We start from the raw sequence: 71,592 nt of genomic DNA, 5'->3' as shown, positions 1-71,592 counted from the left end.
TCCAGAAAACGAGCGAGCAAAGCCGGCTCGTTCCAGCCACTGGAGGCAGCAAGAGTGCGAAACTCAATAGAGTAGTCTGTTATGGATCGATTACCTTGACATAGGGAAGACAGGGCCCTGGAAGCCTCCTCCCCAAAAACAGATCGATCAAAAACCCGTATCATCTCCTCCTTAAAGTCCTGATACTGGTTAGTACACTCAGCCCTTGCCTCCCAGATTGCCGCGCCCCACTCACGAGCCCGTCCAGTAAGGAGAGATATGACGTAGGCGACACGAGCAGTGCTCCTGGAGTAAGTGTTGGGCTGGAGAGAAAACACAATATCACACTGGGTGAGGAACGAGCGGCATTCAGTGGGCTCCCCAGAGTAACACGGCGGGTTATTGATTCTGGGCTCCGGAGATTCGAAAGCCCTGGAAGTGGCCGGTGGATCGAGGCGGAGATGGTGAACCTGTTCTGTGAGGTTGGAGACTTGGGTGGCCAGGGTCTCAACGGCATGTCGAGCAGCAGACAATTCCTGCTCGTGTCTGCCTAGCATCGCTCCCTGGATCTCGACGGCTGAGTGGAGAGGATCCGAAGTCGCTGGGTCCATTCTTGGTCGGATTCTTCTGTCATGCGGTGAATGAGGACCCAAAAGCGAATTAACAAAACAGAGGTTTCTTTAATGATGAAACACACGTAGGCTCAGATGGACAGGCAGATTCCGACAGGACAGGACAAGGTTGCAGCAAACACGACGATAGTCTGGTTCAGGCATGAGTAACACAAACGAGAATCCGACAAAGACAGGAACAAAAACAGAGAGAGATATAGAGGACTAATCAGAGGGAAAAAGGGAACAGGTGGGAAAAGGGGTGACGAGGTAGTTAGGAGGAGACAAGGAACAGCTGGGGGAAAGAGGGGGAGAAAAGGTAACCTAATAACGACCAGCAGAGGGAGACAGGGTGAAGGGAAAGGACAGAAACAAGACACAACATGACAATACATGACAGGGGGCCTAGCCGCACTCCGGACCACCCCCCAGTCATCCTCACGTACTTTTGCCCCCTCAAATTTTTGTGGTGCTTGACACCTCTGTCTGTTTGGACTAGTGAAATTCTAACAACATCAGTGTACTCAAAATACTTATTTAGGAAAAGTCAAGGATGGAGGGGGACATGCCATAAAAATTGGCAGAGATATAACAATTTAAAATACACATGCTTACTGGGCTTGTGGCTACTGAAATCTTTCCACTAAATTTGAGCTGTGGAGCAAGAATGTTGCATCACCAACCCCCGAACCCTCTCGCCACTTCGCATTCCATTGCTAATGTAAATAGAAAAGTTTATGTACAGTACCAGTCAAAAGTTTGGACACAGCTATTCATGCAGGTGTTTTTCTTTATTTGTATTATTTTATACATTGTAGAATAAGAGTGAAGACATCAAAACTATGAAATAAAACAAAAAAAATGTTAAACAAATCAAAATATATTTTATATTTGAGATTCTTCAAAGTAGCCACCCTTTGCCTTGATGACAGCTTTGCACATTCTTGGCATTCTCCATTTCCCCATTGACATGAAGGCTATGTTTTCTCCCCGTCACACATTCAAAGTGTTATTGGCCCTTGCCCTGCGAACTAGTTCTTGGTGCATTCTTGTCAGGGGTTGTAACTTGTTATGGCCTGGCTATAGCCGATATAAAGTAACAAAATCAGATATTTGGAATAAAAAAAATATTTAAATGGTAAAAAAAATTAGATTCATTGAAAATAATATTTTTATTTCCTATGTGGAGGAATTTGTAAAACGTTCTGACTAGATGGAGTACAGCTACAACCAGAACACACTTTTTTCATAGCAGGTTAGGAGAATTTACACAGCAGGTTAGGATAATTAACGTGGCAGGTTAGGAGGCTTAGGGTTAGGGTTATAGGAAAGGTTTAGGGTAAAATGCTCTCCTAACCTGCTCCTACACTCACAACCGGTTGTAGCTGTCCGTTAATCTGTGTGCCAGGGATTTCCTTTGGCAGTGACGTAACCACTGGTCTGGATTATGCACGCCACTGGATGTAACAACAGAATAGTAGGCCTTCTTTTTACTTCATAAATGGGATGCACTGTTAAACGCTAAATCCCGAGGGGTTCGTGCTGATTGTAAGGAGATTGTGACAGCCGGTTAAATGGCATCCAAGAACAAGATGTATGTCAGAAGACGTATACTTAGAATATGGAGGAGGAATGGAGGGAAAAGAGAGGCAGAGGAGGTATAAGAGAGAGGGAGGAAGGGGTGAGCTTGAGTCGGTTAAAAATGGCAGAAAGGGGAGATGGTTTGTTAAAGTGGTGTAAGAATGAGGGCGGAGTTTCCAAGGTGATAGGTGTGGTGAAGTTCTCGTAGCCCGAGGCTTTGAGTCTGTGACAGTAGGAGTGAAGTCTTTTGAAAAAGTGGACCCTTGCTTTTTGGCTGATCCATTTGTGGTTTCACGGTGGTTGAAAACAGAGTTGGGTGCTGTGGAATCGGTACGGGTAACCAGAAGTGGTCTTGTGATAATTGTTTGTGTTTCTGCTGGTCAGAGGGACGAATGGGGGCAAGATATGTGAATTGTTTTGCTCTCAAGAAAAGAGTAAAATTGAAATGGGTAACGGTAAATGTAAAAGTTGTCTTTTCTTTTGAGTTTTGATGTTTAGTCTTTGCCCGACAAAGTGACGTTAGGATATAAAATTAAATCAAATTGTATTTGTCACATGCGCAGAATACCTTACAGTAAAATGCTTACTTACTAGCCCACCAATGCAGTTTTAAGAAAATCCCTAAAAAAGTAATAGATAAGAAAAACAAATAATTAAAGAGCAGCAGTAAAATAACAATAGCGGGGCTATATACAGGGGGTACCGGTACAGAATCAATGTGCAGGGGGCACCGGTGCTGAGGTAATTGAAGTAATTATGTACATGTAGGTAGAGTTATTAAAGTGGCTATTCATAGATAATAACAGAGAGAAGCAGCAGCATGGGGAGGTGGGGGGCAATGCAAATAGTCTGGGTAGTCATTTGATTAGTTCTGCTTTTCAGACGTTTCAAATGCTTATGTCATGCAATAAAATGCAAATGAATTACTTAAAAATCATACAATGTGATTTTCTGGATTTTTGTTTTAGATTCCGTCTCTCACAGTTGAAGTGTACCTATGATAAAAATGACAGACCACTACATGCTTTGTAAGTAGGAAAACCTGCAAAATCGGCAGTGTATCAAATACTTGTTCTCCCCACTGTGTATATATATATATATATATATATATATATATATATATATATATATATATATATATACACACACACACACACAGTGGGGAGAACAAGTATTTGATACACTGCCGATTTTGCAGGTGGGATGCACTGTTAAACGCTACATCCCAAGGGGTGCATCCCGTTGTTACAGGTGTCAAGCATGTGGCAGCAGTGTGTAGGAGGGAGGTTCCTAGGTGTGAGAAGTATGCAGAAGGACATGAGACAAAGGAATGTGTAGCATTCCAGGGTTTCAGGGTTAGAGTAGTGCGTAAGTTGTCATATGCTGAGGCAGTTAAGAAAGTAGAGGAAGATGGGTCAAGGGGGAGGGATCTTAAGAGGAGTGGTGTGAGTATTAGATCTGTACAAGTACAGAGGGTTAAACCAGCAAGTGATATATGTTTCATTAAGATTGATTGGATTTGTTTTGCATGTATAGCAATGGTTATCAACTGTACTTAAGGGATGGAATGTAAGTCGCAGACAATTGAGGTTGTGGTGGCAGCTGCAGAGAACTATTTTGGGTGTGCAAGACTTTATGTCAGAATAGTTACAGGGTGTGTTAAGTGGTGCTGTTCCCTCCTTTCAGTCTGTTGGCCTGAGGTAGGACTAAATATATTTAAATAATAGAGAAGGGTGGGTGTTTTGTTATTATTATAAAAATATGTGTGTGTGTAGTGTTCGGTGGTAGGGTATTCGTTTATTCATTTTTTCAAGCAAAGTATAGGGAGTTGTACTCCAGTCTAGTAGGTGGGGGTAATGCAACATTTATTGGATGCCAACCACCCTTAAATCTCATCGAAGAAGAAGTCGTAGTAGTCGTACTAGTGGCAGCAGCCCTTCAATTTGAAAACTGGAGGGCCCGGCAATCTAACGTTATCTTGTTGACGAATTATGTTCGGTGCATATCGGTTATAAAATGTAATTATATAACCAATAAAACTCTAAATGTAATATTTGAATTTATATAAATATGTGATAATACGGCTATCCACTAAAATACGTAAACTGTCCGTGGATTTTTTAAATAGTTTTGTTTTATTGAATCTGCCGGAGTTGATTGAACTCCAAGGAGAAAGCAAGCTAGCATAGTTTGATGCGTGCTAGCCACTTCCTTGTTCGTCCAAACTGGATTGTTATGGCAAACGTAAAGAAATGTCATTACTAAAAAGTGAAATGTTTTTATTTCTTATTTTCAGCACTTTGGGAATATATTTTTAAAGCCGACGTGAGCTGCGATTTTCTACCAAGAAACATTTCCTTTCGAGCAGGAGATATCGGGCCTGCTATAACATGGAATGCAGTTACGAGACACTGCCTAGCTAGCTACAGTTGCTAGCTAGCTCTGGCTAGCTAGATGGCACATCTTTGGAATCTTACAGTCACGGATTATAATCATTGATTTATTTGTCATATGAAATTAATTTAATCGAGGGAAACAGATTATGGATTTTTTGGGAGATGATGAATGCGATGGATTCTCGTTTGTAATAGCTCACTGCTGGTTACCGTCTGACTAGCTGGTTATATTAACTTGCTAGTTTGCTAGCTAGCCAATTTGTTGCAAATGTTTTGTGTACCAAGGAACATAACACTGAAGACAACCAATGTTACCAAAAGTATATATCACATATTTTTGATAAATGCCTAACTCGGTGGTAATTCGCGAGGGTCGGGGAAAAAGCCCATCGGCACAGAGAAGTGACAGACCGGAGCGGCGCAGTAGCGTTAGAACTATAGGCGGTGCTACTCAGCAGCGAGAGAAACACCGGGAGAAGAGGCTGTCGTCTAGTAGAAAGAAACACAGTCACGCTAGGGAGAAAGAACCATGGCATACGCCAGATGAACCAGGCAGTGAACGGAGAAGCACTCTCGTAAGAGAAGGTGAACCTCGGACTTTGGTGGAATATGACGACGTGAGTTCCCAATCGGAACGCTTTTCTGGGAGCCCTTCACCTAAACCAGAACCGCATGCTCGGATTTCGGCCGATCGATTTAGCAAAATTGAGTTTACAGACATCAACGGACCGACATCCCGAGAGAGATGGTCTCGAAGAGACCGGGATATAGTGCATCTCAGGAAGGATGAACAAACCAGTGGTTCATCCGAGAGGAATAGACAAGAGAAGGAACCGAAAAGAAAGGAACGCCAGAGCGGTGAGAAGGACTCTTCGAAATCTCGTGGCGGAAGTAGCCTTAGTGCCACCAAAAACAACCGAGATAGTGCGAGAAACAGTGACAGCAACGGCAAGAAGACGTCTACAACATTGCCGCCCATGTCTTTGGATAAAAGGGAGTCTAAACGGCACAAAAGTAAGTCACGGTCTGAAAAAGAGGCCCTGACTGCATACAGGGATGCACCACAATCATACCGAGATGACTGTGAAGAACTCGGAGCCTCCAGAAGAAGTCCTGGTTTCAAGGCAGAAAGTCCACATGGGACATCTTATTCTTATGGATACCAGTCTCCCAGTGGTAGTTATAATAAACAATTTATATGTAGAAGAAGTCCCAGTTATGGGAACAAAAGGCTGTCCCCTAGTTTGACATACTACAGCCGAGATGCTGAGGTCTATGGCGCCTACAACATTTCAAAGTCGCCCAGTTCATACTCAAGCAACAAAAGAAAGCGGTCTCCAATGAGCCCATTCAACAGGCGCAGTTCTCCAAGCTATGGTCGACATAGTCCATTTGAACAGGGAGAACTTGTCTCAAGTCCCTACGGTACCCGTCGGCGATCACGAAGTCCATACCGAAAGTCACTCAGCCCAAGTCCAGTCATAAGGTAAGCAGTCAATCAGATGGTACTGTACCTGTATTAAAGTCAAAGATAACACGCCTGGTATAATTTCAGGTGTTAATCGTCTAACTACCTACCTACCTGACTGATTTGGACCCGTGTTTTAGCTTCTCTTGTGTGATCATGTTCAATATTGTGTTTTATGCCCTTGGATTGCTGAGTTAAAAACGTGCTGTAAGATCACTGCACAGCTAGCTTGCAATGTTGCAAATGGAGCCATCCAATCAGTACCCTTTGGGTGGCTCAATCCATTGGAACGTTGTCAAGGAGGCCAGTTACATGTGTTGTGAAGCAGAGCATCACTGGTTCGAGTCTAGTATGTGCAGTGGATGAAGCTAAGCTGTTAGCAGCACACTGACCCCCGTTACACATACTTCCTCATTATGTAAATATGATTACACAGAAGGCCTTAGTTTGGAAGAGAGGCCATCTCCTTTTCAAAATGCAAGATGGCTTAAGACAACAAACAGAACGCTTTGGCCTACGAAGTGTTGAATTAACTTGGCACATGGAAGCCAAATGTGCATGCTGTTTCTGTCACCGTTTCCATGTGCCAAGTTAATTCAACAACAGTAAGCGCTTGACTGGTACTCTCAGTCATGGGGCCGTTAGGTGCTTTAAATGCTGCCTGCCATTGTATCAGTACCCAAATGTACAAGTGCAATGTATCTAGATACGCATTGTAACATGATAAAAAAATGTTAGCTAGCTAGTCACTTTGATGTATTCCATACATTCTGACGGATACATTATTTCTGCTGCTTGTCACGTTGTGTGCTGACTTCATCCACTGGGAGACACCAGAGTTTCAAAATCTTTTGCTTTGGTTGACTAAAGTTATGCAACACTGGCTTGAGGGGATTAAATGGGAATGGTTACAAAGTTAATATTTTGAATCATCCATTTTCTTTGTTTTTATTTACTAAAGTTTCAATGTTTGAAATAAGGCTACACAGTGGACTACACATGCCACCTCAAGGCTCCAGACTGCAACATTTTTTGTCGCACCCTTTGACTTGGCTGTGCAAGTAAAAAATGTAATTGGTTGCATCAGTGAAAGCTGCACATTCTACATGGTCACCTCACCCAAAACTTGATTGATTCCAGTAATGAAAGTGTCTGCCTGTCACGGTACCTGTTTCACTAGGGTCTGCTGCTGTGTAGAGCGAGCCTCTCGCTCCTTTCCCAGGGGGGAAAATGCTCTGATTGTATAATATTTTAAAATCCAATTGCTGGCAAAGCAATGCTTTCCTGTTGACAGCTTTCTGTAGGTATTATTTTTTTCTCAGCTCTTAATTTTTAGTTCAGTAGCAGTTATTTACAACTGCAATATTTTATGTTCATGTTTCCATATTAAAGGACCCATAAGCACCAACGTGAAGTAAATAGAAGTATGTCAAATTGGGTGTCAAATGAAAACTGAGTCTATTTAAAAAATCTATTAAGGCATATATATACTAGGGGTGTGACAATTTAAAAGTTTGCATTTCCTTCCCATTTAACTTCTGAATATATTGCCATACAGGACTCTGCTGCTGTCGTTTGCATTTCTCTTTCATTTTTCAGGGATTCGATCTTGCAGCCTTTCGTTTACTAGTCCAATGCTCTAACCACTAGGCCATGCTGCCGCCCCGATTGCACGGGCAGGCACGACTCCAACACCATCATTAAGTTTGCCGATGACGCAACAGTGGTACATCACTGGGGCCAAGCTTCCTGCCATCCAGGACCTCTATACCAGGCGGTGTCAGAGGAAGGCCCTAAAAATTGTCAGACTCCAGCCACCCTAGTCATAGACTTCTCTCTGCTACCGCATGGCAAGTGGTACTGGAGTGCCAAGTCTAGGTCCAAGAGGCTTCTAAACAGCTTCTACCCCGAAACCATAAGACTCCTGAACATCTAATCAAATGACTACCCGGGCTATTTGCATTGCCCTTCTCCCCCCTCTCCACACCACTGCTACTCTCTGTTGTCATCTATGCATAGTCACTTTAATCAACTCTACCTACATGTACATACTACCTCAACTAACCGGTGCCCCCTGCACATTGACTCTGTACCGGCACCCCCCTATATATATATATATTTTTTTTTTTACAATTAAACTGCAATAGTACTGTTTGACCATCTTGAGACTCAGGAGCCAGTATACACTTCCCCAAAATAGTCTGAAAATTCTAGAAATCTGGCATTCAATTTTATGTTTTTTTTTTTTTTTTTTAAGTGCCTCTTGTTGAATTACAAACACTTTATTAACCCTTAGCCTACAATTTCCGCAGTCCTGCGGAAATCAATTTAATAACATCCCCATCAAAATCCGTCTGTTTTTAAGATTGGGAGATGTTTTTTGCATGGGCCACCTCTCAATCCATTGTCTGAAGGTCCCCAGTAACAACAACAACAAATGAATGGAAGTATATAAAGCAGTCATTTGAGAAACCAAGGCTATTGACTCTGCACCCCTTGATGAAATACTGAATTTGGCATTACTGCTATTATCCAATTGAAACGCATTGAACAGATTCACGTATGTATGTATATAACACAATATATGTGTATATATACATATGTATATTGGTATATATATATATATATATATAGTAACAACAACAACAAATGAATGGAAGTATATATATATGTATATATATGTGTAGATATACACATGTATATACACATATATTATGTTTTATATATATATATATTAGTTTAATTAGTGAATCTGTTCAATGCGTTTCAATTGGATAATAGCAGTAATGCCAAATTCAGTATTTCATCAAGGGGTGCAGAGTCAATAGCCTTGGTTTCTCAAATGACTGCTTTGCCAGTTTCACCAACTACTTCTCAGAGTTCAGTGTGTCAAATCGGAGGGCCTGTTGTCCGGACCTCTAGCAGTCTCTATGGGGGTACCACAGGGTTCAATTCTCAGGCCGACTCCCTCTGTATATGTCAATGATGTCTCTCTTGCTGCTGGTGATTCTCTGATCCCCCTCTACGCAGACGACACCATTCTGTATACATCTGGCCTTTCCTTGGACACGGTGTTAAACCTCCAAACAAGCATCAATGGTATACAACACTCCGTCCGTGGCCTCCAACTACTCTTAAAAGCTTGTAAAACTAAATGCATGCTCTTCAACCGATTGCTGCGCCCGCTCGCCTAGCATCACTACTCTGGACGGTTCTGACTTAGAATATGTGGACAACTACAAATACCTAGGTGTCTGGTTAGACTGGAAACTCCCCTTCCAGACTCACATTAAGCATCTCCAATACAAAATTAAATATAGAATTGGCTTCCTATTTTGCAACAAAGCCTCCTTCACTCATGCTGCCAAACATACCTTCGTAAAACTGACTATCCTACTGATCCTTGACTTCGGCGATGTCATTTACAAAATAGCTTCCAACACTCTACTCAGAAAATTGAATGTAGTCTATCACAGTGCCATCCGTTTTGTCACCAAAGCCCCATATACTACCCACCACTGCAACCTGTATGCTCTTGTTGGCTGGCCCTCGCTACATATTAGTCGCCAAACCCACTGGCTCCAGGTCATCTATAAGTCTTTGCTAGGTTAAGCCCCGCCTTATCTCAACTCACTGGTCACCATAGCAGCACCCACCCGTAGCACGCTCTCCAGCAGGTATATTTCACTGGTTAAGCCCAAAGCCAACCTTTCCTTCCAGTTCTCTGCTGCCAATGACTGGAACGAACTGCAAAAACCACTGAAGCTGGAGACCTATATCTCCCTCACTAATGTTAAGCATCAGCTGTCAGAGCAGCTTACCGATCACTGCACCTGTACACAGCCCATCTGTAAATAACACACCCATCTACCTCATCTCCATATTGTTATTTATTTTTTGCTATTTTGCACCCCAGTATCTCTACTTGCACATCATCATCTGCACATCTGTCACTAGTGTTAATGCAAAATTGTAATTATTTCGCCACTATTGGCTATTTATTGCCTTACCTCCCTAATCTTACTACATTTGCACACACTGTACATAGACTTCTCTATTGTGTTATTGACTGTACGTTTGCTTATCTCATGTGTAACTGTGTTGTTTTTGTTGCACTGCTTTGCTTTATCTTGGCCAGGTCACAGTTGTAAATGAGAACTTCTCAACTGGCCTAAATAACTAGTTAAATAAAGGTGAAATAAAATAAAAAGGGGTCTTAAAATTCAAAATCAAATAGATACATTATCCTTGGTATGACCATCATTAAACAATTCTATATGTTAGCTTAGAATCTACATCACCACGCCCAGCATTTTATCCACAACAAGTTAATTTGATGGCAACGCATCTCTTGTGGGGAAAAAGTGCATATTGTTTTCATGCTGATTAAAAAATATATATATATATGTGCATAAATCTGTGGCCAATTGGATGGAAACCTAGCTACTCAGAGACATTGGTGTAAATATGAGGTCAGGGTGGAATCTGGATTGCCTGAGAGAGCTCTGCTTTGTGAAACATATTAGTAGAACTGTTTTACTAGATTGTGATTAAGGTTGTAATGATGCTTTTAATGGCTCTGAATATAAATGTCCATTTCAGTAGTCTGCTAGATTTGCACTAGGTAGACATTATGCACCTTTTTAATGAGAACTTTTCTCCTGTGATAAAGGTTCATCATACAACCTGTGTGTCTCCTTTCTCCAGGCGATCTGGCAAGTCTCGAAGCAGGAGCCCGTATTCCTCCTTGAGGCACTCCCGCTCACGCAGCCGCCACCGCCACTCTTGCTCCCACAGTCGACCTTCCAGCCTCTCCCCCAGCACGCTGACCTTCAAGAGCAGCCTCGCGGCCGAGCTCAGCAAGCAAAAGAAGGCAAAAGCTGCCGAGGCAGCTGCCCGGGCCAAAAGCTCCAGCAACGCCTCCAATTCCACCAAGGGACCCTCTACAGGCTCCCACCAGCCCAGCTCCAAGGCCAACCCCACCATCAAGATGGGCCGGCCCCCTTCCCCGCCACCTCCCGAGAAGGGTCCCAGGACCCCTGTGTTGAGCCAGCCTCAGTCCCCTGCAGACAGAACCTCCAAGAGGAGCACAGAGCCCCATCAGCCCAGCAGGGACAGAGAGCGGCACCCCTCGGAGCAACGGGACAAGAGGAAAGCACCAGCATCTGGACAGGGCAAAGAGAAGGGGCGAGTAGCTGCCCTGACTGCCTCTACACTGACATCTCTACTCCTGCCCCTGCACGTCCTCGAGCACTTAGATGGAGCAGACAGGTAAATGGAACGTAATAGAAAATACCTTTTATTATTGTTTTCATCACTCCACCTCTCTGTGCTGTTCCATAGCCTAACTTCTCATTCTCTTCTTCCCCTGTGCAGCTTGAAGGAGGTCTTACCTTCGCTCTCAGGGAAGAAGCCAGCAGAGCATCAGAAGGCCCGCCACCTCCTTGCCGACCTGCCCCTTCCTCCTGAGCTCCCCGGAGGCGGCGCCTCCTCCCCCCACAGCCCATTAAACGAGAAGAAGACCACCACGCTTCACCGTCGGCCCAAGTATGTCTGGGCCCCTTGGCCTTCCGTGTCTGCTCTGTGGAACCATTATACTCACCCTACCTCTTCCATGGCCTATGCTTCTTAATGCTCCTTGAGTTTCTACTGCCTGGTGTTGACCACCACTGCTTGACCTAATCTCTAGTTGGTTTGTTTGTCTCCCAGGATCTGCGGCCCACGTTTTGGGGAGATCAAGGAGACTGAGATAGACTGGGGGAAACGGTGCGTGGACAAGTTTGAGATTATCGGCATCACGGGAGAGGGCACCTACGGCCAGGTGTACAAGGCAAAAGACAAAGACACAGGTGAGGACTACTTAATGCTTTCTTTCTTCAACATTTCATGTAGATCATAGGCTACGCCCTATCTTCCTGGTAGCTCATATTATAATAATTATTTCACTATCAACATTTTAAAGTAAAAACTCGTTCTACTCAAAATTGAAGTCTTTCTATGCCCTATGTATCTATTATGTGTGAACATGTTGTAGCAGGATCAAGGGTGTGGGGTTTCCACATCACCAAGTTCAATAACAAAACAGGCACCACCACTAGCCCAAATGTAAGGCAAAGGGGAAGTTTATTAGGGATTTTGGTACACGGGGAAAGAAGGGGGAATTCACCCATCACCTCACAGTCCACAAGCCGTTCCGTTTTCCAGGGGTAATCCTCACACTCGCGTTCTCAGCCAATCTGGTCTGGTACATGGGGGGGTAGTCCGACAGCCCAGGTCACAATGGGTATTCACACAGATTTTGCTCTCGTTTCTCTCACTCTTCATACCTCTTGTCTCAGCTCCTCTGCCCCTTTGTGTAGGCTGCTCCCTTCTTAATCCGCAAGCACTCCCTGGCTTAACAATTCAGTCTTGCCTCGTTGGGGCAGGAAGTCCATATAAGGCTTGTGGGTAGAGCCTGCAAGCTATCGTTCCTCAATTACCACCCCCCTCACCTCTCCCTGCCGTCTGCCACAATGTATTTTATAATATACTCTGCCCTTTATCTCTATCCCCATGGTGTAGCTGAGATGGTGGCCTTGAAGAAGGTGCGTCTGGACAACGAGAAGGAGGGCTTCCCTATCACCGCCATCAGGGAGATCAAGATCCTCCGGCAGCTCAACCACAAGAGCATCATCAACATGAAGGAGATAGTCACCGACAAGGAGGATGCCCTGGACTTCAAGAACGACAAAGGTCCATATGACAAACCCTCTGTATTAGCATGTCCGCACTCCGTTCCCTAAATAGTGCACCACTTTTGACCAGAGCCCTATAGGACCTGGTCAAATGTAGTGCACTATAGGGAAAAGCGTTTGGGACGTAGCCCCATGTGTCTGCATTGTGTTTATCTATGCATCTGTTTCCCTTCTATATGATCCATCCTCCTCCTACAGGTGCATTCTACCTGGTGTTTGAGTATATGGACCATGACCTGATGGGCCTCTTGGAGTCAGGCCTGGTCCACTTCAACGAGAGCCACATCAAGTCCTTCATGAGGCAGCTGCTGGAGGGCCTTGACTACTGCCACAAAAAGAACTTTCTGCACAGGGACATCAAGTGCTCCAACATCCTGCTTAATAACAAGTGAGTGCTCCTCAGGATAGCTAGCCTGCTGGTCCCATATCTGTCGGTGCTGTCTTGTCAACTCCTATGGTCATTGTCACGCCAAAGCACAAGCAGATCTGGGACCATGCTAAATGGTAGCCAACGTCAAAGAACCTGTTTCTATCCACTGCGGTGGCAGTGTTTGACAGAAAGGGTTTGGAGGTCAAGTTAAAGCCGTGTTCTGTTCTCTCCGCCAGGGGTCAAATAAAGCTGGCAGATTTTGGACTGGCTCGACTTTATAACTCTGATGAGAGGTAAGTGTCCCGATATGGCTTACAGTTGATTACTGCCCATAGTTATTGGATTATCACATGTATTACTGTATATATGTTTCATCAAACATATAGGTCTCAACTGTGTTTTGTTGTGGATGATATTATTGACACTGATGCATTTGTAATAGCCGCCCGTACACCAACAAGGTGATCACCCTGTGGTACAGACCCCCTGAGCTTTTGCTGGGGGAGGAGAGGTACACACCTGCCATTGACGTGTGGAGCTGCGGGTAAGAGACATACATTGCGTTGACATTCGGTGTGGTGTTTCACTGGCTTATGAGATTCATGATTCTTGAGCCAAGGACAGATGATGGGTCATGGTTCTATAAAGATGATAATGTATTCTTTCTGTTTTTGTCTGAAATCCAGGTGCATTCTGGGGGAGCTGTTCACAAAGAAGCCCATTTTCCAAGCCAACCAGGAGCTTGCCCAGTTAGAGCTGATCAGGTACGCTGTGGTCAGAGGAAACGGGTACTATAAATCTGTCATTGTCTTATTCTCAGTATTTGTTTAAAGATTCACTATTAAGAAATTGCTCTGTCGTCATTTCCTGGTTGCTAAAATTCTAATAGTTCGCCGAATTTCAGTATGTGACAAAACAAGAAAATAAAGAGTAGAGCAGGGCTCTCGAATCGTGTTCCTGGAGAGCAACAGTCCAGTAGGTTTTTACGCCAACCCTAATCTAGCGCACCTGACTCTAATAACTAGCTGATTGATAAGCAGACTCAGGTTAGTTACAACTGGGGTTGGAGCGAAAACCTACAGGAACAGGGTTGGAGAGCCCTGGTGTAGAGAATCATTCTACCATCTAAACTGCTGTGAAATATATGTTCCATAACCAAAAATATTGTATTTTCAGCTGTTTGAAGCTGGTGTACAAATCTGAAAGTAAAAGACGCAAAAACAAAACTTAAAAAACAAGAAGCATAGAAATGGCACACACAGAACAGATCTACCACTTCTTAGATTTGCTTTCAATGATTGACAGATCTATAACTCACATTTCTATGTGAATTTTGTTAGGTCGCCCAAAAATGTACATATTGCAGCTTTAACTGTCTGAAAGGCCTTCAGCTATCTCGTTTGACAGTGTTCCCAAATGGGGCACATTACTGAACTCTAGCCCAAACTGATGGCTTCTCTCCCTTCCAGTCGTATCTGTGGCAGCCCCTGCCCCGCCGTGTGGCCAGATGTCATCAAGCTGCCCTACTTCAACACCATGAAACCAAAGAAACAGTACCGGCGGCGGCTCAGAGAGGAGTATGCTTTGTGAGTCAATCATCTTGTTTGAATTCAGTAAATGGGTTCGTCATTAACGTATGAAAATAATACATAGCATTATTCTTTGGCAGTGTTTGACTAATCACTTGGTCTTTCTCTCAGTATTCCACCCTCAGCCCTGGACCTGTTTGACCACATGATGTCGCTGGACCCCAGCAAGCGCTGCGCAGCCGAGGCGGCGCTAAGCAGTGAATTCCTCAAAGACGTGGACCCAACCAAGATGCCCCCACCAGAGTATGTTTGGGAAAAGCCGTTACACCTCAGTGTCTGTGATCCATCACTGTAGAATTGTACACTACCGTTCAAAAGTTTTGGGTCACTTAGAAATGTTCTTGTTTTTTAAAGAAAAGCTAAAAAAAATGTCCATTAAAATAACGTCAAATTGATCAGAAATCCAGTGTAGACATTGTTAATGTTGTAAATGAATATTGTAGCTGGAAACGGCAGATTTAAAAAAAAAAAATGGAATATCTATATAGGCGTACAGAGGCCCATTTACAGCAACTATCACCCCTGTGTTCCTATGGCACATTGTGTTAGCTAATCCATGTTTATCATTTTAAAAAGCTAATTGATCATTAGAAAACCCTTTTGTAATTGTTAGCACAGCTGAAAACTGTTGTCCTGATTTAAAGAAGCAATACAATTGGCCTTTAGACTAGTTGAGTATCTGGAGCATCAGCATTTGTGTTCAATTACAGGCTCAAAATAGCCAGAAACAAAGCACTTTCTTCTGAAACATTGTCGTTCTGAGAAATGAAGGCTATTCCATGTGAGAAATTGCAAAGAAACTGAAGATCTTGTCCCCATTGCTCCTTTCCAGTCTCCCCCTGTGGCAGGACTGCCATGAGTTGTGGAGTAAGAAGCGGCGGAAACAGAAGCAAATGCCAGAGGAGCTGTCAGCTCCCAAGGCCCCCCGTAAGGAGCTGGGGCTGGGAGACGACAGTCGTAGCAACACCCCCCAGGGCTTCCCTCCACCCGGGGGGCTCAAAGCCCAGACTGTGGCTGCCTCGGCCCTACTGGGTGAGTGACTGTCTCTAGTCTAGTACTGCAGTCAACCCACCATACTTGCCTCATGCCTTGTCAGTTACACACTAACAACAACTTGGAGTGAATTAATAGTTACTTTTTAGTAAATCATGTTTTCCTTTGTCTCCCGTAGACCCAAAAGGTCCCAACTGCCAGCTGACCCAGGAACAGCTGGCGGTCCTCCTCAAGCTGCTTGGCCAGTCTAAGAGCACTGTCAACGCAGCCCAGATCGCTAAGGTCAATTCTGAAACACTGCAGCAGCTCTCCAAGGTCCTGCCACCAGCACCCTCTGATTCCAACCAGCCCCCAGAGCCACCCGCCCCGCCCAAGCCCCCTCTGCTGGGTGGAGCGCCCCCCATGCCCAAGCTCCCATCACCACCTCCCTCGTCGGTTTCGCAGGGGAAGCCTGAAGGTGAAGCATCGTCAGCCACCCAGACGGCGGTCACCATGCTGCTGGCCCAGCTCCTCCAGGCCCAACAGAGGCAAGAGGCCAGGGACGAGGCAGTCGGCAGAAACCCACTAGCAGGACGGCCTCCGCCACCCCCTGAGCCCAAGCAGCCCCCAGAGCCCATCCCTGTCTCACCAGGTAACTACACTCATATATAGACATTTTGCTAGTTGTGACAGTTGTGACCATCCAGTAGGCTTATCTGGCTCTAATTTCTGTACACAAATAATTTAATGTTGGATAGAACTCCAACTAGAACTATCCCTTTGCGTTGAATTAACATAATGTCTTGTGCGTTTCCCCCTTAGTGTCTGAGGGGAGTGGAGTTTCCTCCAGACCCATCCTACCCCCTGACCAGAGACCTCCTGAACCTCCAGAGCCCCCTCCCTGCTGCGAGGACCTGGACTACCGGCAGAAGATGGAGCCCAAGACTGGCCACCTGCCGCCCATGCTGATCTCAGGTGAGGGAGGAAGGTTCCCGAAGCAAGTTTACTCACCACACCCCGGCGCAGAAGGACCGGGCTATGGCGGTGACTACAGCCGCCCACCCCCTCCACCCTTCCCTCCTGCAGGTTTTGGCAACAGCTACTTGGGCCACATGCTGGGGGGCGGCCTGCCCCCCCACGCCCTGAGGGAGGTGTTCACCAGCAGCGATCCAACCCCCGGCTTGTCCTCAGCTGCCGGGTCCCTGGCCCCCTCACTCCAGGAGCCCTACCCTTCAGGCACAGGGGGAGGTAGAGGTGGCAGTAGCATGGTGTTCAGCGGGGACAAAGACCACCGTTTTGAGTACAATCAAAGCCACTCCTTGCTTGTGGAAGGGCAGGTCAACCCCACCACCATCCAGCTCTACAACCATGCCACACCTCCCCCGCCCATCCCACCTCCGGGCCAGTCCTGGGGCTCCCCTTCCCAGCCTGGGGCCCCATCTTTGCCCCTTGGCTTCAACACAAATGTGAACTCAACAGCCATCCGAGGGCGAGGCCTCCCCTTCTGATTGGCTGTGGCATAGTGAACGGGGCAGGGTGTGATGATGGAAACACCCCAGACTTGAGGACTCAAAAGAAACTGAGCTCCAAACTCTCTCAGGCTGACCAGAGGGATCTGGAAATGTGCACCTGATTTGTAATAAAAATAATTTTAAATCTGTGTCAAGCATTGTAGTCCTAATTTATCTGGAATGTGGGGTATGTTGCAGAAGGAGGGGGCTTTTCCTGCTCGTACCATTTTTTTTATTTTTTTTGGTAATCTATTCTACTTCTGTCTTTTAAATTAAACGCACATTTTTCAAGTGTACCAGGCTAGGTATGCGTTTTAAATATGTACTTTAGCCGTTCTTTAATTACTCCCGAGCAGACTAATTCATATTTTTTTGCACTACTGACTAAAGAAGGCGAACAATTTAGGTATGAAATGAATGAAGTGCTATATCTGCACAATTATAAAAATACCAGTTATGTAGTTTTTGGGGGTTAAGAATATGTTGCAACCAGGAGGTCTCAGTTGATAAGGCTTCTCTGGGCTTGTTTTTGATGAAAGGTTCAAGTGTTATTGTCACATCCACAAGTACAGTGAAATGCTTAACTTGCAAGCTCTACCCAACAGTGAAGAGATCATTGGTTCCAGAAAGACTGGTAGCACTTGGGTGAATGCAGTAAAACTGATAGCTACTGAATGACTTGATGGAAGGCTGTGTTCACTTTAAATTACACAAGCCCTCTGCCAATTGCCATTGTAAAATCATATGTAAAACAAAAATAGATGTAACCCAAGTTCAAAAAGGAGACAAGCAACTGTCCTTTTGTACTAAAATGTGATATTTTTTTCTTCCCCCATTTGGCAAATGTTTATTAAAAAAATGCCAACAATGCTTTCTTTGAGTGTACTTTTTTGATGAACGTCATGAGGTATCATCGATTTCTCTAAACACAGAGTTGCAACATCGCAGGACTTACGTGAACGCTTGCTAAACAGACCAGGCCGGGGTTTGAGAAGACAGTGGGAAAAGTGAAAAATTCATCCTTTTATTACATTTTCTCAGTCTAAAGGCACAACCTAGATTCCAGTCAATGTATTAAATCGTTGAACATGTTATTACTATTACCTTGTGAAAGTGACAAACTAACATTTTCATGAGCTTTTATATCAAACGAGTGTCTATGATTTGAAAGCCTGCACATGTGCAGTTTGGCGCGAGATGACCTTTAGACCTGATGACATGTTTCTATGCATGAGCTTAGCTAGCCGACATCGCCTACAAGTGTGATCTGGGATTTCTATTGGAGAAGTAGTTTTAGCCTGTCTTCATACTGTACTGTCTTTGTTATCATACCTGAACATACTAACAGTGTAAGTCAACAACTGAGCAAAAATTTGACAATTGTCTGAGAAACAGACAATTTAAATTCATCGCCTAGAAAAGACAAACTGATGAATGACAGTGATTAGATGCTCGGTTGTTTTTATTTTTCTATACAATACTATTTTGGGTTGGTAGTTTTGCTGCCGAAAGAAGGCATGGATGAATGAGAATAAGATGAAGGCAGGAACCACCTGGGATGAAGTCAAGAAAGCCACCCAGGACAGAGTTCACTGGAGATACACCGTTAAGGCCCCTTTGTTCCACTAGGAGCTGAATGGAGTAAGTCAAGATTTTGGTAGAAATGTCGACATATCCAAGGCTGATGGCCTGTGTGAGAAGGAAAGACTCATTAAACACAACTGTGGCTTCGGTTGTGTTTAATGACTAAATGCTAGGTGGCAAGGCAGCAAGCGGTACCGGAGTGCCAAGTCTAGGACCAAAAGGCTACTTAACATTATCTATGCATAGTCACTTTACCCCTGCACATTGACTCAGGATCGGTACCACCTCTATATAGCCTCGTTAGTTTTCTTTTATTGTTACTTTTAGTCATTACAATAGACATTAACAACATCTACACTGTATTTCTGATCAATTTGATGTTTTTTTCATGGACAAAAAAAACAAACTTTTCTTTCAAAAACAAGGACATTTCTTAGTGACCCCAAATCTATTTGACAACAACAGCTGGTACACGATATCTAAGGAAGTCTCGAGGTTCTGCTCGCCTGAGGTAGAGTATCTCATGATAAGCTGTAGACCACACTATCTACCTCGAGAGTTTTCATCTGTATTTTTCGTAGCTGACTATATGCCACCACAGACCAATGCTGGCACTAAAACCGCACTCAATGAGCTGTATACCGCTATAAGCAAACAGGAAACCGCTCCTCCAGAGGCGGCGCTCCTAGTGGCCGGGGACTTTAATGCAGGGGAACTGAAATTAGATTTACCAAAAATTTATCAGCATGTTAAATGTGCAACCAGAGGGGAAAAAAAACTCTAGACCACCTTTACTCCACACACAGAGATGTGTACAAAGCTCTCCCCCACCCTCTATTTTGCAAATCTGACCATAATTCTGTCCTCCTGATTCTTGCTTACAAGCAAAAATTAAAGCAGAAAGCACCAGTGACTCGGTCTATAAAAAAGTGGTCAGATGAAGCAGATGCTAAACTACAGGACTGTTTTGCTGAGCACAGACTGGAATATGTTCCGGGATTATTTTATATTGATATATATATATTGATCCTGATGTTATTTCATGTCAATTTAATAACTGTTTTTGTGAATGTGGGTTCCTCTCTGTCAAAGAACATTTAGAAAACTGATGGAAATCACTTGGATTACATTAAGGGACATTTCCCTTCTCTGCTTCAGTTTGATCCTCCTGATGTAATGGAGTTGGAGGTCATTGGTAACTTAAAGATATTAACAGCAGGTCATGATGAGATTGGTACCTCTTTGGTGAAATCAGTGTCTTCTTCGATTACTGAGCCTCAAACGTACCGTACCAGTCAAACATTTGGACACACCTACTCATTGCAGAGTTTTCTTAATTTGACCATTTTCTACATTGTAGAATAATAGTGAAGACATCAAAACTATTAAATAACGCATATGGAATCAATGCATTTGAGCCTATCAGTTGTGTTATGACAAGGTAGGGGTGGTATACGGAAGATAGTCATATTTGGTAAAAGACCAAGTCCATATTATGGCAAGAACAGCTCCCCTGGCTCAGTGAGAGACTATGTGGGCCGGGCCATTACCTCCACACAGCCTCGTTCACCAGGAGGAAGTAATCTGGAGCTGAAGCCATAACTCTGGATCCGTCCACGCTCTCAGACAAAGCCCTGTAAGGAGCATGGCGCAGGGAGAAGTAGGGAGGGGCAGGAGAGAGTACTGCTAGCTAAAGGTCCTGAGTATTTTTAACTGACCTAGTAATGGACTGCAGTCTCCATTAAGGAGCATCTGCAGGAGTCAAGCATAAACTAAACTGGGCAAGCATAAACTAAACGGTCTTTAATTGAGAACGATGTGGAGAATTAGGACCACATAGACTCATTCACAGCCTTAGTGTAAATCTCCAGCAGCACATCCAAACACCAGTCTGCTCCCAGTCCACATGCACCCGGCTGGAGAGCACACAACTTGTCTATAATTAGATACATGCAGCTTCTCTTCTGTCATTACTTGTTTCCCTAGAAGACTAAATAAACCCTTGTTCACCAGAATAATGTCATAAATCCATAACATTTATCCTTCAATCTATGTAGTTGACATCGGTAAAACATTTCTCTTCCATCTCTACTTCTCTCACAGAGCAAAGACATTTAGGGACTTGGGAGAAAATGCAATAGGCTAACAAAATAAAACAGGACAGATTTTTCAAATGAATTCAGTTTGACTGGTTTTATGGAAATTAAAAGCTTTGAAAACAATAAGATTTCAGTTCGGCTTGGATGCATTATTATGTGGTTGAAATACTATCAGCTTTTATGATGCTGATAAAGATAGCTGCTTACAGACAGTCCCTAACCGCACATTCATTCTCTCAAGACGCTAAAAGAAATCTTAACCTACATTTGCTGTATCATTTTACTGCAAGAAATGCTTAATTCTGAAGGAGTTCATATATAAAGGCTATTATGCTATCTGAGAGGTTATAGACCTAACCTACAGTCAGTGTTCATATTTACTATTCCATTTAACCCTTCTGAACTGTAGGCTACAGTTCCCTTGGCATGCCATGTTTGAAGTCCCCTCCTTGGGACTTTATCATTTTTATAGCGCCTCACAATCTTCAAACAACATAGCTGCTATCATCCACTTTTACCACTTCACCAAATCTATCCCAACCATTCCTGTTCTGGTCCTCCTTCCTCTTTATTTTCAACTCTCCATTTCACAGTTTTTGTCTTATTGAATTAAACTCTGACATTGGTTTTTTTGCTCAATGGATCAATGTTTTTTTTTTCTTCCCAAGTTCCCAAAAGCATTTGGCGATTGGTGTGTATTTGGAGCATACAGTTAAACCCTAAAGCTTAGGCGTATGCACAAGACTCATGCCAGATAAGAATAATGAAAGAAAAACCTTGATGTAGCCTATAGATATGAATTGCACATAGCTTTCTATTTATTCAACCTGCCCGCCAATCCCCCGCCCTTTATCCACACAATATCTCATAACCCTAAACCCACCCGTACCAGAAATATACTAGTGGCTGTGCTAACATTTCAAAATGTAATTGCAAGAAAAACACAGCTTTGGAAGCTTCGTCCCCTTGTACCTGTCAAAAAGAGAAGGGTCTCAGCTTTCTGTAGGAATAATTTTTATTTCTCAACCTTCAATATTCATCTCAATAGCAACCAAGATTTTTGATATGGCTTTGAGATATGGAGTGGCGCACATGCCCCACAGAATCTGGCCCTTTTTTTCAATTTCAGCCAAAAATGACATACCCAAATCTAACTGCCTGTAGCTCAGGACCTGAAGTAAGGATATGCATATTATTGAAACCATTTGAAAGGAAACACTTTGAAGTTTGTGGAAATGTGAAATAATGTAGGAGAATATAACACATTATATCTAGTAAAAGATAATACAAACAAAAAAACATGTTTTTGCATCATCTTTGAAATGCAATGGAAATGCCAAACAGTAATGTGGGATTTTAGGTGTCATTTAGATGTTGTACACAAGGTGGCAGCAGTGTGTGTCCAAAGTTTCAGACTGATCCAGTGAAGAATTACATCACTACACAATATTTTGTATCAAGTCTGCCAGGAGATTGCCCAAAAGTGCCGAATTGGTCAATGTATACATTTTCAAGTACATAACTATATAGAACATAAGCAATGCTATGGTAATAAAACATTTTTATCTTTACACACTCCCAGGAATGTCAGCTAATGATCATTAGCTTCCCTAAAGAAAAGACACCAACCTTCACACATCTAGATGGCCGGCCGGGGTGGGTGTGGAGCCAGAAACAGCAGTGGAGTCAAACTGTAGAACCCAGTTCCTACATTTAAATATAAAAACAGATTTTATCAAACAAAACTACGCTACTATTACGACTCAGGATATGACCCAGATGCAGACACGGGAGGCGGATAGTACAGGTCTCGGATGATTTATTAGAAACACAGGGCAGGCAAAGGGCAGGTCGAGGGCAGGCAGAGGTTCATGATCAGGTCAGAGTCAGGCAGATACAGGATGACAGGCAGTCAGGGGTCAGGGCAGGCAGAATGGTCAGGGTCAGGGCAGGCAGAATGGTCAGAATAGTCAGAACTGGGAAAAACTAGGAAACAGAACTAGAGAAACAGGAAGGCGGGAAAGAACACTGGTGAGACCTGACAAGACTAGATGAACTTGCAACTGACAGACAGAGAACACAGGTATATACACAACCACCGTGCACCTGGCAACCTTGGTTAGCGCGCACTGCGCCCGGCCCGCCACAGGAGTTGCTGGTGCGCGAAGATATATTGAATCATGCGTTCCTGCTTGGACGTGTTATAAACAACACATTTCTTGAATACCTCAGTACTGTATTTATTATACCTCTTAATAAAGCACTATGAATTACTTTATAAGATGAGTTGGTGGCGCGTGCAGTGATGTGGGCTGGTGTAGATCAAATGCCAGTGATGAGTTCTTGTCCTAGTCCACCCCTGGAAAGTGATTAGGGCATAGGCTTCCTTCCAGACCATAGCACTGAAGTGTGATGGGTGCTCTTCTCATTATGAATACAATGTCAAATAAAACTGTCTGGCACAGTTACAAATTCCAAGATGCCCTACATACAGTTGAAGCCGGAAGTTTACATGCACTTAGGTTGGAGTCATTAAAACTTGTTTTTCAACCACTCCACAAATTTCTTGTTAACAAACTAGTTTTGGCAAGTCGGTTAGGACATCTTCTTTGTGCATGACACAACTAATTTTTCCAACAATTGTTTACAGACAGATTATTTCACTTATAATTCACTGTATCATAATTTCAGTGGGTCAGAAGTTTACATACACTAAATTGACTGTGCCTTTAAACAGCTTGGAAAATTCCAGAAAATTATGTTATGGCTTTAGAAGCTTCTGATAGGCTAATTGACATCAACTGGAGGTGTACCTAAATTGACTGTGCCTTTAAACAGCTTGGAAAATTCCAGAAAATGATGTCATGGCTTTAGAAGCTTCTGATAGGCTAATTGACATCAACTGGAGGTGTACCTGTGGATGTATTTCAAGGCCTACCATCAAACTCAGTGCCTCTTTGCTTGACATCATAGGACAATCAAAAGAAATCAGCCAAGACCTGCCAAGTCTGGTTCATCCTTGGGAGCAATTTCCAAATTCCTGATGGTACCATGTTCATCTGTACAAACAATAGTACGCAAGTATAAACACCATGGGACCACGCAGCCGTAATACCGTTCAGGAAGGAGACGCGTTCTGTCTCCTAGAGATGAACGTAGTTTGGATGCAAAAAGTGCAAATCAATCCCAGAACAACAGTAAAGGACCTTGTGAAGATTCTGGAGGAAACAGGTACAAAAGTATCTATATCCACAGTAAAGCGAGTCCTATATCGACATAACCTGAAAGGCAGCTAAGCAAGGAAAAAGCCACCGCTCCAAAGCATGCCATAAAAAAGCCAGACTACGGTTTGCAACTGCACATGGGGACAAAGATCATACTTTTTGGAGAAATGTCCTCTGGTCTGATGAAACAAAAAAATAACTGTTTGGCCATAATGACCATCTTATGTTTGGAGGAAAAAGGGGTGAGGCTTGCAAGCCGGAGAACACCATCCCAACTGTGAAGTACGGAGGTGGCAGCATCATGTTGTGGGGGTGCTTTGCTGCAGGAGGGACTGGTGCACTTCACAAAATAGATTGCATCATGAGTGAGGAAAATTATGTGGATATATTGAAGCAACATCTTAAGACATAAGTTAAAGCTTGGTCGCAAATGGGTCTTCCAAATGGACAATTGGACAAATGGCAATGCTACCAAATACTAATTGAGTGTATGTAAACTTCTGACCCACTGGGAATGTGATTAAATAAATAAAAGCTGAAATAAACCATTCTCTTGTCACGTTCTGTCACGTTCTGACCTTGATTTCCTTTTTTTTCTATTCATTTAGTATGGTCAGGGCGTGAGTTGGGTGGGCAGTCTATGTTTGTTTTTCTATGTTTTGGGGCATTTCTATGTTTTCGGCCTAGTATGGTTCTCAATCAGAGGCAGGTGTCATTAGTTGTCTCTGATTGAGAATCATACTTAGGTAGCCTGTGTTTCACTGTGTGTTTGTGGGTGATTGTTCCTGTCACTGTGTTTGTTGTCACAGGATAGGCTGTATAGGTTTTTCACGTTCCGTTTGTTGTTTTGTAGATTTAAGTTATTTCATGTTTCGTTCATTTTCCATTAAAGAACATGAGTAACCACCACGCTGCTTTTTGGTCCGCTTCTCCTTCTACAGATGAACGTCGTTACAGAATCACCCACCACAACAGGACCAAGCGGCGTGGTAACGGGCAACAGCGGCACAAGGAGGAATGGACTTGGGACGATGTGTTGGACGGCAAGGGTTGCTACACATGGGAGGAGATCCTGGCGGGAAAGGATCGCCTTCCATGGGAACAAGTGGAGGCAGCGAGGAGAGCAGAGGCAGCCGGAGAGAGGAGCCGGCGATATGAGGGAACACGGTTGGCAAGGAAGCCCGGGAGTCAAGCTACGCCAGGTAGGAGACCTGAGCCAACTTCCTGTGGTTACCAGGGGGCTAGAGAGACCGGGCAGGCACCGTGTTATGCTGTGGAGCGCACGGTGTCCGGGGTGCGGGTGCACAGCCCGGTGCGGTACATTCCAGCTCCGGGTATCGGCCGGGCTAGAGTGGGCAAGCCGGCACTACGCATCTGGTCTCCAGTGCGTCTCCTTGGGCCGGCTTACATGGCACCAGCCTTGCGCACGGTGTCCCCGGTTCGCCTGCATAGCCCAGTGCGGGCTATTCCACCTCGCCGCACTGGCAGGGCGACCGGGACCATTTAACCGGGTAAGGTTGGGCAGGCTCGGTGCTCAAGAGCTCCAGTGCGCCTGCACGGCCCGGTCTATCCGTCACCACCTCCACGCACCAGCCCTCTGGTGGCAGCCCCCCGTACCAGGCTGTCTCTCCGGCCCATCCTTACAGGGGCTCCCTCCTCTCCAGCGCTGCCGGAGTCTCCCGCCTCTCCGGCGCTACCAGAGCCTTCCTCCTGTCCAGCGCTGCCGGAGTCTCCCGCCTGTTCGGCGCTACGAGAGCTACTCAGTCCGGCACTTCCAGAGCCTTCCTCCTCTCCAGCGCCGCCAGTGCCGCCCGTCTGCCCAGCGCCGCCCGTCTGCCCAGCGCCGCCCGTCTGCCCAGCGCCGCCAGTGCCGCCCGTCTGCCCAGCGCCACCAGTGCCGCCCATCTGCCCAGTGCCGCCAGTGCCGCCCGTCTGCCAGGAGCCGCCAGTGCCGCCCGTCTGCCAGGAGCCGCCAGTGCCGCCGTCTGCCAGGAGCCGCCAGTGCCGCCCGTCTGCCAGGAGCCGCCAGTGCCGCCCGTCTGACAGGAGCCGCCAGTGCCGCCCGTCAGCCAGGGGCCGCCAGTGCCGCCAGTCAGCCAGGGGCCGCCAGGGGCCGCCAGTGCCGCCAGGGGCCGCCAGTGCCGCCAGTCAGCCAGGGGCCGCCAGTCAGCCAGGGGCCGCCAGTGCCGCCAGTCAGCCAGGGGCCGCCAGTGCCGCCAGTCAGCCAGGGGCCGCCAGTCAGCCAGGGGCCGCCAGTGCCGCCAGTCAGCCAGGGGCCGCCAGTGCCGCCAGTCAGCCAGGGGCCGCCAGTAAGCCAGGGGCCGCCAGTGCCGCCAGTCAGCCAGGGGCCGCCAGTAAGCCAGGGGCCGCCAGTGCCGCCAGTCAGCCAGGGGCCGCCAGTGCCGCCAGTCAGCCAGGTGCCGCCAGTCAGCCAGGGGCCGCCAGTGCCGCCAGTCAGCCAGGAGCCGTCAGTAAGCCAGGGGCCGCCAGTGCCGCCAGTCAGCCAGGGGCCGCCAGTAAGCCAGGGGCCGCCAGTGCCGCCAGTCGGCCAGGGGCCGCCCGAGCAGCTGCCCCTCTGTCCGGAGCAGCTGCCGCCCCTCTGTCCCGAGCTGCTATCGCCCCTCTGTCCCAAGCTGCTGCCGCCCCTCTGTCCCGAGCAGCTGCCCCTCTGTCCCGAGCAGCTGCCGCCCCTCTGTCCCGAGCAGCTGCCGCCCCTCTGTCCCGAGCAGCTGCCGCCCCTCTGTCCCGAGCAGCTGCCGCCCCTCTGTCCCGAGCAGCTGCCGCCCCTCTGTCCCGAGCTGCTATCGCCCCTCTGTCCCGAGCTGCTATCGCCCCTCTGTCCCGAGCTGCTATCGCCCCTCTGTCCCAAGCTGCTGCCGCCCCTCTGTCCCGAGCAGTTGTCCCTCTGTCCCGAGCAGCTGCTTCACCTCTGTCCCGAGCTGCCCCTCTGTCCCAAGCAGCCCCTCTGTCCAGTGGGGTCATTGAGAGGGGTGGCCATGGTGAGAAAGCCACGGAGGCAGTGGCGGACCTAGGCGGACTAAGACAATGATGAAGTGGAGTCCGCGTCCCGCGCCAGAGCCGCCACCGCGGACAGACGCCCACCCAGACCCTCCCCTATAGGTCAAGGTTTTGCGGCCGGAGTCCACACCTTTGGGGGAGGGGGTACTGTCACGTTCTGACCTTGATTTCCGTTGTTTTGTATTTATTTAGTATGGTCAGGGCGTGAGTTGGGTGGGCAGTCTACGTTTGTTTTTCTATGTTTTGGGTTATTTCTATGTTTCGGCCTAGTATGGTTCTCAATCAGAGGCAGGTGTCATTAGTTGTCTCTGATTGAGAATCATACTTAGGTAGCCTGGGTTTCACTGTGTGTTGGTGGGTGATTGTTCCTGTCTTTGTGTTTGTTGTCACCAGATAGGCTGTTTAGGATTTCGCACATTTATTGTTTTTGTTAGTTTATTCATGTATAGTTTTTCTTCATTAAAAACCATGAATAACCACCACGCGGCATTTTGGTCCGACTCTCCTTCACCTAAAGAAAACCGTTACAGATTCACCCACCACAACAGGACCAAGCGGCGTGGTAACGGGCAGCAGCAGGAGCAGCGTATTAAGGACTTCTGGACTTGGGAGGAAATCCTCGACGGGAGAGGACCCTGGGCAAAACCAGGGGAGTGTCGCCGCCCCAAGGTGCAGCAGGAGAAACGGCAGCAGGAGCAGCAAGAGGAATGGACATGGGAGGACGTTTTGGACGGCAAGAGTATGGACTATACTACTTGGGAGGAAGTAGACAGGTGGGCGGTTGACCCAGGAGGAGTGCCGGAGCCCGCCTGGGATTCGCTGGAGCAGTGCGAAGAGGGGTATCGGAGAATGGAGTTGGAGAGACAAGCACGGCGGCGCGGTAGGAAGCCCGAGAGTCAGACCCAAAAATGTCTTGGGGGGGGGGGGGGGGGGGGGGGGGGGGCCAGGTAGGAGACCTACGCCAACTTCCTGTGCTTACCGGGGGGTTAGAGAGACCGGGCAGGCACTGTGCTATGCTGTGGAGCGCACGGTGTCCCCAGTGCGGGTGTATAGCCCGGTGCGGTACATTCCAGCTCCGCGTATCGGCTAGGCTAGAGTGAGCATTGAGCCAAGTGCCATGAAGCCGGCTCAGCGCAGCTGGTCTCCAGTGCGTCTCCTTGGGCCGGCTTACATGGCACCAGTCTTGCGCATGGTGTCCCCGGTCCGCCTGCATAGCCCAGTGCGGGCTATTCCACCTCGCCGCACTGGCAGGGCGACCGGGAGCATTCAACCAGGTAAGGTTGGGCAGGCTCGGTGCTCAAGAGCTCCAGAGCGCCTGCAGAGTCCGGTCTACCCAGTACCACCTCCAAGCACCAGCCCTCCGGTGGCAGCTCCCCGCACCAGGCTTCCTGTGCGTGTTCTTGGCCCAGTACCACCAGTGCCAGCACCACGCATCAGGCCTACAGTGCGCCTCGCCTGTCCAGCGCTGCCAGAGCCTTCCTCCTCTACAGCGCTGCCGGAGTCTCCCGCCTGTTCAGCGCAGTCAGAGCCTTCCTCCTCTACAGCACTGTCGGAGTCTCCCGCCTGTTCAGCGCAGTCAGAGCCTTCCTCCTCTACAGCGCTGCCGGAGTCTCCCGCCTGTTCAGCGCAGTCAGAGCCTTCCTCCTCTACAGCGCTGCCGGAGTCTCCTGCCTGTTCAGCGCAGTCAGAGCCTTCCTCCTCTACAGCGCTGCCGGAGTCTCCCGCCTGTTCAGCGCAGTCAGAGCCTTCCTCCTCGACAGCACTGTCGGAGTCTCCCGCCTGTTCAGCGCAGTCAGAGCCTTCCTCCTCTACAGCGCTGCCGGAGTCTCCCGCCTGTTCAGCGCTGCCAGAGCCTTCCTCCTCTACAGCGCTGCCGGAGTCTCCCGCCTGTTCAGCGCAGTCAGAGCCTTCCTCCTCTACAGCGCTGCCGGAGTCTCCCGCCTGTTCAGCGCAGTCAGAGCCTTCCTCCTCTACAGCGCTGTCGGAGTCTCCCGCCTGTTCAGCGCAGTCAGAGCCCTCCTCCTCTACAGCGCTGCCGGAGTCTCCCGCCTGTTCAGAGCTGCCAGTCTGCAAGTAGCTGCCAGTCTGCAAGGAGCTGCCAGTCTGCAAGGAGCTGCCAGAGCTGCCAGTCTGCAGGATGCCGCCAGAGCTGCCAGTCTGCAAGGAGCCGCCAGAGCTGCCAGTCTGCAAGGAGTTGTTGTTAGTTGTCGCTATTGTTATTTTACTGCTGCTCTTTAATTATTTGTTACTTTTATTTATTTTTATTTTTTCTTTATTTTTTCTTAACACTGCATTGTTGGGCTTGTAAGTAAGCATTTCACTGTAAGGTCTGTTGTATTCGGCATATGTGACAAATATTGAAATACCCAGCCTAAAATCCAGAAGAGCAACCAATGCAGATGTAGAAGCAAAGTGGCTAGGAAAAACTCCCTAGAACAGCAGGAACCTAGATTTAAAAAAACTTGAACCTACAGATGTAGGATTTTAATTTGATCACCCTGTTGCACCCTGTTGCAGGGGAACTTTCTTGCAATGCAGGAAATTTAAAGTGGCACTCCAGTCTTTCCTCTTTTGTTCTCTATTGCTCCACTATTGTTCTTCAAGCAAAGGGGAGGCTGATGACATCACTTTTTTTTTTAACATTTACGCTTTCCTATCTGACCAACTCATTGAATGCCCTACTCCTTGAAGTTTTCAGTTGTCTAAAAAACAATATTTTGCTCAAAACATATACATTTTTTACCCTTTAGTGTGTGTCCTTTACTGTATTTATACTTGGGATATTGCTTTTCAACAGTAAAAGTTCAAAAATAGCTGGAGGACTTCTTTAAAACTGGTAGTGTATTTGAGGTTAAAGGCTTCGGATATTTGTAATTTCCACTTTATTTGAGACTTGATTTTTCCTTATGAAACATGTATCTACCCCTACAAAAATGCCCATTAACTATAATCCACATAATAATTCACATTTACTGTTGCTGCAGGATTATTTACCTGTTGTAACAAACTGGCTAAAATTAAGATCATTTATATGTAACCTCAAACTTAGACTGTAACTGTCCTGTGAACGGCGCTTAACTTGGGCAGGAGCTCACCGGAACTGAGTACGGACACCTTACTACTTTAGTTCCTGCACCTCTTACATACTATTAATATTATTATTATATTATATATTATTATATATTATATTATATTATATTAATATTAACATATTAGCTAAATATAAACCTATTAGCTACAGTGCCTTGCGAAAGTATTCGGCCCCCTTGAACTTTGCGACCTTTTGCCACATTTCAGGCTTCAAACATAAAGATATAAAACTGTATTTTTTTGTGAAGAATCAACAACAAGTGGGACACAATCATGAAGTGGAACGACATTTATTGGATATTTCAAACTTTTTTAACAAATCAAAAACTGAAAAATTGGGCGTGCAAAATTATTCAGCCCCTTTACTTTCAGTGCAGCCAACTCTCTCCAGAAGTTCAGTGAGGATCTCTGAATGATCCAATGTTGACCTAAATGACTAATGATGATAAATACAATCCACCTGTGTGTAATCAAGTCTCCGTATAAATGCACCTGCACTGTGATAGTCTCAGAGGTCCGTTAAAAGCGCAGAGAGCATCATGAAGAACAAGGAACACACCAGGCAGGTCCGAGATACTGTTGTGAAGAAGTTTAAAGCCGGATTTGGATACAAAAAGATTTCCCAAGCTTTAAACATCCCAAGGAGAACTGTGCAAGCGATAATATTGAAATGGAAGGAGTATCAGACCACTGCAAATCTACCAAGACCTGGCCGTCCCTCTAAACTTTCAGCTCATACAAGGAGAAGACTGATCAGAGATGCAGCCAAGAGGCCCATGATCACTCTGGATGAACTGCAGAGATCTACAGCTGAGGTGGGAGACTCTGTCCATAGGACAACAATCAGTCGTATATTGCACAAATCTGGCCTTTATGGAAGAGTGGCAAGAAGAAAGCCATTTCTAAAAGATATCCATAAAAAGTGTTGTTTAAAGTTTGCCACAAGCAACCTGGGAGACACACCAAACATGTGGAAGAAGGTGCTCTGGTCAGATGAAACCAAAATTGAACTTTTTGGCAACAATGCAAAACATTATGTTTGGCGTAAAAGCAACACAGCTGAACACACCATCCCCACTGTCAAACATGGTGGTGGCAGCATCATGGTTTGGGCCTGCTTTTCTTCAGCAGGGACAGGGAAGATGGTTAAAATTGATGGGAAGATGGATGGAGCCAAATACAGGACCATTCTGGAAGAAAACCTGATGGAGTCTGCAAAAGACCTGAGACTGGGACGGAGATTTGTCTTCCAACAAGACAATGATCCAAAACATAAAGCAAAATCTACAATGGAATGGTTCAAAAATAAACATATCCAGGTGTTAGAATGGCCAAGTCAAAGTCCAGACCTGAATCCAATCGAGAATCTGTGGAAAGAACTGAAAACTGCTGTTCACAAATGCTCTCCATCCAACCTCACTGAGCTCGAGCTGTTTTGCAAGGAGGAATGGGAAAAAAATGTCAGTCTCTCGATGTGCAAAACTGATAGAGACATACCCCAAGCGACTTACAGCTGTATTCGCAGCAAAAGGTGGCGCTACAAAGTATTAACTTAAGGGGGCTGAATAATTTTGCACGCCCAATTTTTCAGTTTTTGATTTGTTAAAAAAGTTTGAAATATCCAATAAATGTCGTTCCACTTCATGATTGTGTCCCACTTGTTGTTGATTCTTCACAAAAAAATAGAGTTTTATGTCTTTATGTTTGAAGCCTGAAATGTGGCAAAAGGTCGCAAAGTTCAAGGGGGCCGAATATTTTCGCAAGGCACTGTAAAAATAACAACCTACAGGGTTTAACTCTGAGTACCGCCACCTATTTTAGTCCAAGTCAAGCACTAACTGTGAAGTGGTACATAAATGCTTGATTATGATCACTTTGCTCTGCTCTTTGACCTCTCAGATGGTAGCAGTCAGATGTAATAACATTGTGTCAATTGTGTTGGGCTGATATTATTAGATCAGAGATGGATTGTGAGTGACAAATCCCAGTGGTGGGAACACCTGAGAGATGACCCTGGTCTTAGGTTTCTGCTTTTAAACTATGAAAAACTATACAAAAATCTCTGAAACTGGAAACACTTATCTCCCTCACTAGCTTTAAGCACCAGCTGTCAGAGCAGCTCACAGATTACTGCACCTGTACATAGCCCACTTATAATTTAGCCCAAACAACTACCCCTTTCTCTACTGTATTTATTTTATTTTATTTATTTATTTTGCTCCTTTGCACCCCGTTATTTTTATTTCTACATTGCACATTCTTCTACTGCAAATCTACCATTCCAGTGTTTTACTTGCTATATTGTATTTACTTTGCCACCATGGCCTTTTTTTTGTTGCCTTTACCTCCCTAATCTCACCTCATTTGTTCACATCGTACATAGACTTGTTTCTACTGTATTATTGACTGTATGTTTGTTTTACTCCATGTGTAACTCTGTGTTGTTGTATGTGTCTAAATGCTTTGCTTTATCTTGGCCAGGTCGCAATTGTAAATGAGAACTTCTCAACTTGCCTACTTGGTTAAATAAAGGTGAAATAAATAAAAAATAGACCGACACTTGGGTAAAGTCAAAGGCTAAGACTAGTAGAGAATGTACCTCCTTCTCCTTGTCACTGTCAGCATACTTTGATACATCACTGTCCCCTGGTGAACAGAAGTAGAACGTTTGCATTTTCAGTCAACACAGTACGTCGCCGGTGCTGTAGAGGGCAGATGTACAATTTATTGCAGTTGTGTGTACAGTGTACAATACTTTGAAGGAAGGACCCCCGCCTTCCCCGGCTGAGGAAAATGGCCGACGTAGAGCTGGAAATCGAGTCTACAAGAATGAATAATAATGGGAACGAACACGTGTAAGACATTTTAGAAGATTACACAGTCATGCAATTTATTTGTTGTAGGTTTATTCGGCTCAGTGATTTTGGCAAGTCAACGTTGTGGTCGTTGTATCTGTTTTCTTCAGCATTAAAACAGTACTAGGCTAGCTAGCTTGCTAACTATATAGAGCTAGCCTGCCATCTCGACTTAGCTAGCACCGAGTGGTCGAACGTGTTTGCTGACATGTTTACATGTTTTCTATACATAAACCCCAGATAAACTATACCATAAACCATTCAAACCCTAGTATCATAACATGTGCCTTTATATTCTAGCTATTTTGCTCGCTATCTAGCTAACAATACCAATTGCATCAGTAAGAAGTTAAGGTAGCAAGCTAGCCAGTGTTTGCGAGCAAGCTAACACGTTAGCTGGGTAATTCTCACAAAACTTGACATTTGACCAAACAATTTACATTTTTCACGAAATGTTATATTGGATCACTGAGATTAGGATATGTACTTATCTATTTCATGATTATTCTTATGTTGTTTTGTTTTTACAGTTATGCATTTTACCTACATTTCCACAACTACCAATACAAAAATGCTTCATACCTTAACGTTACACGTAACAGTTCTCAGTCCAAAAAAGTTTAACAAATCCATATTTTAATATATTTTTTTACATTAATATTTTTCTTTTCCCGTAATGAAAAGGCCTGAGTTAAACTTAGCACTGAAAATAAAAAATATTAAAAATACAATTATTTTGTAATTTCTCATTACCATCACATAGCGGTTTTAATATTTTGTCATCACTTGTGTATACATGTTTATTTTAATGTACACATATTTGGATAAAGAACAAAAGTAAAACTATTAGATTAAGCCAAAGTTTTTTTTCCCCTAATATTTCAAAAACAAATGGTGCATTTTATGGTAATTATGAGCAGGTTTTGGAGACTGCATGTTTCGGTAATGAATGTTGGATAGTTTGCCATTGAAAAACTCTACTGATCTCTCTGAGATTTTGTAATTTGTTAATCCCAAATGATTTGCATAATACTAAAATCACTAATGCAATTTACTAAAATACCCCTTAATTACAGTACAAGTACTGTAATCACATGCATATATTTTCAAAAGTAAGAATTTTATTTTTAAGGTCTTTACAGGTAGTATTGCTGTATTTGGACATTTGTGGTTGTAAGGCATTTTAGATGTATTTCTGGATTGAATGGGATGCTAGGGGCAAACGGCATAACACAATATGCCTATAAAGTATTTAAATACATGAGATATGGACCAAAAACTGTCTTGGGAATATTAAAGGTAGACTCAGCGATATGACGTAGCTGCAGAAAGTAAACAGCATTAGGGGGTCAATTTCCGCCACAACTAAGAGCGTTGAAGCGCAAACCCCAACTTCTCCTCTGTTCTGGTGCCCTGACTACCATGCTGTGAACAGCGTGAAGCGAACCCATACACAGATACTGTGTATCACTGTTTTAGAGCTAAGTCTTGCATCTCGCTCATCTCAATATCTGCGGTGCTGCTCGTGGCAATGTCATTTTGCTGAGTCTACCTTTAAACAACAGTATACAGTGGCAAGAAAAAGTATGTGAACCTGGACTTCTGCATAAATTGGTCATAAAATTGGATCTGGTCTTCATTAAGTCACGACAATAGACAAACACAGTCTGCTTAAACTAACACACAAACAATTATACGTTGTCATGTCTTTATTGAACAAACCATGTTAACATTCACAGTGCAGAGTGGGAAAAGTATGTGAACCCTTGGTTTTAATAACTGGTTAACCCTACTTTGGCAGCACTAACCTCAACCAAACATTTTCTGTAGTTGCGGATCAGACCTGCACAATGGTCAGGAGGAATTTTGGACCGTTCCTCTTTACAAAACTGTTTCAGTTGAGCAATGTTCTTGGGATGTCTGGTGTGAACCGCTCTCTTGAGGTCATGCCACAGCATCTGTCAGGACTCTGACTGGGCCACTCCAGAAGGTGTATTTTCTTCTTCCTGTTGCATCACCAAACTTATTTTGAGCTTCAGTTGGCAGACAGCCTTACATTCTCCTGCAAATTGTCTTGATAAACTTGGGAATTCATTTTTGTGTTGATGATAGCATGCTGTCCAGGCCCTGAGGCAGCAAAGCAGCTCCAAACCATGATGCTTTTTTTGGGACAGCAGTGACTTCTTCTGTGGTGTCCTCCCATGAACACCATTCTTGTTTAGTGTTTTACGTATCGTAGACTCGTCAACAGAGATGTTAGCATGTTCCAGAGATTTCATGGGCCAGCCTAGTGGTTAGAGCGTTGGACTAGTAACCGAAAGGTTGCAAGTTCATATCCCGAGCTGACAAGGTACAAATGTGTCGTTCTGCCCCTGAACAGGCAGTTAACTCACTGTTCCTAGGCCGTCATTGAAAATAAGAAATTGTTCTTAACTGACTTGCCTAGTTAAATAAAGGTAAAATTAAAATTTCTTTAAGTCTTTAGCTGACACTCTTAAGATTCTTCTTAACCCCATTAAGAAGAATGGGGTTAAGGGTAGCCTAGTGACTTAGACTTGCCTAGTTAAATGAAGATAAAACAAATTAAGCATGCTGTGCTCTTGTAGTCATCTTTGCAGGATGTCCACTCCTAGGGAGAGTAGCAACAGTGCTGAACTTTCTCTATTTGTATTACTGTGGACTGACAAACATCAAGGCATTTAGAGATACTTTAGTAACCCTTTCCAGCTTTTCAACAATTCTTAATATTGGGTCGTCTGAGAACTCTTTTGGTCGAGGTATGGTTGACATCAGGCAGTGCTTCTTGTGAAAAGCAAACTCAAATTTTGTGAGTGTTTTTTTATAGGGCAGGTCAGTTCTAACCAACATCTCCAATCTCGTCTCAATTATTGTACTCCAGGTTAGCTGACTCCTGACTCCAATTTGCTTTTGGAGAAGTCATTAGCCTAGGGGTTCACATACGTTTTCCAACCTACACTGTAAATGTTTAAATTATTTATTCAATATAGACAAGAAAAGTACAATAATTTGTGTTATTAGTTTAAGCAGACTGTGTTTGTCTGTTGTGACTTAGATGAAGATCAGATCAAATTTTAAGACCAATTTATGCAGAATTCCAGATAATTCCAGAGTTCGCATACTTTTTCTTGCCACTATAGGTGAGTGTGAAAACAAGTACAGATGTAAAAAATGGTGGATATCCTACTTTAAGTGTTTGGGTTGCTCTTTGCTGAAACACGAACTGCCGATTGTGGCTTAAAGTAAGTTATATTTCTTATACGTAATCAAATGTTGTTCTTACAAAAAAATCAGGTTTAAGGAATGGGCCTAGTAAATAGATAAAGTTTCCAGTACAGCTCACCAATTGACTATAAATGAGACTTAATTTATTATCATTACTGAAATTAAGGTTCTTATTATCTAAACTGACCTAAAAATGATGTTGTAATGAGAAATGTGTTTTGGTAATGAGTACCTTAACTCAATATGCAAATATTAGGAGACAGCCATTATGAGTCAGAAAACAATTGACCCATTCACGCCTCCATGTTGGTAAGATAATGGTTCTGATTTTTTCACAATTTGAGCTTTTTAGCCGTGCTGGTAATGAGAAGTCCAAGGGGGTGTTTGAGAATAAGAATCTCATTTTGAAGGCATATAAGTGAATAAATTAACAATTTGTGCTCATCTAAGGACTACCCTTCTAGATTAGTGGTTCAGAAACTCTGGGGTGCACCCGTGGGGAAAATATTTTGGGGGATAGAAATGCCCCAAAAAATGTGGGAAAGTACTGCTTCCTCATGGCTAACTACCAGGAAGTTTGAAAAGACGGACTGAGAGGGCGGGGAGCTTATATTAATGGCATGTCTCTTGTGATGCGGTTCACAGCAGCACTGACAGATGTGTTGACCTGACAACTGTGTCAGAGTTTTGAACTACCCGTCACCCCCTTTTTATTCCATGCTGGCTGAAGACCTAGCTAGCCAGTAACTGTCTAACACCAGACACAGATGAAAGGGGAGACATATAACACAGGAGGTTGGTGGCACCTTAGATTTGTCATATTCATTATTCATTCATGATTCATTATATTTGCTGACACCCTACAGTCAAATTTTGGCACCAGTAGAGTAGCTACAGTATCTAGCTATATAAACCACGCCTCTCCGCAAACACGCCTTCTCCGATGTTGGTTACAAGGCTGCACTTATTTAAATTCGGTAAGAGAATATCATGTTACCATTGATGTATTAAAATGAGAGTTTGGGTGATGTCACCCTATCCCCTTAATAATCCTGCCTCCTGAATCCAAGTGTTTGACATGGGGAAGAGGACCAGTAACTTTATGATCAAACTTCATCAATGTAGAAGCAACAGTGATTTTTCATACTTTGGTAATTTTACTTGTTTTAAAAAAATTATCCTTTATTTAACTAGACAGGTCAGTTAAGAACAAATTCTTATTTACAATGATGGCCTACCCCAACCAAACCCTCCCCTAACCAGGACGACGCTGGACCAATTGTGCGCCGCCCTATTGCACTTTATTTTGGTTTCATCCAAATATCATCCAATTTCATGAAAAACGTGATTTTTACTGTTCATGACCTTGAACAAAATTTCAACTTACTCCTGAAAGTTTTAAATTGGGTAGTGCATCATCAGTTTTCCTCTTGTCATGTCAGTCATTACAGACCTATTTAAAACATTTCATAAATGTACAGATCAACTAGCCCATTTTGTTGTAATTGAGTTACTCAAATATCACATGAACACACAAGACATGTAGAATTGTAGGAAATTGCCTTTAAAACAGACAAAAAACATCTGCACCCCATGACAAAATGTGTAGAATTGCAGGAGATAAGCTTTAACCTGCTACAAAAATTATCCACCAACAAGAGGGGTGCGGTAATGAGACATGTCCACAGTCAGTGTTTTTACGTAATAAATATTATAATTTAATGTAAACTTCAACGAGTATACCATTTTTATGATTTATGGACAAAATTCGGCAACATATTTAGTGTTTTATTCAAGTGAGTTAGGTTTCTCGAAAGTAACATTTTATAAAAATGTTCTGTGAATTTAATCCGAAGGCATTTAAGTAATGAGAATTTGGGGTTAAAAATGTGCATATTAATTTATTTAAAATAAGACACTTTGGCAAAAAAGTTGACATCTTAGTCTTCAGAATGATAGTGGATTTTTGCATATGCATCATAGTTTTGTAACTCAATTTTCTACAGATATGTTTAAAACTGGTTTCATGAGAATCACCCAGCTAGCAGTAGGCTAAGTAACGTTAGCTATGGCGGTAAAGTCAGGAAGCAGGATAGTAATGTTTTGGTCGATGAATGTTGTAGCTAACCATGTTACAAAAAGTTATTTGTTTAAATTATATCTTTGACCAATCTCTTTTTATCTCCACAGGAAAGAAGATTTGGAGAGCAATGAGAAGAGTGGGAGCGAGGAGGAGAGTGTTGAAAATTCTGAAGATGAAGAGGACGATAAAGAGGTTGGAGAGGGGGCAGCTGAAATGAATGGAGAAAAGACAGCAGAGAGGTCCAAATATTACAGCAGTGGCAGCAAACACAAGAAAAAGAAGCACAAACACCGCAGCAAGCACAAAAAACACAAACACGCCTCCGAAGAGGACAAGGACCGCAAGCGCAAACATAGACACAAACACAAGAAACACAAACGTAAAGATGGCTCCTCTCCATCCGCCCCTGGCATCAACAGCTCCTCCAGCCACAGAAAAACGGACATATCCCCTGTATCTGATGACAAGGCTTTATTGGAGGAGTTGGAGAAACAGAGGGCCATGATCAAAGCAGAGCTAGACAGCCAGATGATGGAGGGGGGCAAGGTGCAGTCAGGCATGGGCCTCATCCTACAGGGTTATAACTCTGGCTCTGAGGAGGGAGATGGAGATGGGGGGGTCCGGAATGGGGAGCAGCACCAGAGGGGCAGCATGGCAAAGCCCCCCTCCCCCAGGGGTAGGAGTGGTAAATCCAGACGGGACACCACAGAAGCAGGCAAGTCCAGCTCCAAGCGCCACAGTCGGAGCAAGTCCAGGGAGAAGACTGGCAAGGAGTCCAAGTCAGACAAAACGACCAAAGGCACCAAAAACACCGCCGCCAAAGACCGTGGCCGCAGCAAATCAAAAGAGAGGAAACGCTCCCGGAGCAGGTCCAAAGAGAGAAGCAAGAAGTCTCCTTCCCCCTCTAGCAGGAGATCAGAGCAGAGGGGCGGCCGCTTGGATAAACGCTCTTCGCCCCAGAACGATGTCAGACCAAACGCGGTGCACGGCAGCCGGAAGTCCAGATCACGGGAGCGTCCAGGACGATCGGAGGCGGAGAAAGAGCCGGACAAGAGGCCGACCAAGTCCCCGTTTAAGGACACCTCGTCAGGGAAAGAGAATCGCTCTCCACAAAGGCGAGGAGGAAGGGAGCTCAGCAGCCCCCAGAGGAGACGCAGCACCTCCCCACGCTCCACCAGAGACTCCCAACGGGCATCAGCTTCAGCCTCTACCTCCAAACAGGGCTCTCCTTCCAGAGCAGCCAGGTCCCCAGCCAGGAGAGGCAGCAGTCGCTCCATAGACGCCAGGAGGAGGGATGCTGACAGACAGGGCTCCTCACCACTAAGGTCCGTTACTATGGAATAACCTGCAGTCCACCCCCTATTTCTCCAACTTTGAGTCCCAATGTTTTAATTTTTTTTAATGAGCCATCATTTATTTAAGCCTATATTATTATGAAATGTTTATGCAGTGCCTGTTTCTTGTCCCGTACTGAACAGCAGTAGAGGTCTGTACATGGCAAGGGCAACTATTACTTTTGTGTTTTAGGATTGGGCATTAAGAATGTGCTACTATGCACCACTGATCTTTTAAGCTTTCTCTCTCCTACAGGAAGCGAATACGGCCAGAAGCAGGACCAGGGGGTAGAGCGAGGTCACGGGAGACCAGCCCCAGAGGTGCTCCCCAAGGTCGCAGGATGAGCCGCTCTCCCTTCAGAAGAAGGTCTCCCTCGCCCTTCCGGAGACGGAGTAGATCTCCACTGAGACGCAGGTTAGATGAGACAAGCTGAAACTTTGTGTGTGTGGATGAGCTGGGCAAAATGGAATCTGCAAGAGTTCTTCCTCAATCCTTCAGAAATGTATTGAGATGATGCCTGTAAATAATTATAGTAATAGTAATAATACTGTATTATTATTGAAGATACTAGATTCGTATAGCTAGCTCCTTTCCGACTGATTCCCTTTCAGATTGTCTGGTTCTATTGATGAAGCTTTAGTGATGTCAGAGTAGGAGGCTCGTAAGCCAAGGTTGTCTAAGGGTTTGTTAAGTGTTTAACAAACCATTCAGAACAACACAAAGCGTTTCCTTTCCTGTGCGCTGCAGGTCACCAGAGAGGGACAGGTACGGCCGTCTCAGACAGTACGGCAGGCGCTCCAACTCCCGGGACCGGGACAGGAGGAGGAGACATGGCCGGGACGAGGACAAATTCAAGGGCAGCCTCTCTGAGGGCATGAAGGCTGACAAGGAGTCCTCCGAAGAGGAAGTGTGAGTAGAGGGAGAACACACACACACAAATGCTATACTCGGCAATATGGTAATTCTCTGGGTGATTGTGTGTTCTTGTAAGTGGGTTTATTTTGTGCTCAGGTTTGAGGATTTTGACGGTGAGGAGGTGGATGAAGAGGCCCTCATAGAGCAGCGCCGCCAGCAGCGTCTAGCTATCGTCCAGGTCAGTTCCTCTCTCATTCTGCTGTTGGACTGTCCATAGCTGTTTCAGGGATCCCCAAGTCCAGTGTTTCGTTTGTTTACAGACACATCCTCTATTTTTTTCTACTCAGATATGGGAATTTTCACGATTTGATTTTTCATGATACACCGCTGAAATTGTCCCACATCCAAACCAATATCTTATTTTTCCGGATCTCCATTGTTGTGACCTCTCTATGCCTGACACCTTTCTCCCTGCGCAGAAATACCGTGGCGGCAACGAGGACAGCATGACGTCTATGGCGTCGGATCCCAGTAGCCCCCAGAGCAGCACGCGGAGCCGCTCGCCCTCACCAGACGACATCCTGGAGCGCGTGGCGGCCGACGTGAAGGAGTACGAGCTGGAGAACCTGGACACGTTTGAGGAGAACATCAAGGCCAAGCAAGGCCTCATCACACAGGAGAAGGATGGTGAGTAAAGGGTCAGGCAAGGTGAAAATATATGCGCCCTATTTCCTACAGTATATGGTTGATACAACCATCCCAGCTCTGCAGATTTTGCTGTGAAGAGACAGAATAGTTAGATTATATGTTTTGGTACTCTCCATATGTTGCTTGTTTTTGGTTGCATGTCCAGGGATGGCTGTACAATTGCAACATCTACTTGGAGCTAACTCTGCAGAAAGCGCTACTGGGTGATCTGAAAAGTCATAGTCAATCGATAAATATTAATACTTTTAGCAAACATTTTTATCTTTAATTTACAGTCTGTAGAAACTATGACAATAGAAAGGTTCAGAACTTTTGTGAAACATCACAGAACAGTTGAAAAATATATGGCAAATAGAAATCCAATATGGATGGTGTTAAGAGACAGATGAAAGGGGTTGACTGGAGCTGAAGGGTGGGACTAATAACAAGGTAACTAATGTAAAATATACTGTGTCCATAAAATGCATATACAGTTGAAGTCGGAAGTTTACTTACACCGTAGCCAAATACATTTAAACTCAGTTTTCACAATTCCTTACATTTAATCCTAGTAAAAATACCCTATCTGAGGTCAGTTAGGATCACCACTTAATTTTTAGAATGTGAAATGTCAGAATAATAGTAGAGAGAATGATTTATTTCAGCTTTTATTTCTTTCATCACATTCCCAGTGGGTCAGAATTGTAGTATTTGGTAGCATTGCCTTTAAATTGTTTAACTTGGGTCTAACGTTTCGGGTAGCCTTCCACAAGCCTCCCACAAGCATCCCACAATAAGTTGGGTGAATTTTGGCCCATTCCTCCTGACAGAGCTGGTGTAACTGAGTCAAGTTTGTAGGCCTCCTTGCTCACACACGCTTTTCCAGTTCTGCCTACAAATTCTCTATAGGATTGAGGTCAGGGATTTGTGATGGCCACTGTGATGGCCAATACCTTGACTTTGTTGTCCTTAAGCCATTTTGACACAACTTTGGAAGTATGCTTGGGGTCATTGTCCATTTGGAAGACCCATTTGCGACCAAGCTTTAACTTCCTGACTGATGTTTTGAGATGTTGCGTCAATATATCCACATAAATTTCCTGCCTCATGATGTCATCTATTTTATGGAGTGAACCAGTCCCTCCTGCAGCAAAGCACCCCCCTCGACATGATGCTGCCACCCCCGTACTTCATAGTAGGGATGGTGTTCTTCAGCTTGCAAGCCTCCCCCTTTTCCTCCAAACATAGAAACTGGATGGTCTTCAGAGATAGATGGGAGGGGTTGAGGAAGGATAGGTGTAAAAACAAACAACGTATAACTATTGTATAATAGATTGTGTCCGTAAAATGTATATAGTATGTATGAACTGGAAGTAGAAGCCTAAGTGTTGTTCATTAGTTTAGTCCAATTAGGGAAGGGGTCATCGAGTTAGTGGAAAATGAAGGAAAATATAAGAAAAATACAACAAATAAAAAATAACTGTTCCCAACCGCTGTCGCGCAATGTTATTTTAGGGCTTATGTGACACAGCTCACTTGCCAGCAATTTTCTGTCCAATGGGCAATATCAAATGTGCAAAAATACCTTAAGAAATAGGTTGAGATTCGCACGTGGCCCATTATATTAGGCTTTCTGCATTACTGGGGTATAACAGTCATATGATAGATGTAGTTTGAAGGGAGCAGACTTAATTTCTTTCAAGCTATTTTTATAGCCAAACTTTTAGGAGTGGTATGTTTTCAGACTGAGAAATATATTTATTTCCAGGCAATGTAGTGAACTATAGCCAAATCATATTTAGGAAGTACATGTCCCTGGAAAGATAACTGACCTGTGTTTCTATGACCATGCATAGGCTATAGCCTACTATACTTAATTGAGACCACACACACGCACCTGGTCTCGCAGGTATGGCTACTGAACTGGAAGCAGCAGGAATGATGACAGCCACACTTGCTACGTTTTGCATATAGGATATAGCCTACGTTTTAGGAGGACGATTTGCAGGCAGAGACAAAATAAATGGGTAGTCAATACTTATTGAAAATGAAAAGGCGCAACACTCACTCACCATAGTAGCCTAACCTATGTGTGCGTTGTGCCTTTGCCTTTTCAATGATGATTTAAAAAATTGATTGCACGTCGACTCATGTTGGTTGAGCGCCCTCCACTTTCCATTATCAGTATTTATTTGCGGACACCAGTAAACTACAGTGTAATCATATTTAAGTTAACAGCCACGTGATTCTCCGCTCGTATAGACAGCCTACTCTATTTCCCTGAGACCACACATACTAGGCACGCTACTAGGGAGTTAGGCTACTGAAGTTGAATAATGCGGAAAAATATGTGCTTTTAATACAATTCCGTAGGATAACGCATACAAATCAGATAGACGACCGTTTACAAATAATCTGGCGGACAACAAAAGTATTTGCCCGCTCCCGCCCGCAGCATGAAAATTGCTGACAGTGCCGTAATGATTCTATTGTGTAGTTTCTGTGTTTTCATGTACCGTCTTTTTAAGCACATGGCCAAATTAATTTCCCCCTAGTGGGATAATAAAGTTGATCTGAAATTGAATCTGTCTGCTTGGGAGAAAGCTGACAATGCAGTAGTGACTTAACACATACGACTAACATTGACCAATGCAGGGGTTGTAAATTAGTCTTCGGTCCCCTATAGTCATTCAGTTGCATTCCTTCAGGTCATATTTTTAGGCCAAAACATGTGCCAGTCGGAGCATGTTTCTACTAATAACTCACAAATGTAACATTTTAAAACAAAATCTTGTTTCCTCCTCCCTCTTTCCTTTAGGACTCAAAAAGCCCTCAGCCCCTGATATGTTTACAGAATCGGACGACATGTTTGAAGCAGCCATTGATGTAAGTCTTACAGGAGCCTCATTCCCCTCCATGTTTGTATCTCTGATCTTTAGAGTGCAACTCTGGACTAGACACGCAAGCCCGTCCTTATCTTCTGAATGATCTGTCTGTTGCAGTAGATCATTATGTGAGTGTGGTTGAACCATTGGTCATATATATCTCTGTACAGAGTGCCAGGATGAGAGCAGCAGGTGTGGGGGGGAAGGACTTCAAAGAGAACCCCAACCTCCGGGACAACTGGACCGACGCAGAGGGTTACTACCGTAAGTGCCCTTGACTGTACACTACAAATGTTACTGTCATTCACTAATTCATCAATTAAAGGCTGCTGAGCTTTCTTTTCTCTACAAATCAGCCCTGTTTGGAAACAGTCCATGTAGTCTTACAGTATTCAGTGTGGTCCTTTGATTTCACGATCATTCAATATAGTGTTATTTTAGGCCTGGAAACTGGATATCTCATTGAGAAATGTCCAACACTTTATAAACATGCCCCTCATCTCTTCCCTCTGTGTGCCACCTGTATGTTAGGTGTGAACATCGGGGAGACGCTGGACAAGCGCTACGACGTGTATGGCTACACAGGCCAGGGAATGTTTAGCAATGTGATCAGGGGCAGGGACACGGCCCGCGCCGGACAGGATGTGGCTGTCAAGATCATCCGCAACAACGAGCTCATGTAGGTCCTCATGCAGGCAAGCCTCAGGACTCAAATGGCACCCCATTCCCTATATAGTCTACTACTTTTGACCAGCACTCTTGACCAGGGCCCATAGCTCTCTAGTCAAAAGTAGTGCACTATACAGTGCCTTGCGAAAGTATTCGGCCCCCTTGAACTTTGCGACCTTTTGCCACATTTCAGGCTTCAAACATAAAGATATAAAACTGTATTTTTTTGTGAAGAATCAACAACAAGTGGGACACAATCATGAAGTGGAACGACATTTATTGGATATTTCAAACTTTTTTAACAAATCAAAAACTGAAAAATTGGGCGTGCAAAATTATTCAGCCCCCTTAAATTAATACTTTGTAGCGCCACCTTTTGCTGCGATTACAGCTGTAAGTCGCTTGGGGTATGTCTCTATCAGTTTTGCACATCGAGAGACTGACATTTTTTCCCATTCCTCCTTGCAAAACAGCTCGAGCTCAGTGAGGTTGGATGGAGAGCATTTGTGAACAGCAGTTTTCAGTCCTTTCCACAGATTCTCGATTGGATTCAGGTCTGGACTTTGACTTGGCCATTCTAACACCTGCATATGTTTATTTTTGAACCATTCCATTGTAGATTTTGCTTTATGTTTTGGATCATTGTCTTGTTGGAAGACAAATCTCCGTCCCAGTCTCAGGTCTTTTGCAGACTCCATCAGGTTTTCTTCCAGAATGGTCCTGTATTTGGCTCCATCCATCTTCCCATCAATTTTAACCATCTTCCCTGTCCCTGCTGAAGAAAATCAGGCCCAAACCATGATGCTGCCACCACCATGTTTGACAGTGGGGATGGTGTGTTCAGGGTGATGAGCTGTGTTGCTTTTACGCCAAACATAACGTTTTGCATTGTTGCCAAAAAGTTCAATTTTGGTTTCATCTGACCAGAGCACCTTCTTCCACATGTTTGGTGTGTCTCCCAGGTTGCTTGTGGCAAACTTTAAACAACACTTTTTATGGATATCTTTTAGAAATGGCTTTCTTCTTGCCACTCTTCCATAAAGGCCAGATTTGTGCAATATAAGACTGATTGTTGTCCTATGGACAGAGTCTCCCACCTCAGCTGTAGATCTCTGCAGTTCATCCAGAGTGATCATGGGCCTCTTGGCTGCATCTCTGATCAGTCTTCTCCTTGCATGAGCTGAAAGTTTAGAGGGACGGCCAGGTCTTGGTAGATTTGCAGTGGTCTGATACTCCTTGCATTTCAATATTATCGCTTGCACAGTGCTCCTTGGGATGTTTAAAGCTTGGGAAATCTTTTTGTATCCAAATCCGGCTTTAAACTTCTTCACAACAGTATCTCGGACCTGCCTGGTGTGTTCCTTGTTCTTCATGATGCTCTCTGCGCTTTTAACGCCCCTCTGAGACTATCACAGTGCAGGTGCATTTATACGGAGACTTGATTACACACAGGTGGATTGTATTTATCATCGTTAGTCATTTAGGTCAACATTGGATCATTCAGAGATCCTTACTGAACTTCTGGGGAGAGTGTGCTGCACTGAAAGTAAAGGGGCTGAATAATTTTGCACGCTCAATCTTTCAGTTTTTGATTTGTTAAAAAAGTTTGAAATATCCAATAAATGTCGTTCCACTTCATGATTGTGTCCCACTTGTTGTTGATTCTTCACAAAAAAATACAGTTTTATATCTTTATGTTTGAAGCCTGAAATGTGGCAAAAGGTCGCAAAGTTCAAGGGGGCTGAATACTTTGGCAAGGCACTGTATAGGCAATAGGGTGCCATTTGGGTTTGTCTGGTCTCTGTTTCATTTATTGTTATGGGAGCATATTGCCTTTACCACCCATACATTTGAATGTGCACTCTCATTATAAGTATTCCATCTACATCTATGTGAAGCATCTGGGGTTTCCTTGAACGAGGGGAATTTATCTGATTTATTTATACAAATAAATAAAAAACAATCAATGCTTACCTTGCTGATTTTGTTTTGGGTCTCCAGGCAGAAGACTGGCCTGAAGGAGCTGGAGTTCCTCAAGAGGCTCAACGACGCCGACCCCGACGACAAGTTCCACTGCCTGCGCCTCTTCAGACACTTCTACCACAAGCAGCACCTGTGTCTGGTGTTTGAGCCCCTCAGGTACTGGCTGGGAGACTACCACTACTGCACTGTCACCACACTATGGCTATGTATTAAATGGCGACCTATTATAGGGCACTTCTGGTCAAAATTAATGCAATTTAAAGGGAATAGGGTGCATTTTCAGACACACCGTATGTCCTTAGTGGCTTTAATGGCACGCTGCAACGTGTTTGTCATCTAGCACACGGCTTCACTGGCTGTAACTCATGTCTTTCTTTTCCCAGTATGAACTTGCGCGAGGTGTTGAAGAAGTATGGTAAGGATGTGGGCCTCCACATCAAGGCTGTCCGCTCCTACACCCAGCAGCTCTTCCTGGCCCTCAAGCTCCTCAAACGGTGCAACATCCTCCACGCTGACATCAAGCCCGACAACATCTTGGTACGAGGCCCATACTATCACTATATTAGGAATGTGACATATGGAACATTTTGCTTAACTTTTAAACTGCATTTTCTTTTACGGTTTTCAGTAAAAAAAATAAAAAAATAAAATTCCACATTAATTCACAATGCAGAATAATGGTCCTATTACACATGTATGACCGCTAGGTACCGGGCAATAAAGTAACATCTTCCGCTGTTAGATATACCATTGAAAGCGCCTTGGTTACGGTATGTTTGTTTGTCTGTAAGGGTATACTACGGCTTTTTACATGCCAACGCGAAACCTTCTCTGGAGATAGTTTCGAAACGCCACTGAATGGGCATTTTACTTATCTGAAAAAGGAATGCTGCTTCTGAAGCGGGACTAATGTCCATCAATAGGCGACCAGAAGTTACAAGACCCAGCTCACAGATCACTGCACCTGTACATAGCCCATCTGTAAATAGCCCATCCAACTACCTCATCCCCATACTGTATTTATTTATTTATTTATCCTGCTCATTTGCACCCCAGTATCTCTACTTGCACATTCATCTTCTGCATATCTACTATTCCAGTGTTTAATTGCTATATTATAATTACTTCGCCACCATGGCCTATTTATTGCCTTACCTCCCTTATCCTACCTCATTTGCACACACTGTATATAGACTTTTTCCTACTGTTTTATTGACTGTATGTTTATTTTATTCCATGTGTAACCCTGTGTTGTTATATGTGTCAAACTGCTTTGCTTTATCTTGGCCAGGTCGCAGTTGTAAATGAGAACTTGTTCTCAACTGGCCTACCTGGTTAAATAAAGGTGAAATTAAAAAATTACAAATAATCTTGACCTGTCTGCATGCAGACCACTCTCTCCTAAAAATGTACTTCAAAGTTGGTTAAATACCGTGACTTAACAAGACATTTAGTCTAAAGAAAATGCATCTTCTGCAAGGAACCGACTCCTAAGATTCAGTTATTTTGAAACGGAGGAGCCTTATTAATTGCTGTACTTCCATGAACACAAACAATCGTATGTTTTCATAGCGAGGGACGAAGAGAGAGGGGAGCTTCACAGTATAGGCAGGTCGGCCACCAGGCAGACATAGTCAGAACCGTGCACTAGGCCTATCTATCGACAATCAAATGCTCTATCTCACAATGGAATGCTGTTTTTTGCAATTTCTTGGCATGCAATGTCTCGCAAATTCAGTAAAGCAGGGCCTGTCATCAAAGAATAGGCTAGGATATTCTACACACGACAGACTCATATCATTAGCGAAGAGAAAGAGCAGGCTAGCCAGCTGCACTGTGATTAACATTTTTGGGGGGTAAAAAAGTTACGGATCCCAATTTTGCTTATAAACGTTCACACCCCTACATTTATATATATCATCACATGACTGTTAACCACTGCACTGAGGCTGGGTCGTGTTCATAAGGCACCAAATGGAAGAAAGCGGACTGAAACAGGGAGGGACTGCCTGGATTCGTCCTATAAGAATCACTTGTTTTTTTTTCTTTCTCGTTTTCTGTAGTTTTTTTTTAAATTTATTTTTATTTAAGCGTTTTGCTACACTGCCCTAATGAATAAGATCCTGGTTTGATAGTGTCTGTTTCTCTATCTCTCCCCACAAGGTGAATGAGTCGAAGACCATCCTGAAACTCTGCGATTTTGGCTCGGCATCCCACGTGGCGGACAACGACATCACACCGTACCTCGTCAGCAGATTCTACAGAGCTCCCGAAATCAGTAAGTTGTGTTTGACTATGAAGATTTTTCTGTAATAATCAGGGATGTAAAACTCTTCACTTTAAACCTGCTTTGATCTCAAAATATATATATTTTTATTTAACCTTTATTTAACTAATGGAAACAAATGTAAATGCCAACAAAATAACTTTTTTGTTAGTGTGGTGTGTGTGTAACCATTATTTAACTAGGCAAGTCAGTTAAGAACAAATTCTTATTTATAATGACGGCCTACCAGAAGGCAAAAGGCCTGCTGGGACGGGGGCTGGGATAAAAATATATATGACAAAACACACATCACGACAAGAGAGACACCACAACACTACATAAAGAGAGACCTAAAGACAACAACTTAGTACACATGGTAGCAGCACAAAACATAGTACAAACATTATTGGGAAGAGAAAACAGCAAAAAAGGACAAGAGAGTAGAGACAACAATATATCACGCGAAGCAGCCACAACTGTCCCATCAAATTTTATTGGTCACATACACATGATTAGCAGATGGCATTGCAAGTGCAGCGAAATGCTTCTAGTTCCGACAGTGCAGCAATATCTAACATGTCATCTAACAATTCTACAACTACCTAATACACACAAATCTAAGTAAAGTAAAGGAATGGAATAAGAATATATACATATAAATACTGTCAGTAAGTGTCCATGATTGAGTTTTTGAATGAAGAGATGGAGATAAATCATCCACGTGAATTGTGTTGATCTGTCTGACAAAAAGTTTATCACCCATTGAGCTATAAAATAGGCGTGAGCAGACCTTCTTGACTTCTTCTCCCTGTGCATTCATAAGCGTCCGCTTAGTGCCCCAGCCCAACACATGATGGGGGGGCAACCAAATCTTGCTATAACCAGCCCTGTCCCTGTGTGATCACTAAATAATGTATGTTTCTCATATCAAAATGCATTACTGAGCACAGAATGCATCCCTATACGTCAACTACAAATCAAAAAATAATATACAGTATGTCCTATCAGAATGTGTGTGTGTGTGTGTGTGTAAAGTTGGTTTCAAATAGGCCTAGTGTGTTTTTTCCTTAATGCCACAATGAAAATTAAGATCATTATGCATTTATACTCCTTTCTACATTCCTTACTGCCCAATCACAGGTAGGTCTTTAGATATGAGCAAATCAGCCATTTTCTGCAGTAGCCGATTTCTATTATACACTAAAAAGTGTGAAGTTAAATTAAATTTGTTGTATTGGTGTGAATATCAGGGACAGGTTTGTGTGCAGAACATATAGAACACGGGAACAGGGTGGCAGGGCAAACCCTGTGGTATCACAATACTAGTGTAGTGATGCACCAATATTACATTTTTGGCAGATACCGATCATTTCCTCGCCAAAAGAAACGCTACCATAACCGATATTTCAAATTTTAGCGGCCTTTTAAGCATTCTAGTACAGTTAAATAGTTAACACACACACATGGACGCAGCGGTCTAAGGCACTGCATCTCAGTGCAAGAGGCGTCACTACAGTCCCTGGTTCGAATCCAGGCTGTATCACATCCGGCCATGACTGGTAGTCTCATATGGCAGCGCCCAATTGGCCCAGCGTCGTTCGGGCCGTAATTGTAAATACGAATTTGTTCTTAACTGACTTGCCTAGTTAAATAATGGTTACACACACACCACACTAACAAAAACATTATTTTGTTGGCATTTACATATGTCCCCATTACCAGTAAAACATCATCAAAACCTATTTCTTTCATTTACTTGCTGTGCTATTTCATTGTTCATTTTTGTCGTTTCATTCTCAACCAGGATACTTAACCTAGTATCACATCGTTAGTGAAATGTTGGTATTGTGATTAACCCCACTCTGAAAATTGCAGTTTACACAGATTTTTTTGAGTGTTTCCTTGCAGATTTTTTTTCTCACCTTTTTGGGCCCTCACCAGTTTTCATCGCTGAATGATGGTCTCACATATTTGGATCACATTCATTATGATGTCTCTCTCTATCACAGTCATTGGGAAGCCGTACGACTACAGCATAGACATGTGGTCGGTGGGCTGCACCCTATACGAACTCTACACTGGCAAGATCCTGTTCCCCGGCTCCTCCAACAACCACATGATCAAACTTGCCATGGACCTCAAGGGCAAGATGCCCAACAAGGTAAACTGTCCACATTACTGGACCTGGCTGGTTTCCTAGCGTCAACATTTTTCTCAAATTAGATTTTGAGAGGAAGTCATAACCTGGGGCATTGTACACTGTGCTGTAAGGTACAGAGGATGTAATGTTTCTTCCTTTCTTCTCAGATGATCCGGAAAGGCCTGTTCAAAGACCAGCACTTTGATCAGAACCTCAACTTCCTCTACATTGAAGTAGATAAAGTGACTGAAAGGGTTTGTATATGTTTTACTTTTCACCTGCTACGTTTTCAAGAAACAATCTAAGAAAGAGGGCAAAGCAGTTCCCTGATTCTATCAATCTTCAGTCTGTGGTTCAAGCATAAATAACTTGCTAGGTTTGCCAGGGCTAATCATGAAGGCTCATTCAGATGCTTAATGGTTTTTGAATGGTTTCACTATCTTACAAAAAATCTCACTTCTGCTTCCACCCCCTCCACCTACCGCCATTCCACCCCTCCACCTCCCTCCATCCACCCCTCACCGTCCCGTCCACAGGAGAAGGTGACAGTGATGAGCACCATCAACCCCACCAAGGACCTGTTGTGTGACATGGTGGGGGGCCAGCGGCTGCCCGAGGAGCAGAGGAAGAAGGTCCTGATCCTCAAAGACCTGATCGACGCCACTCTGATGCTGGACCCGGCCAAACGCATCAGTATCAACCAGGCCCTGCAGCACCCCTTCATCCAGGAGAAAATCTGACTTCAGACCAGCTCACATTATACCACTAGCCTGGTTCCAGATCCATTTGTGCTGTCTCGCCAACTATGGTCATTCTGATGTCAATTGCATGACAACAACAACCATTGGCAAAACAGATCTGGGACCAGGCTACTATACCACCACCACCCAGAGCAGCGATGTCAGGTTGAATACTGCAGTATGGCAGCCAAAAAGACAAGACCAGACTCCTCATTAAGAATGTTATGGATGTATATTTTTCCCTCCCCTTATTTTGATTGATGGGTACTATAACCTGGTATCTAGTTTTATTGTAAATAGGTCATTGAAAATTGACATTCAAAAAAATGTTTTAACTGGCAATGAAATGACAGACATTGACAGAATATAATTACTGTAAATATGTCTATTGCGTTGTTGGAAGAATCAGTGTTCATCAGTCTAGAAATTTGGGTCGTGTACTAGTCGCATCAAGAAGATGATACATAATGGCACATCTTCTGCAGTTTCTTTTTTATGATTACAAACATTGCTCATTCTGCTACGATGCACGCTTTTGAATGTGCATTCTTTCATTGTGCCCTAGACGTGTGTAGCGCAGGCCTGTGTAATGTAAATGCTCTGTGTGCGTAGCAGCAATTATGTCCCATATGTAATGGCAGTACAATACCAATTTCACAGGTCACAGGCCTGTGCTTAAGGAATGGACTCTCCTCAGAAAAATAGGAATGTTCCATTTCAAGCACGGTCATTGTGTTATTTTACAGAACAGCCTCGATTGACTCCAATGATTTCACAACTTCTCTTTATTTCTCACTTTTTCTCTCTCTCTGACATGGTCCTGGCTATAGGCTCTCAGCCTCGTGCATGAGCCTTGTGTGTAAAACACATAAATGCCACTCTCCCTCATTGCTCTCCTATGTTGTGTTCACACAGTTTATTAGGTACACCCATGTAGTACCGGGTCGGATCCCCCTTTGCCTCCAGAACAGCCTGGATTATTTGGGGCGTGGAATCTACAAGTCTGAAACGTTCCACAGGGATGTTGGTCCTTGCTAACGCAATGGCATCACACCACCGCCACCAGCCTGTACCGTTGACACCAGGCAGGATGGGTCCTGCTGCGTATGCCAAATCGCTTCAGGATTCGACAGACCAGGCAATTTTTTTCCACCTCTTTTTATTTATTTTTTTAACCCCTTTTTCGCCCTAATTTCATGGTATCCCATTAGTAGTTAGTCTTGTCTCATCGCTAACCCGGACCACGCTGGGCCAATTTTGCACCGCCCCATGGGTCTCCTGGTTGCGGCCAGCTGTGACAGAACCTGGACTCGAACCCATAATCCCTAGTGGCATAGCTAGCACTACGATGCAGTACCTTAGACCACTGTGCCACTCGGGAGGCCCTATTTTTCCACTTCTCAATTGTCCAGTGTTGGTGATCGCGTGCCCACTGGAGCCTCTTCTTCTTTTTAGCTGATAGGAGTGGAACCTGGTGTGCTCGTCTGCCGCAATAGCCCAACCGTGACAGGAATCGACGAGATCTGCGCTCGGAGATGCCCTTCTGCACACCACACTGTGCCATTATTTGTCTGCTTGTGGCCAGCCTGTTGGCTTGCACGATTATTGCCATTCTCCTTCGGCCCCTCACCAATGAGCTGTTTTCGCACCATTCTCGGGACACCCTACACACTGTTGTGTGTGAAAAGCCCAGGAGGCAGCTGTTTCTGAGATACTGGATCCGGCGTTCCTGGCACCGACGATCATATGACATACAAAGTCGCTTACTCTTTTTGCCCATTCTAACGTTCAACCGAACAGTAACTGGATGCCTGTCTGCCTGCTTTATATACAGTCGTGGCCCAAAAAATTGAGAATTACACAAAAATGAATTTCCACAAAGTTTGCTGCTTCGGTGTCTTTAGATATTTTTGTCAGACGTTACTATGGATACTGAAGTATAATTACAAGCATTTCATAAGTGTCAAAGGCTTGTATTGACAATTACATGAAGTTGACGCAAAGAGTCAATATTTGCAGTGTTGACCCTTCTTTTTCAAGATCTCTGCAATCTACCCCCGCATGCTGTCAATTAACTTCTGAGCCACATCCTGACTGATGGCAGCCCATTCTTGCATAATCAATGCTTGGAGTTTGTCAGAATTTGTGGGTTTTTGTTTGTTCACCCACCTCTTGAGGATTGACCACAAGTTCTCACTGGGATTAAGGTCTGGGGAGTTTCCTGGCCATGGACCCAAAATATCAATGTTTTGTTCCCCGAGCCACTTAGTTATCACTTTTGCCTTATGGCCAGGTGGTCCATCATGCTGGAAAAGGCATTGTTCGTCACCAAACTGTTCCAGGATGGTTGGAAGAAGTTGCTCTCGGAGGATGTGTTGGTAACATTCTTTATTCATGGCTGTGTTATTTGGCAAAATTGTGAGTGAGCCCACTCCCTTGGCTGAGAAGCAACCCCAATGGTCTTAGGATGCTTTACTCTTGGCATGACACAGGACTGGTGGTAAGCGCTCACCTTGTCTTCTCCGTACAAGCTTTTTTCCGGATGCCCCAAACAATTGGAAAGGGGATTCATCAGAGAGTCCTCAGCAGTCCAATCCCTGTACCTTTTGCAGAATATCAGTCTATATCAGAGAAGTGACTTGTTTGCTACCATTCTTGACACCAGGCCATCCTCCAAAAGTCTTTGCCTCACTGTGCGTGCAGATGCACTCACACCTGCCTGCTGCCATTCCTGAGCAAGCTCTGTACTGGTTGTGCCTCGATCCCACAGCTGAATCAACTTTAGGAGACGGTCCTGGCACTTGCTGGACTTTCTTGGGCGCCCTGAAGCCTTCTTCACAACAATTGAACCGCTCTCCTTGAAGTTCTTGATGAACCGATAAATGATTGATTTAGGTGAAATCTTACTGGCAGCAATATCCTTGAAGCCCTTTTTGTGCAAAGCAATGATGACGGCACGTGTTTCCTTGCAGGTAACCATTGTTGACAGAGGAAGAACAATGATTCGCTGGAAAGCATTTTTCAGGTCTCTCCCGAGATGTTCGATCGGGTTCAAGTCTAGGCTCTGGCTGGGCCACTCAAGGACATTCAGAGATTTGTCCCGAAGCCACTCCTGCTTTGTCTTGGCTGTGTGCTTAGGGTCGTTGTCCTGTCGCAAGGTGAACCTTCGCCCCAGTCTGAGAACCTGCTCCAGAGCAGGACTTCATTAAGGATCTCTCTGTACTTTACTCCGTTCATCTTTCCCTCGATTCTGACTAGTCTACCAGTCCTTGCCTCTGAAAAACATGCCCACAGCATGATGCTGCAACAACCATGCTTCACCATAGGGATGGTGCCATGTTTCCTCCAGAAATGACGCTTGGCATACAGGCCAAAGACTTCAATCTTGGTTTCTTTAGACCAGAGAATCTTGTTTTTCATGGTCTGCGAGTCCTTTATAGGTGCCTTTTGGCAAACTCCAAGCGGGCTGTCATGTGAGTTACTGAGGAGTGGCTTCCGTCTGGCCACTCGACCATAAAGGCCTGATTGGTGGAGTGCTGCAGAGATGGTTGTCCTTCTGGAAGGTTCTCCCATCTCCACAGAGGAATTCTGGAGCTCTGTCAGAGTGACCATCAGGTTTGGTCACCTACCTGACCAAAACCCTTCTCCCCCGATTGTGCAGTTTGGCCTAGTGGACAGCTCTAGGAAGAGTCTTGGTGGTTCCTCTATGTTCTTGGGGACCTTCAATGCTCCAAAAAATGTTGGGTACCTTTCCCCAGATCTGTGCCTCAATCAATTTAATTTACACCAATTAAGTTGTAGAAACATCTGAAGGATAATCAATGGAAACAGGATGCACCTGAGCTCAATTTCAAGTCTCACAGCAAAGGGTCTGAATACTTATGTAAATAAGGTATTTTTATTTTTAATACATTTGCAAAAAAATCTAAACCTGTTTTCGCTTTGTCATTATGGGGTATAGTGTGAGAACATTTTTTATTTAATCCGTTTTACAATAAGGCTGTAACATAACAAAATGTGGAAAAGGGGAAGGGGTCTGAATACTTTCCGAATGCACTGTATCAAGCCACTGCCACATGACTCACTGTCTATAGGCGCGATCCATTTTGGGAATGGGATGGTGTACCTAATAAACTGAGTGTATATTCCTTTGTTATCATCGTCTTCATTTTAAAGATTTTCATGTTTGATTCGTTTGTTTTTTCACGGAGGAATAAAATTGTGATTTATGTAAAGAATTGAGTTTCAGCTGATGTAAATAGAGCACCTTCAGTGTACCAAAACTTTTAGTAATAAAATATTTCATATTCAATATTGTTTTGGCGCTCATCTTTTCTCAAGTACAATACAAATGTACAGCACAGTGTATTTTCTCCAATATCTATTTCCTGTATTGAGCATTGTGTTCTAATTATTGATTTTTGTGGTGCTGTGGCTAAGGAAAATCGATAACTGGATAGGGGGCTTCATTGTATTTTCTATGCAATACTAGTTGAGTTTCTCTTAAGGTTTGGATGCTGACTGAGGAAGGGGAAACCTGTGAAAATATGAATTCAGATTGACAGGTATCCCCATTTCTCTCCATTTAGCATTGAAGTTCTTGCCCTGTGAGAGCACCAACCAGGGCCCTGACAGGCTGGCCCCTGACACCCCTACCATTTCAGACAGACTGTGGAAAACTAGAGCTAGAGACGGAGTCAAAAGGGGATAGAAATGACTCTGAAGGGAACTGTTCTTGTCTGAAACATTTGCAGCCTTGGAGCTTCAAAGTCAAAGTGCCCATCTCACGTGTCCAGTCTTCTGATGCTACCCAAAAGCTACCCTTTTGAGTCTTCCATTTCATCTCGGTGATTGCCGTGTTCAGTCACTGTGGCTTCTAAAAGGCAGAGAGCATTTAGGAAGTCTTACAAAGTCCAGGGGAAAGGTAAAATAAAATGAAGCCTAGCTCTACTGATGTCAAGGGCACCGAAAGGACTTGAAATGGGTGCTAATGGGTTGAGTTGCCACTTTAAAGGATTGGTAAATTATGGGCATTGTGAAATGGCGAGGAGGTCAATCCGAGAGTCTCTCACAAGAGGACAAGATGATCCATTGCCTGTGATCTCTGGAGCCACAGAGAATCTTCAGAGGGAAAACCTTTGGTCAAAATACAAGAATTTCAGTGTATTAGAGAAGATTAGGGATTTTCTACCAAAACTATTCCATATCACAGAATGGTTTAGAAATCCTTCTTTAACCTGTCCCCTCCCCTTCATCTACACTGATTTGAAGTGGATTTAACAAGTGACACCAATAAGGGACCATACTGTAGCTTTCACCTGGTCAGTCTATGTCATGGAAAGAGCAGTTATTTCAAATTGTGCACTCAGTATAGGTCAACCTCACTGACTGGGGTCTACCATATGGGGGTCATCCCAGATTATAAAAATAAAAAATCAAATTAATGTGTGTGTTACCCATTATGACAACCTGAATCTCCTTGCCATCCAAGTGAGAGGAAAAACCCACAATTACACCATGGCATATCTGCATAAATAAAATTAGATTACTAGATGTTACACTTCATTTTATGTAGCTAAATATTGTGTATCTTGAGCGGTACTTACTTGTAATTAATGTGTACTTATTAGTGGAGGCTCCTCAGAGGAGGAAGGAGATGACCATCCTCAGTGAATATCATAAAATGTTTAACTATAAAACATAAATAAATGTATCCATTTTAGATAAAACTACACAAAATATAATCATGTCACCAAATAACACTGGAACTCTTCCAAGTCAAGGTAAGCTTTTGGTATTACTAATTTATTGCCACCAGGGCCCACCGGTATAACTGCTTACTTGACTGTACACTGTAACGTTACTGCATGATTGTAGCGGGTTTACTAACGCATTAGTTCCAGTAGCTACGTATGCTGACTATGACGTTACCTTAGCTAATATGGTGACAACGATGTAGGCTCTGTGTAGAGGTTTGGCTTGGAAATCGCCTGGTCACATACAGCTGATGTGTTGTGCATTGAAGTCCACAAGCGAAGGGAACAGGTGAGAAGGAGAGCGCATGGATGTGAAAAGGAATACAACGGAGCCCCTAGTTCCACTCTTCATACCCCTGATACCTCCTTTGTCCCACCTCCCACACATGCATGACCTCACCCATTACAACCAGCATGTCCAGAGATACAACCTCTCTTATCATCACCCAGTGCCTGGGCTTACCTCCGCTGTACTCGCACCCCACCATACCCCTGTCTGCGCATTATGCCCTGAATATATTCTACCATGCCCAGAAATCTGCTCCTTTTATTCTTTGTCCCCAACGCTCTAGGCGACCAGTTTTGATAGCCTTTAGCCGCACCCTCATACTACTCCTCCTCTGTTCCGCAGGTGATGTGGAGGTAAACCCAGGCCCTGCATGTCCCCAGGCATCCTCATTTGTTCACTTCTGTGATCGAAAAAGCCTTGGTTTCATGCATGTCAACATCAGAAGCCTCCTCCCTAAGTTTGTTTTACTCACTGCTTTAGCACACTCTGCTAACCCTGATGTCCTTGCCGTGTCTGAATCCTGGCTCAGGAAGGCCACCAAAAATTCTGAGATTTCCATACCCAACTATAACATTTTCCGTCAAGATAGAACTGCCAAAGGGGGAGGAGTTGCAGTCTACTGCAGAGATAGCCTGCAAAGTAATGTCATACTTTCCAGGTCCATACCCAAACAGTTCGAACTACTAATTTTAAAAATTACTCTCTCCAGAAATAAGTCTCTCACTGTTGCCGCCTGCTACCGACCCCCCTCAGCTCCCAGCTGTGCCCTGGACACCATTTGTGAATTGATCGCCCCCCATCTAGCTTCAGAGTTTGTTCTGTTAGGTGACCTAAACTGGGATATGCTTAACACCCCGGCAGTCCTACAATCTAAGCTAGATGCCCTCAATCTCACACAAATCATCAAGGAACCCACCAGGTACAACCCTAAATCTGTAAACAAGGGCACCCTCATAGACGTCATCCTGACCAACTGGCCCTCCAAATACACCTCCGCTGTCTTCAACCAGGATCTCAGCGATCACTGCCTCATTGCCTGTATCCGCTACGGAGCCGCAGTCAAACGACCACCCCTCATCACTGTCAAACGCTCCCTAAAACACTTCTGTGAGCAGGCCTTTCTAATCGACCTGGCCCGGGTATCCTGGAAGGATATTGACATCATCCTGTCAGTTGAGGATGCCTGGTCATTCTTTAAAAGTAACTTCCTCACCATTTTAGATAAGCATGCTCCGTTCAAAAAATGCAGAGCAAAGAACAGATAGAGCCCTTGGTTCACTCCAGACCTGACTGCCCTCGACCAGCACAAAAACATCCTGTGGCGGACTGCAATAGCATCGAATAGTCCCCGCGATATGCAACTGTTCAGGGAAGTCAGGAACCAATACACGCAGTCAGTCAGGAAAGCAAAGGCCAGCTTCTTCAGGCAGAAATTTGCATCCTGTAGCTCTAACTCCAAAAAGTTCTGGGACACTGTGAAGTCCATGGAGAACAAGAGCACCTCCTCCCAGCTGCCCACTGCACTGAGGCTAGGTAACACGGTCACCACCGATAAATCCATGATTATCGAAAACTTCAACAAGCATTTCTCAACGGCTGGCCATGCCTTCCTCCTGGCTACTCCAACCTCGGCCAACAGCTCCGCCCCCCCCCCCCCCCCCGCAGCTACTCACCCAAGCCTCTCCAGGTTCTCCTTTACCCAAATCCAGATAGCAGATGTTCTGAAAGAGCTGCAAAACCTGGACCCGTACAAATCAGCTGGGCTTGACAATCTGGACCCTCTATTTCTGAAACTATCCGCCGCCATTGTCGCAACCCCTATTACCAGCATGTTCAACCTCTCTTTCATATCGTCTGAGATCCCCAAGGATTGGAAAGCTGCCGCAGTCATCCCCCTCTTCAGAGGGGGAGACACCCTGGACCCAAACTGTTACAGACCTATATCCATCCTGCCCTGCCTATCTAAGGTCTTCAAAAGCCAAGTCAACAAACAGGTCACTGACCATCTCGAATCCCACCGTACCTTCTCCGCTGTGCAATCTGGTTTCTGAGCCGGTAACGGGTGCACCTCAGCCACGCTCAAGGTACTTCACGATATCATAACCGCCATCGATAAAAGACAGTACTGTGCAGCCGTCTTCATCGACCTTGCCAAGGCTTTCGACTCTGTCAATCACCATATTCTTATCGGCAGACTCAGTAGCCTCGGTTTTTCTGATGACTGCCTTGCCTGGTTCACCAACTACTTTGCAGACAGGGTTCAGTGTGTCAAATCGGAGGGCATTGCTGTCCGGTCCTCTGGCAGTCTCTATTGGGGTGCCACAGGGTTCAATTCTCGGGCCGACTCTTTTCTCTCTATATATCAATGATGTTGCTCTTGCTGCGGGCGATTCCCTGATCCACCTCTACGCAGACGACACCATTCTGTATACTTCCGGCCCGTCCTTGGACACTGTGCTATCTAACCTCCAAACGAGCTTCAATGCCATACAACACTCCTTCCGTGGCCTCCAACTGCTCTTAAACGCTAGTAAAACCAAATGCATGCTTTTCAACCGTTCGCTGCCTGCACCCGCATCACCACCCTGGATGGTTCCGACCTAGAATATGTGGACATCTATAAAGTACCTAGGTGTCTGGCTAGACTGTAAACTCTCCTTCCAGACTCATATCAAACATCTCCAATCTAAAATCAAATCTAGAGTCGGCTTTCTATTCCGCAACAAAGCCTCCTTCACTCACGCCGCCAAACTTACCCTAGTAAAACTGACTAACCTACCGATCCTCGACTTCGGCGATGTCATCTACAAAATAGCTTCCAACACTCTACTCAGCAAACTGGATGCAGTTTATCACAGTGCTATCCATTTTGTCACTAAAGCACCTTATACCACCCACCACTGCGACCTGTATGCTCTAGTCGGCTGGCCATCGCTACATATTCGTTGCCAGACCCACTGGCTCCAGGTCATCTACAAGTCCATGCTAGGTAAAGCTCCGCCTTATCTCAGTTCACTGGTCACGATGGCAACACCCACCCGTAGCACGCGCTCCAGCAGGTGTATCTCACTGATCATCCCTAAAGCCAACACCTCATTTGGCCGCCTTTCGTTCCAGTTCTCTGCTGCCTGTGACTGGAACGAATTGCAAAAATCGCTGAAGTTGGAGACTTTTATCTCCCTCACCAATTTCAAACATCTGCTATCTGAGCAGCTGTACATAGTCTATCTGTAAATAGCCCACCCAATTTTTACTTTTCTGCGCTTTTGCACACCAATATCTCTACCTGTACATGACCATCTGATCATTTATCACTCCAGTGTTAATCTGCAAAATTGTAATTATTCACCTACCTCCTCATGCCTTTTGCACACAATGTATATAGACTCTCTTTATTTCTACTGTGTTATTGACTTGTTAATTGTTTACTCCATGTGTAACTCTGTGTTGTCTGTTCACACTGCTATGCTTTATCTTGGCCAGGTCGCAGTTGCAAATGAGAACTTGTTCTCAACTAGCCTACCTGGTTAAATAAAGGTGAAATTAAAAAATGTAAAATAAACAAATAAATAAATAAAAACGTGGCTGCCATGAAAGTGAACTGTGTTTACGCATGATTAGGGGTGTATTAATTTTGCAGATTCTGTTGAAAACGTTTCTTAATACGGAAGCAAACCCCTACATTTGTCCAATTGAAACTCTAATTTGCAACTGTTGGACTTATGATTACACCCTTATATCAGATAGATAATGGCAAAGAGTGTGCAAGGCAGTATTGAATGTCACTGTCTGTCACCTCAAATTTGTCGCTCGACCTGTGCGCACCTATGCTGTAAACTTTCATTCATTGGCTAGATTTTAGCAACCTCATGATGGGTATAGGGAAAATTTGAGTATCATCTAATAGCCTAAACCTATTGCTGTTACATTGAACTGGGTGAATGGAGTATGAATGAGAGTCATCTGATATGCTGTAATAGAAATAAGGCCATGCTCATGAAAAACAAAATTGTCCTCCCTCATCTTAAACTGCACTGACTGCCACTGGTACTTATATACTTCAGTACATTACCCATCCTTTAACCTGGTCCTTATGTTAAAGCTTCCAGAAAGCGGCATCCAAGTGTGAGGATAAACAAACTAGTACCCCACAGAGTACATGTAATATCTGTACAATGTAATTACTAGGTGTTATAAAGGATTTCGCTAGTTAAAAGGAAATGTATCTTGAGGTGTACCTACTTGAAATGATTGTGTACCTACAAAGTACGTTACCCATTCTGACAATCTAACGTCAGCTTCTGAAAGCGCCATCCAAGTGAGAACGTGAACACACCCATATAGTACATATCTGTAATATCATAAGTACAAGGTTGCCGCTAGTTACACAGGATTTAGGATTTAGTCTTTACAGTGTTGTTTTGGAATCATAAAACACGGGACGAGATGTTAAAAACTGTCCATTGTGCCAATAGATGGAATGCACTCACATGAGATTTGCCGTGATGTTGACAGAGTGGCATGGGAGGTTTATTTCTTAGACTGGGTTAAGATGTCAATTTTGGGACACATCCTCAGTAGTGTGCCTTCGAATCAGTGGGTGTTTCGGCCTTTAATCACTAAACACTCTCATCAAAGGTGGCCAGCTAAAGGGTGATCAAGCCTTAGGTTGTGTCCCATGCCCAATTAAGATGTCCCACGGGACTATGCAAGGCAGGGGCGTCCTCTTCCCTGAGCCAGTCCGACAGCTGACCGCATACCTCATATGCCCTCCTCAAGTTGGAGGGATCTGAATTGGGTTCTCAGGTGGGGGTGGGGGGTCATGAAGTTATAGCCCAGCAAGGGTCCTTCCGTTTAATCCAGATCCACTGGCTGCCTCTTTCAGCTGCTTGAGAAATTGCTCTGACGGTCTGCCGCAGAGCCTGTCCATGGATTCCAAGTTCTTTCAGCAACCTGATGGTGGAAGAAGCCACGAATCCTCTGCATCCCACTTCAACTGGCCAGACTTTTGCATTCCAGCCACGCTGAGTTGCGTCTGCTGCCAACTCTGTGTAACGCAGTTTCTTACGCTCGTAGGCCTCTTCAACAGAGTTTTCCCACGGGACTGTGAGCTCTATGATGTACACAGCCTTTTGTGAAGGGGACCAGAGTACCATGTCTGGCCTAAGGTTGGTAGAAGCAATCTCAGGTGGAAAAATTAGTTGCTGGCCAATATCGACAAGCATCTTCCAGTCCCGGGCCATGGCTAGGTGACCAGTTTCTGGCTTTGTAGGAGGATACTTGGGCCTTTTCTGTCCCTCCCGGATGAATGTTGTTGTTTTGACGGGATTGCTTGTTTTTGGAGGTAATGAATTGGTTGCACTCCTCTTGGTCTCAAGTGCTGCAGCCAGGCTCTTGAGGACCTGATTGTGCCTCCAGGTGTAGCGGCCTTGTGAGAGGCTGGTCTTGCAACCTGTCATTATATGCCTGAGAGTCGCTGGAGCTGGGCAGAGGGGGCAGGTCGAGTCCTCGCCATACCATTGATGTAGATTTTTTGGTGATGGAAGCACATCATAAACAGCTCTTATGATGAAGCTGATGTTGCTTGCCTCCATTTGCCAAAGCTCACTCCAGTTGATCTTTCTCCTCTCCAGGCCTTCCCACCGCGTCCATTGCCCTTGTTTAGCAAGAGAGACAGCCTTTGCACTTCTTGCAGTCTCCTCCTGTCTGCGCACCTCCTCGACCACCAGCTTCCTGCGTTCAGATGTTGTTGCCTTATGGAACGTTGGTTTGCTTGCTGCCAGGCCAAAGCCTCCTCTTCCATGCTGGATATTCCCCACAATGTCTTGGTGTCTCAGGGCTGATGTTGCTTGCTGCACAGCCTTGGATGATGTTCATTTCCGTCCAGTTTGTAGGGGAGGTGCAGCCTTGCTAATGGTCTGGTCTTTAGAGTCCTTCAATGTCATCTGAAGTCTTACTTTAGAGCACTTGTACTCCTCCGTTAGACTTGTAAGAGGTAGTTCAAGGACCCCTTTGCCATAGAGGCCGATGTTACTCAAGCATCGTGGGACACCCAGCCATTTCTTCACGTATGAGGTAATGGTTCGCTCCATCTTCTCCACTGTTGTTATTGGGACCTCATAGACGGTGAGTGGCCACATTACCCGGGGGAGAAGTCCAAACTGTAGGCACCAAAGCTTGAGCCTCCCAGGCAGTAGGGTCTTGTTGATGTTCTCAAGACCATCGGCGATGTCCTGCCTTACTTGCTGCACTTGATCTTTATCCCGGAGGCTTTCGTTGTACCATCTACCCAGGCTCTTGATGGGTTGCTCAGACACCGTTGGTATCGGGTCATCTCCAATGCAGAACCTCACATCTTTAAGCTGTCCCTTGACTATGGAAATGCTTCGAGATTTGCTTGGCTTGATTTTCATCCGGGCCCACTTGATGTTATCCTGCAGTTTTGCAAGTAGCCGCCTGGTGCATGCTGCAGTGGTGGTCAGTGTAGTCATGTCATCCATGTATGCTCGGATAGGTGGGAGACGGAGCCCCTCCTTAGTTCTCTCACCGCCGACCACCCATCTCGATGCCCTGATGATGACTTCCATGGCCATAGTGAAGGCCAGAGGAGAAATTGTACAGCCTGCCATTATGCCTACTTCCAAGCGCTGCCATGTTGTTGTGAAGTCAGGTGTTGTGAAACACAATTGCAGGTCTTGGAAATAGGCCTTTACCAGTGTAGTGATGGGTTCTGGTACGTGGAAAAAGGTGAAGGATTCCCAGAGGAGTTCATGGGGAACTGAGCCAAAGGCATTGGCCAGGTCGAGGAAGATGACATAGAGGTCTCTCTTGTCCTTCTTAGCTGTTTGGATCTGGTGCCAAATCATACTAGTATGTTCCAGGCAACCAGAGAAACCAGGAATGCCTGCTTTCTGTACAGATGTATCAATGTACTTGTTCCTTTCCAGATAAGTGGACAGCCTCTGTGCTATTATACTGAAAAAGATCTTCCCTTCAACGTTGAGAAGGGAGATTGGTCGGAATTGACTGATGTCTGTCGCATCCTTCTCTTTCGGGATTAGCACACCACCAGCCCTTTGCCATGCCTTTGGTATTATTTCCTTCTGCCACACTATCCTCATGAGCCCCCAAAGAAAGCGTAGAACATCCGGGGCGTTCTTGTAGAGCTTGTATGGTACTCCATTAGGCCCAGGAGCCGAGGCCGCTCTTGCTCTTCGGACAACGTTCTCTACTTCCCTTCATTTTGGAGGGTCAGTGTCCAGATTGAATTCTGGTGGTTGAATAGGTGGGATGTCATGTGGGATGATTATCTGCTCATGCCTTTTCATGTCCTGGTGGACCTTTTCCAGATGTTCTTCCAGTTCAGGCTTTGGAGTTTTTAGGATTCCGCACTTTTCCTTTGCGAAGAGATCTTTGACAAACTTAAAGGGGTTTTTATAGAACTGTGTTCTTGAGTGTTCCTTCTTCCTACGAAGTTTCCTTAAGTTTTCCGCTCTTCGCAAGGTTGCCAGCCGACATTTAATGTCTGCTTGGAGTAGCATGAGACCTTCTCTCTCTGCATCAGAGGCCTTCTTCCACTGCTTCCTCAGCTGCCTTCTCTCTCTGACAAGTATCTCGATCTCCTGCTGCCTCCTAGATTTGGCTGGTGCGGGTGGTGTCTTGCCACTTCTCCTTTCGTTTACTCCAAAGCGCTCTTCTCCGTAGTGGTAGATCATGTCTCCCATCCTTTCAAGCTTTTTCTCTGCTGTTCCTACCTGTTGTTCCAAGATTTTTGTCAGGTCGTTGTTGATTGTTTCCCACTCTCTCTTTTCAACAGCTTTGGGCCACTTCACACTCGGTCTGTGCCCTTTGATCTTTTCCTGTTTTAGAGGTCTCTGTGGTTGGGTGAGTTCATCCACCGGCATTTCTGTGCTTGTGTTATCCTCCTCGGTTACAGGGGTGCTGATGCTCTGCGAACTTTGGTTTGCGTCCCGTCGCTGTGCTTCATTCGACTGATTTGACTGGCTGCTTCGTAAGAAGTACTGGTCAATGCGAGGTCCCTGTCTCTGCTCTCCCAAGCACCTTTTCCTCCCTTGATGGATCCTTAACCCCCTTGCCGATGTTACTCTCTCCCAACCACAGCTGCACGCCTGAAGTGTGTGTCCTGCTGCTGTTATGGTTGTCTCATGTGCTGTGTTCCTACTCGTAGTCGTTTCCGTTCCTGGGTCCGTAACCATGTGATCAGTCGTTGAGCCATCTTGCGCCCCAGCTCTCGCAGGCTCTAGGGGTATGTTCCTTTGTTGACTTTCAGTAGCACTTAGCGGGTGTCTCCAACATACTGAAATAGCGTCGGAGACTGCCAACATGGGTAGCTAGCCCATGACAGCCCCAGTGGGGTCTATTCCCTCCGGTCAGCTGTCTCTCCAAGCTGTCACACAGACTTTCCTATGTTGTCAGCTGTCCTTTCACAGCAGTCACTGGACTGGTCCAGATGATCAGAATCATAAAACACGGGACGAGATGTTAAAAACTGTCCATTGTGCCAATAGATGGAATGCACTCACATGAGATTTGCCGTGATGTTGACAGAGTGGCATGGGAGGTTTATTTCTTAGACTGGGTTAAGATGTCAATTTTGGGACACATCCTCAGTAGTGTGCCTTCGAATCAGTGGGTGTTTCGGCCTTTAATCACTAAACACTCTCATCAAAGGTGGCCAGCTAAAGGGTGATCAAGCCTTAGCTTGTGTCCCATGCCCAATTAAGATGTCCCACGGGACTATGCAAGGCAGGGGCGTCCTCTTCCCTGAGCCAGTCCGACAGCTGACCGCATACCTCATATGCCCTCCTCAAGTTGGAGGGATCTGAATTGGGTTCTCAGGTGGGGGTGGGGGGTCATGAAGTTATAGCCCAGCAAGGGTCCTTCCGTTTAATCCAGATCCACTGGCTGCCTCTTTCAGCTGCTTGAGAAACTGCTCTGACGGTCTGCCGCAGAGCCTGTCCATGGATTCCAAGTTCTTTCAGCAACCTGATGGTGGAAGAAGCCACGAATCCTCTGCATCCCACTTCAACTGGCCAGACTTTTGCATTCCAGCCACGCTGAGTTGCGTCTGCTGCCAACTCTGTGTAACGCAGTTTCTTACGCTCGTAGGCCTCTTCAACAGAGTTTTCCCACGGGACTGTGAGCTCTATGATGTACACAGCCTTTCGTGAAGGGGACCAGAGTACCATGTCTGGCCTAAGGTTGGTAGAAGCAATCTCAGGTGGAAAAATTAGTTGCTGGCCAATATCGACAAGCATCTTCCAGTCCCGGGCCATGGCTAGGTGACCAGTTTCTGGCTTTGTAGGAGGATACTTGGGCCTTTTCTGTCCCTCCCGGATGAATGTTGTTGTTTTGACGGGATTGCTTGTTTTTGGAGGTAATGAATTGGTTGCACTCCTCTTGGTCTCAAGTGCTGCAGCCAGGCTCTTGAGGACCTGATTGTGCCTCCAGGTGTAGCGGCCTTGTGAGAGGCTGGTCTTGCAACCTGTCATTATATGCCTGAGAGTCGCTGGAGCTGGGCAGAGGGGGCAGGTCGAGTCCTCGCCATACCATTGATGTAGATTTTTTGGTGATGGAAGCACATCATAAACAGCTCTTATGATGAAGCTGATGTTGCTTGCCTCCATTTGCCAAAGCTCACTCCAGTTGATCTTTCTCCTCTCCAGGCCTTCCCACCGCGTCCATTGCCCTTGTTTAGCAAGAGAGACAGCCTTTGCACTTCTTGCAGTCTCCTCCTGTCTGCGCACCTCCTCGACCACCAGCTTCCTGCGTTCAGATGTTGTTGCCTTATGGAACGTTGGTTTGCTTGCTGCCAGGCCAAAGCCTCCTCTTCCATGCTGGATATTCCCCACAATGTCTTGGTGTCTCAGGGCTGATGTTGCTTGCTGCACAGCCTTGGATGATGTCCATTTCCGTCCAGTTTGTAGGGGAGGTGCAGCCTTGCTAATGGTCTGGTCTTTAGAGTCCTTCAATGTCATCTGAAGTCTTACTTTAGAGCACTTGTACTCCTCCGTTAGACTTGTAAGAGGTAGTTCAAGGACCCCTTTGCCATAGAGGCCGATGTTACTCAAGCATCGTGGGACACCCAGCCATTTCTTCACGTATGAGGTAATGGTTCGCTCCATCTTCTCCACTGTTGTTATTGGGACCTCATATACGGTGAGTGGCCACATTACCCGGGGGAGAAGTCCAAACTGTAGGCACCAAAGCTTGAGCCTCCCAGGCAGTAGGGTCTTGTTGATGTTCTCAAGACCATCGGCGATGTCCTGCCTTACTTGCTGCACTTGATCTTTATCCCGGAGGCTTTCGTTGTACCATCTACCCAGGCTCTTGATGGGTTGCTCAGACACCGTTGGTATCGGGTCATCTCCAATGCAGAACCTCACATCTTTAAGCTGTCCCTTGACTATGGAAATGCTTCGAGATTTGCTTGGCTTGATTTTCATCCGGGCCCACTTGATGTTATCCTGCAGTTTTGCAAGTAGCCGCCTGGTGCATGCTGCAGTGGTGGTCAGTGTAGTCATGTCATCCATGTATGCTCGGATAGGTGGGAGACGGAGCCCCTCCTTAGTTCTCTCACCGCCGACCACCCATCTCGATGCCCTGATGATGACTTCCATGGCCATAGTGAAGGCCAGAGGAGAAATTGTACAGCCTGCCATTATGCCTACTTCCAAGCGCTGCCATGTTGTTGTGAAGTCAGGTGTTGTGAAACACAATTGCAGGTCTTGGAAATAGGCCTTTACCAGTGTAGTGATGGGTTCTGGTACGTGGAAAAAGGTGAAGGATTCCCAGAGGAGTTCATGGGGAACTGAGCCAAAGGCATTGGCCAGGTCGAGGAAGATGACATAGAGGTCTCTCTTGTCCTTCTTAGCTGTTTGGATCTGGTGCCAAATCATACTAGTATGTTCCAGGCAACCAGAGAAACCAGGAATGCCTGCTTTCTGTACAGATGTATCAATGTACTTGTTCCTTTCCAGATAAGTGGACAGCCTCTGTGCTATTATACTGAAAAAGATCTTCCCTTCAACGTTGAGAAGGGAGATTGGTCGGAATTGACTGATGTCTGTCGCATCCTTCTCTTTCGGGATTAGCACACCACCAGCCCTTTGCCATGCCTTTGGTATTATTTCCTTCTGCCACACTATCCTCATGAGCCCCCAAAGAAAGCGTAGAACATCCGGGGCGTTCTTGTAGAGCTTGTATGGTACTCCATTAGGCCCAGGAGCCGAGGCCGCTCTTGCTCTTCGGACAACGTTCTCTACTTCCCTTCATTTTGGAGGGTCAGTGTCCAGATTGAATTCTGGTGGTTGAATAGGTGGGATGTCATGTGGGATGATTATCTGCTCATGCCTTTTCATGTCCTGGTGGACCTTTTCCAGATGTTCTTCCAGTTCAGGCTTTGGAGTTTTTAGGATTCCGCACTTTTCCTTTGCGAAGAGATCTTTGACAAACTTAAAGGGGTTTTTATAGAACTGTGTTCTTGAGTGTTCCTTCTTCCTACGAAGTTTCCTTAAGTTTTCCGCTCTTCGCAAGGTTGCCAGCCGACATTTAATGTCTGCTTGGAGTAGCATGAGACCTTCTCTCTCTGCATCAGAGGCCTTCTTCCACTGCTTCCTCAGCTGCCTTCTCTCTCTGACAAGTATCTCGATCTCCTGCTGCCTCCTAGATTTGGCTGGTGCGGGTGGTGTCTTGCCACTTCTCCTTTCGTTTACTCCAAAGCGCTCTTCTCCGTAGTGGTAGATCATGTCTCCCATCCTTTCAAGCTTTTTCTCTGCTGTTCCTACCTGTTGTTCCAAGATTTTTGTCAGGTCGTTGTTGATTGTTTCCCACTCTCTCTTTTCAACAGCTTTGGGCCACTTCACACTCGGTCTGTGCCCTTTGATCTTTTCCTGTTTTAGAGGTCTCTGTGGTTGGGTGAGTTCATCCACCGGCATTTCTGTGCTTGTGTTATCCTCCTCGGTTACAGGGGTGCTGATGCTCTGCGAACTTTGGTTTGCGTCCCGTCGCTGTGCTTCATTCGACTGATTTGACTGGCTGCTTCGTAAGAAGTACTGGTCAATGCGAGGTCCCTGTCTCTGCTCTCCCAAGCACCTTTTCCTCCCTTGATGGATCCTTAACCCCCTTGCCGATGTTACTCTCTCCCAACCACAGCTGCACGCCTGAAGTGTGTGTCCTGCTGCTGTTATGGTTGTCTCATGTGCTGTGTTCCTACTCGTAGTCGTTTCCGTTCCTGGGTCCGTAACCATGTGATCAGTCGTTGAGCCATCTTGCGCCCCAGCTCTCGCAGGCTCTAGGGGTATGTTCCTTTGTTGACTTTCAGTAGCACTTAGCGGGTGTCTCCAACATACTGAAATAGCGTCGGAGACTGCCAACATGGGTAGCTAGCCCATGACAGCCCCAGTGGGGTCTATTCCCTCCGGTCAGCTGTCTCTCCAAGCTGTCACACAGACTTTCCTATGTTGTCAGCTGTCCTTTCACAGCAGTCACTGGACTGGTCCAGATGATCAGAATCATAAAACACGGGACGAGATGTTAAAAACTGTCCATTGTGCCAATAGATGGAATGCACTCACATGAGATTTGCCGTGATGTTGACAGAGTGGCATGGGAGGTTTATTTCTTAGACTGGGTTAAGATGTCAATTTTGGGACACATCCTCAGTAGTGTGCCTTCGAATCAGTGGGTGTTTCGGCCTTTAATCACTAAACACTCTCATCAAAGGTGGCCAGCTAAAGGGTGATCAAGCCTTAGCTTGTGTCCCATGCCCAATTAAGATGTCCCACGGGACTATGCAAGGCAGGGGCGTCCTCTTCCCTGAGCCAGTCCGACAGCTGACCGCATACCTCATATGCCCTCCTCAAGTTGGAGGGATCTGAATTGGGTTCTCAGGTGGGGGTGGGGGGTCATGAAGTTATAGCCCAGCAAGGGTCCTTCCGTTTAATCCAGATCCACTGGCTGCCTCTTTCAGCTGCTTGAGAAACTGCTCTGACGGTCTGCCGCAGAGCCTGTCCATGGATTCCAAGTTCTTTCAGCAACCTGATGGTGGAAGAAGCCACGAATCCTCTGCATCCCACTTCAACTGGCCAGACTTTTGCATTCCAGCCACGCTGAGTTGCGTCTGCTGCCAACTCTGTGTAACGCAGTTTCTTACGCTCGTAGGCCTCTTCAACAGAGTTTTCCCACGGGACTGTGAGCTCTATGATGTACACAGCCTTTCGTGAAGGGGACCAGAGTACCATGTCTGGCCTAAGGTTGGTAGAAGCAATCTCAGGTGGAAAAATTAGTTGCTGGCCAATATCGACAAGCATCTTCCAGTCCCGGGCCATGGCTAGGTGACCAGTTTCTGGCTTTGTAGGAGGATACTTGGGCCTTTTCTGTCCCTCCCGGATGAATGTTGTTGTTTTGACGGGATTGCTTGTTTTTGGAGGTAATGAATTGGTTGCACTCCTCTTGGTCTCAAGTGCTGCAGCCAGGCTCTTGAGGACCTGATTGTGCCTCCAGGTGTAGCGGCCTTGTGAGAGGCTGGTCTTGCAACCTGTCATTATATGCCTGAGAGT

The 71,592-nt window shown here is 45.1% G+C and overlaps 2 protein-coding genes across 4 annotated transcripts; both read left to right on the top strand.

The window, feature by feature from the left end:
* The first annotated feature begins 4,076 nt into the window (after positions 1–4,076).
* Positions 4,077–18,081, top strand: LOC110535667 (cyclin-dependent kinase 13). 3 transcript variants are annotated; one of them, XM_036935422.1, is made up of 15 exons: positions 4,077–4,189; positions 4,468–6,053; positions 10,743–11,306; positions 11,412–11,582; positions 11,745–11,884; positions 12,597–12,767; positions 12,968–13,157; positions 13,376–13,432; positions 13,582–13,683; positions 13,826–13,927; positions 14,609–14,725; positions 14,840–14,971; positions 15,561–15,760; positions 15,900–16,352; positions 16,523–18,081. In XM_036935422.1, exons 2-15 carry the CDS (start codon positions 4,912–4,914, stop codon positions 17,206–17,208), a joined length of 4,227 nt encoding a protein of 1,408 aa, XP_036791317.1. In that variant the 5' UTR covers positions 4,077–4,189; positions 4,468–4,911; the 3' UTR covers positions 17,209–18,081. The 3 variants fall into 3 exon arrangements, with proteins under 3 accessions (XP_036791317.1, XP_021476489.1, XP_021476488.2); XM_021620814.2 differs by having other exon boundaries at positions 4,101–6,053; positions 13,826–13,903; XM_021620813.2 differs by having other exon boundaries at positions 4,102–6,053.
* A 14,852-nt stretch (positions 18,082–32,933) lies between these two features.
* Positions 32,934–52,855, top strand: LOC110535666 (serine/threonine-protein kinase PRP4 homolog). The gene is made up of 15 exons (XM_021620812.2): positions 32,934–33,081; positions 38,515–39,732; positions 39,998–40,156; positions 40,490–40,651; positions 40,754–40,835; positions 41,077–41,284; positions 44,103–44,170; positions 44,340–44,433; positions 44,701–44,848; positions 46,840–46,977; positions 47,205–47,358; positions 48,985–49,099; positions 51,097–51,248; positions 51,395–51,481; positions 51,764–52,855. The coding sequence occupies exons 1-15, from the start codon at positions 33,020–33,022 to the stop codon at positions 51,965–51,967; spliced, it is 3,051 nt and encodes a 1,016-aa protein (XP_021476487.2). The 5' UTR covers positions 32,934–33,019; the 3' UTR covers positions 51,968–52,855.
* Positions 52,856–71,592: the final 18,737 nt, after the last annotated feature.

The sequence above is a fragment of the Oncorhynchus mykiss genome, chromosome 11 (assembly GCF_013265735.2).
Source record: "Oncorhynchus mykiss isolate Arlee chromosome 11, USDA_OmykA_1.1, whole genome shotgun sequence".
In the NCBI taxonomy this organism is placed as follows: Eukaryota; Metazoa; Chordata; class Actinopteri; order Salmoniformes; family Salmonidae; genus Oncorhynchus; species Oncorhynchus mykiss.
Note: the sequence above shows the minus strand (reverse complement) of the source record. Positions and strands in the feature narration are given on the sequence as shown.

What these genes read in the sequence shown, in the direction of transcription:
- LOC110535667 (XM_036935422.1), top strand. Translation starts at nt 4,912, where the DNA reads ATGCCTAACTCGGTGGTAATTCGCGAGGGTCGGGGAAAAAGCCCATCG. An exon ending in ATTGACGTGTGGAGCTGCGG is followed by an intron (nt 13,684 to 13,825) that starts GTAAGAGACATA and finishes TCTGAAATCCAG; the next exon opens with GTGCATTCTGGGGGAGCTGT. An exon ending in CTCAGAGAGGAGTATGCTTT is followed by an intron (nt 14,726 to 14,839) that starts GTGAGTCAATCA and finishes TCTTTCTCTCAG; the next exon opens with TATTCCACCCTCAGCCCTGG.
- LOC110535666 (XM_021620812.2), top strand. Translation starts at nt 33,020, where the DNA reads ATGGCCGACGTAGAGCTGGAAATCGAGTCTACAAGAATGAATAATAAT. An exon ending in AATAATGGGAACGAACACGT is followed by an intron (nt 33,082 to 38,514) that starts GTAAGACATTTT and finishes TTATCTCCACAG; the next exon opens with GAAAGAAGATTTGGAGAGCA. An exon ending in AGGGCAAGATGCCCAACAAG is followed by an intron (nt 51,249 to 51,394) that starts GTAAACTGTCCA and finishes CTTTCTTCTCAG; the next exon opens with ATGATCCGGAAAGGCCTGTT.